The 62763-nt window shown below is 44.3% G+C and overlaps 1 protein-coding gene and 1 pseudogene across 1 annotated transcript; both read left to right on the top strand.

The window, feature by feature from the left end:
* The first annotated feature begins 8238 nt into the window (after positions 1–8238).
* LOC120836565 lies at positions 8239–8843 on the top strand (annotated as a pseudogene).
* Positions 8844–28211: 19368 nt separating this feature from the next.
* On the top strand, positions 28212–56688 carry LOC120836559 (DET1- and DDB1-associated protein 1). The gene is made up of 5 exons (XM_040205528.2): positions 28212–28593; positions 34526–34612; positions 41756–41807; positions 48690–48751; positions 54379–56688. The coding sequence occupies exons 1-5, from the start codon at positions 28591–28593 to the stop codon at positions 54496–54498; spliced, it is 324 nt and encodes a 107-aa protein (XP_040061462.1). The 5' UTR covers positions 28212–28590; the 3' UTR covers positions 54499–56688.
* Positions 56689–62763: the final 6075 nt, after the last annotated feature.

The following is a 62763-nucleotide window of genomic DNA, read 5'->3' as shown; positions in this document are numbered from 1 at the left end:
TCGAGACCCGTTTTTTTCTAAGGAGCTTCTTGAAAACGCCAGTCGTTTCTTGGCGTGGTGAATGTTGCGAATCCAATAAACTACATCCAAAGCAACTCCGTGGCAGTTCCGTTAAGTCCTGGGGCCAGTAAATACAGTGGAGTGCCGCAAAATTTTTAAATGTTGGTGGCCGCCTCTCTACTCTGGTTGGCATGAACCAAGGAAATACAATGAACGACAAGGAAATCACTTCCTTGGCACTTCCGTATAATCATGGGGACAATGAACACACTGAAGCGTCACTAAGCCTTCGATGTTGATGGCCGGCTGTCTACCCTGGCCGGCTCGGACCAAGAAGAGACGAGGAACGCCAAGGAAATAGAGACCCAGGAAATACAGCGAGACGCCAGGCTGGCAGTTGACCGAATTCCCTGCGCAGTCCCGGTCCAGTCCGCTACGGCCAAGGCCCAGTCCTGGCCCCAGCTAGCCCAAACAAGTATGCTGCCAGGGGTGCACCATGTTGTAAACACCCTCATCAAGAGGCTATTCGGACTACAATTTTCCAATTGACACCTTTGCCCTCAAATAAGTATTTAATAAAGTTCGCAAATTAGTTTTAATTTATGAATAACTTAATTAATTATAGCGTCTTGCTAGCAGCCTTTTTATCAAGACGCCTTCTAACAACAGTGATTTTCACTGCCTAGAGTACTTCATTCGTTTTTAAAGCTCGGTTCGAGAAAACTAGGCACCCTGATACCTTGCGCCAACACATTTTCAATGGTGGTAACCCACTGGCTAAGAAAGGCCACTGTTGGCCAGCCTAAGCCAATGAATTACCAACGTTGGTAGGCCATTGGCTAAGACAGGCAAATGGTGATCAACCTAAACCAATCGATTGCCAACGTTGGTAACCCATTGGCTCTATTAGAGTTCATATTTCTGCGGCCGGTGTCTTTACCGTTGTCAATACTGCAGTTATCGTACTCTACGCACTTTGAAGTCAATTTTTGGGGAAGCAGACATAATGCCCCAGCTTCTTCTTCTTTTATATGTAGCGTGATAACCTTTGCTTGCAGATTCAAATGTACATCAACATATCCTCCTCCCTCAAACATAGGGTGTTCGAAATCCTAATTCAACGTGATTTTTTATTTGTGAAGACATGTAATTGCTGATGAATCCCTAGATATTTGTTTTAAGTTTTTATTTTTTTTATAAAAAACATTGATTTTTTTTTATTTATTTATTATAGTTTTGCCCGGTTTGGTCTGAATTACAGGCCGTGTTTTGCGGCAAAGCGGGTTGTTTTAAGATTTTCAAAATCACGTACAGCTGACAGTACAACAGTGTCGTAGGTACTAGGGGGGCGGGTGGAGCTTTCAGGATCAAACCCTGCCTCCTCCCCCTCCCCCCACTGGAACATATTCCTGGCTGCGTCGCTAAATGGGCATAAGAGAAGAGGCACTATGCATTTTGCCTTATAAACATACACACAAATCGAAGAAAGCGTGGATTTTGTGTTTGGCGTGGAATTTGCTGAGCGCGACTATCAGTTTTCGGATGACGTGCGTTAGTTATAGTCGGTGACAGGTAACGGAAGCTCGTCCCATCTCTTTCCACTTTTGCAGAGCGAAGGATCGGGAGGAGGCGACCTCCTCCGCAGCGTTTACTCTCAACCTGTCACCGACTACGGCGTTTTTCTTCGTGGACCTTCAAAATTGCTACAGCTCGCAATGCATACAGCGCTTAAATTCATTTGCTAACTTGCTCTGCGTGTGGAAACAGAATAATTGTTCCCCTCCGGAGCCATAACAACAGACTTTTTTCAGCGTGCGCAATCAGCATATTGCCGCCCGCAGAGCCGAGAAGGCAACGCTTGGTCACGGTCTTCTAGAAGATTCCCGGTCATTCTCGCAGCAGACATAACTTTCCCTCTGCTTTGTTATTCTCGAAAGTGCCAGTTCATTCTCGCCCCGAGCGCGCGACGCTCGAACCTTCTTTGCCGAACTTTCGAGATAGTGACGCACGCAGCTGCCCGCGACGTTGTCGAGTCAGTCTCAGTCTCGCTAGCGCTCTGTAGTGCCGCCGAATCGCCGCCCGCTTTTTTGCTGCCTCGACGCTCCTTCGTTACTTATTTTTGGTTGGCACAAGTTCGCCCATTAAACCTTTATTTTCAGTTCACTGTTCGCCTTCTCGTCGCCTTAATTCGTGAAAATATTCAGAAAACTAGGCCAATATAATTGCAACGTTCCATTGGCTAGGACAGGCCATTGTTGGCCAGCCTAAGCCAATCAATTACCAACGTTGGTCGGCCACATGGTTAAGACAGGTCAATGGTGGCCAGCCTAGGCCAATCGATTACCAATGTTGGTAACGCATTGGTTAAGACAGGCCAATGTTGGCCAGCCTAAACCAATCGATTGCCAACGTTGATAAGCCATGGGCTAAGACAGGCCAATCTTGGCCAGCCTGGATGGATGCATGGATGATGGACGGATGAATATTGGCTGTTCCCTTTGTAACTGGCGGCAGCTTGCGCCATCTAGCCTAGTTTATATCAGTTTAAAACTTTTGCACTAAATTTTGTCCCTTGCTAATAAGCATAAATCCCGAATTCCGTGTAATATCACACTTCTATAGATCTTTTCCGCCAATCTTCTAACATCCTCTTTGTAGTTGTAATAATCTTTTCGTCCATTCCCTCATCCCCATCCATCAGGCCCAGTGCTCCCGCAAAATGTTTCCTCCAGGTGGGTGGGCTGAAGCCCCGCACAGGGGCTTTATCCCACCCACCAGTGGAGTCCAAGTGTTTTGTTGTTTCCTCCTCTGTATGGCATACCGCACATAATGTGTCAGTATCATAAAATTTGCCCTATGTGTCTTAGTTCTCAAAACCACTGTCCTTGCTTTAAACAACAAAGCGCTCCCTTGCGAGTTATCAAATATATTTTCTTTTCTTATTTCCTGGTTATGCGATCTGAATAGTGTTAGAGCCGATTTTGTCAGCATCTTCTCCTTCCACGTTTTTCCTTCGGACTCCTTTACACCCTTTTGTACAGTGGTGTTTTGCGCGCCCCCCTTATTAGTTTGTAGGTATTTCAATTTTAGCTCTCGCGTTCGATTTGTGTGTTCAAGCTCTTCGTATATAAATACTTGTACACCTTCCCCGCCCCCCGCGTATCCACCCTTTAATCGAGCCTCTGCTCGAATTTTATTTTACTGATAGCGTCTAGCCTCAAATGATGACCAGCCCATATCCCCTGTACCCCGTCATTCGGCGTGCCCCCATGCGCTCTCAGCGCCAACCTGCTCACACTTCCTTGCCGAATTTCCGAACTTGATTGAACCTTAGCTTTCATGCACAGTACCGCGTTACCGAACGACAGTCCCGGCACCATAACTTCTTTCCAGATACCACTTACTACTTCATATCTATTAAAATTCCACAGCGCTCTGTGTTTCATAATTGCCGAGTTTCTTTTCCCCTTCTTTGGTACATTTTCCTCTTGCTCTTTTAGGTGTTCCATTCCCTCATTAACGCATACCCCCAAATATGTATTGGTGTCTACAAAGTCTATTACTATGTTTTGTATTTTCAGGGGATCTCTTTTGTCGTTGTTAAAAACCATTGCTTCAGAGTTGTCGCCACTGAAATTTAGGTTCAGCATGTCACCCTCCCCTCCACACGTCTCCATTAGTTCTCGCAATATATCATGGCTATCTACTAAAAGCGCAAAGTCATCTGCACACCTAAGCTCAGGCATAACTTGATTTACCTTTCTTCCTCCCTCCATATAAGTCACATCAAAACCTAGATTACTCTGTTCTAGTCCCTTTTCCATTCCACTCAGGTATATCATGAAAAGCAGGGGTGACAGTGGGCAACCCTGCCTAAGCCCTCTCTGCTGGTTCTGTGGTTTCTGCTTCCCGATGAATGATCACCTTATTGTATGTGTATACCTGTTGCAAAACCTAACCAACTTTGCATCTAGGTCATACGCTCTGAGCTGTTCCCAGAGCCTTTCCTTGCTCATTTTGTCATATGCCGCCTTTTGTCTAAAAATGCGATTCATAGTTGCTTAAAATTTGTCATTGCAATTTCTATACACTGAGTAATGGTAAATAGGTTGACTTCAAGTCTTCTGTCCCTTCGGACAGAAGACTTGAAGCCTAAGCCAGTCGATTGCCAAAGTTGGTAACCCATTGGCTAAGACAAGCCAATGTTGGCCTGGCTAAGCCACTCGATCGCCAATGCTGCAAATCAACTGGCTAAGACAGACCAGCCTAAGCCAATCGATTGCCAATGCTGCAAAGCCACTGGCTAAGACAGGCCAGCCTAAGCCAATCGATTGCCAGTGTTGGTTAACCAGTGGCTAAGACAGGCCAATGTTGGTCAGCCTGATCCAATCGATTACCAGTGTTGGAAACCCATTGGCTAAAACTTACCAATTTTGGTCAGCCTAAGTGAATCGCGTACCAATTTTGGTAACCAATTGGCTAGGACAGGCCGATGTCGGCTGGCCTAAGTCATTCGAAAACGTTGGCAAGCCGTTGGCTGAGATAGGCCAATTTGGCCAGCCTAAGCGAATCGATTGCCGACGTTGGTAAGCAATTGGCTAAGACAGGCCAATGTTAGACAACATATACCAGTGTACACAAAATATTGGTAATACAATGGCCACATTGGCCCAAAATTGGACCGTTGTTTGCTCATTAAATTCTAATATCGGCCCAACGGCGTGTGGCATTGAGACTTTTACTTGCGTTGAGGGTTCAGTTAAGCGGTATTCCCCTTGAAACAGCCTTTAATGCCTATTTCGCCAATGTCATTAATCCTGCTACTACTATTACTCATGCTTATAGCGAAGTGGAATTTAGGATTAGTAACTACATTTTTTTGGCCCTGTAACTGGAAGCGAAGTAATGTCGGTGTTTCTGGGACAAAAAAACAGCAACAGCTGCGATGAGGATGGTATTCAAATTAGACCAATGAGATGTGTCATAGACTTGCTTTCGTTTTATTTGGCTCATATCTTTGACTTATGCATTATCGGCGCATAAATGCTTTAAAAAATGCAAATTGTGAAAGTCTCGGCAATGTAGAAGAAAGGCAACAAAAATATTATGAGCAATTATTGGCAGGTGTTTGTTCTCCCTGTGTTTTCAAAGAGATTAGAAAAACAATATATTATGCACCCTCTTGACAGCGTTTTGTGACAAACATAACGTGCTTACGAATGCGCACTTCGGATTTAGGAAAAGTCGATCCACCAAATTAGCCCTGCCTGAGGAAAACAAACATGTTTTTATAAATTACAAAAAGTGGCTGGAAGTGTTTATAGCTATTACGAAAGCCTTTGGTTATCTGGACCATCACATATTATTGTAGAAACTTGAGTTTTATAGAATCCGGGGTCAGGAATTCGTGCAATCCTATTCGGCTCACCACAGGCAATTCGTAAATATCCATGGTTCCTGCTCAATCGCACTACCACTACGCGCCAGGGAATTTCAAGCAAGCATTCCGGGGCCGCTATTCTTTGGCCTCTGTGTAAATATTGTCAGTATTGACGTGATCGCTAAATTCGTAGTATACGCCGACGATACGACTATATTTGTTTGCAGGAAATGAATGCAGGGAGGTCATTAATTCAGCTAATGCCACTTTAAATAAGTTGTACAACTGGACAAAACTACCTAGAAATTAACATGAACAAGACAAAATCTATATGGCTCCGCCCTAGATACAAAAATGTTAACCGGCACTTCGATCTTTTATTAAATAATTTGCCGATGGACATTGTAGAAGAATTTAAACCCTTAGGTGTTCTATTGAATCAGCGTATGTCTTAGGATTCCCATGTTCTAAATGTCACCTCGAAATTCACTGGGGTAATTTGATTAACTTATAGAAATCGGCTCGTCCTTTCGCTCTTCGTCTTCGTCAAAAGTGTTGTATACAGTCATTGTTTTGCTTCTATCGCAACTACTTTTATCCCGTCTGGGACACAACCACGGTAACAGTTCGTGAACAATTCATATGCTAAAAAAAATATATTGCGCAATGTATATATGATTCCCCATACGACTCTCACACGGAGAAATTGTATAGACGTCTCGGTGTTTCTTTCTTCAAGTATAGTTTTCTAGTAGGTTTCTTCAAGCATAGTTTTCACTATTTTAATATACTAATTGCCAAGATGGATACTAAAACTGTCCTTAAATGATGTCGGCCAGAATTATGCTTGCTCTATTAGTGTCATTTCTTAGTATGCTCAAAGTAGGTACAGTAATAGCATACTTTTAGTAAACAAGCTAAGACCTAAGTAACTTCTAAGTTCATGCAGAGTCTTAATAGTAGCCTCCCCTAGGTGTCTCTTAGTCTAGAAGAAGGTTAAGGAATCTGGGAGGTTCTTTTAAGAGCGCCTGAAGTGACTTATCTCCCCCTGCAAGAAGCGAACATATAAACTAAAACAATTTCAGAATAAACAAACTTGACAAAACCTAATCCTGAGTCCGAAGTTCGAAAATGGGAATACTGGCGGGTGACCACTAATAAAACTTCACGCGAAGATCAAATGCAGATGCGCACTTTACCAAAACTGTTAAATTACCTTGTAAGAACCAAGATATACATAGCACTTCTCTTAAATAATTATGAAACTTTAAGCAGCTATAGGTTTTGACATAAACAATATAAAATAAAAATGTGCCTGACCTATGGCGTTGGTGTTGTTTGCTTGTTGTTGCTGAATATAAATTATCCGTGTTGGGTAAAGTACATCTAAAAAGTACTGGGAGTAAAGTAGAAAGTAAATGAGAGGTGATGTACTCCAAGTAAAGTAGTAAGTACACCGGGGTGCAATGTAGTTGAAGTAAAGTACTATAAATACAAGTACAGGTACAAGTACTATCGGGGAAAAATGAAATGCGAACAGAGGAGCGCGTGGCTCGCGGTACAGGCTGCGCCGCCTGGTAGTGAACCGAGGGGCGAGGGTGCTTGGCCTACTTCGATGTGTTCACGGCTTTCGATTGGCGCTCCCCCAGCTTCGGCAGTGCGCCTCTCGGTGCGCTGAAAGCTGTCACCGCTATCTTTGCCTGCTCGGCGAGTGCGGCGAGCTTCTTTGCACCGCACGCGCTGAGCCAGCAAAGATAGCGGTGTTAGCTTTCAGCGCACTAAGAGGCGCACTGCTGAAGCTTGGGGAACGCAGAGGGAGGGGCGTGAACACGTCGCAGTAGGCCACGCACCCTCGCTCCTAGGCTCACTTCCAGGCGGCGCACCATGTACTGCGAGCCACGCGCTCCTCTGTTCGCATTTCATTTTTCCCCGATAGTACATTTTAACACAATCTTCCTTGATGCCCTTTCATTCCCCAATACAGTGCTTTTTTCACTGACCTGCATTGTACCAGGGTTAATCGTGGGTGCACCACTTACTTTACAAAATGGCGGCGAACACTTGATAAAGACAAGTGGCCACTAAGTACGTACTTTCAGAAATGGCGTTAAATTCAGAAGTCCCTCCGACTTCTGAATTTGGCGCCGCCTGTATTTTAAACATTCTAGGAGAGAGCACAACGTCAGCCCTGTAGCTTCCGCAAGCAATCTTCCTGTAGAAAAGTGTCTTCTCCTTAACGAACAAAACAATGACTGCACAGGTGACCTGGTGATAATTAATCATAATATGATACCTGAGACTGTGGTGCAGACAAATTAAGAAACTTTAAGTCGAAGGAAACCGCCACAGAGGAGAATATTCTAAAACATTGAGACATTCTGTTCTGTCATCTTTCTCTTCGACTTGAAATTTTCTTCAGTTCTCCGTACCAAAGTCTCAGAAGTTACATTATGAATAATTGTCCCCTCCTGATATCTTAGCCTCCTCGCTTGCACTGATCGAGCGAGAGGTAGCGGCAGTTCGCAAAGCTACGGGAAAGCCGCCCCCAGAAGAAACTGAGCGATGTGTCGTCTGCTCAAGCTTCTGGTAAGAGTGAATGTTTCATCAAAAATTCGACTGTTTGCAGACGACTGTGTAGTATACCGTCATATATCAAATCAATCAGATTGCATTCCCCTTCAAAAAGACTTGAACATAGTGCTATGGTATGAAACATGGCAAATGCAAATAAATATAGAAAAAAAACGAAAACGATGACATTTACAAACCGTTCTTCAATTGTGCATCATGACTACACCCTCAAAGATTCAAAATTTGATAAAGTAACGTCTTTTAAATATCTGGGTGTTCATCTAAGTCCTACTCTTTCATGGAATAATCATATAGACTACATTTTTAAAAGAGCAAATCAATCTTTAGGATTTATAAGAAGAAATTTGTACATAACAAGAAAAGAAACAAAACTACTAGCATACACTCCTCTGATTAGGCCAAGGTTGGAGTATGCATCTATAATTTCGAACCTCCATCAAAAGTATTGAAATGACAGGCTAGAATTTCTTCCAGACAGGGCAACTCGATTCATACTCAAACAATTTGCACAAAAAGTTACAGGGAGTCTATCAATCAGTCTATCAAAATACGCACCTGTAAGCGTCACACAACTTAAAGCCTCAATGGGGTTACAGACACTTCAGCAGAGAGGATATCTTTCTAGCCTGTCGTATTTCCATAAGCTCTTTCACTCTTCAACTAAATTTCGCGAAAATAACGTCATCCCCCCCGTATATTTCCTCATCATGATCACCCCAACATAGTTCATATTCCCTTCGCAAAAACTAACCTGTATAAATTTCTCCCGCTTCTGTAGGCCATAGACGACTGAAATGCGTTGGCAAGCGAAATCGCACAGACAACAAACCATGACACGATTGTCTCACTGTTACGTGGCTATTTATCATGACATCTATTTTGTTTTTTTTTTCTAAGTTGCACGTGTACGTTTGATACCTTTATATTTCCACTTGTTAATTTCACCATCGCTGAGTAAGTCTTCTATAAGGTTCTCATATACCCTCTTTTTTGGTACCTCCTGTATTACTTTTTAACCACGTAGAAATTATTACATGCCGGTGTGGTGACCATGCACCATGTTACGCGTTATTGAGTTCTGTTAGCGTGATTATGTTTCCTTTTTTATTTTCATACAATTGCAACACTGTACGACTATGATTACATCCCATGTATGTACCCCCTCTCTGTAATGCCCCCTGTGGGCCTTTAGAAGTAAATAAATAAATAGATAAAAATTTCTTAAAGCTGACAAAGCATCTTTTTGTGATACAAATTTAACAAAACCAAATTGGGAAAATGTACTTTTAAGTCGGGAGTTGTACTTTCCTCGAAAAGTACCAGAAACAAAAACTTTAAGCAAAGTACAAGTACATGCTCAGAGAATATAATAAAGTAAAGTAAAAGTTAACTAAACCTACTTGAAGTAGTACTTTAAGTACAATGTACTGAAAGTACTTCCAAACACTGTCAATTATGTACTTCACTATGCCGCGTATTGTTCCTGTATGTTTTTCTGGTTGTCACATTTTAACATGTTCTCTTTTAGAGCGCAGCTCTTAGGCACCCACTTCTGGCTTGAGCGGCGTCGGCGTCGCCGTCGGCGTACCCGCGCGTAACCCTCGTAACCCTCGTGAGGGTTACAAGGGTTACTCTCACGAGGGTTACCCTCACGAGGATAATAATAATAATAATAATAGTACCTTTATTTTTTCCAACAAAATACAATGTTGAAAAGGTGACACGGTAAAAAAGCTGTAAAAACAGCTTGACGAGCCCCGAGCCACATATACCAGCAGTCGCGATGCAGGCGCCATAGATTTATACAAAATTAAAACATGACATGTGTACTATATGTTTGACAAACTTCACAGAAAAAAAAAGAGCTGACGCTATACAAGATAAGTAACATATTGATACAATTTACACAATAGTGAAAACATACACAGAACGTTAGGACATCACTGAAATAAACGCGAAAGAAAACATCGATTCAAGAGTTTTTTAGCGCTTATTGCAGACAATGTGGCTCGAAATAAACATTTGAAATAAACATTTCCCGTAAGATGCTCACCGATATATTGCTAAGCTCAATACCCTGCCTACTAAGCTGGTTAAGGATAGTAGGCAAAGTATATTTTAAACTTTGGTGGCCGTAGTTTGTTCTAAAAAAGGGTACTTCCCAAGGTTCCTTAATTCGTGTTGGGTATCTATAAATTTTATCACGAAGGTTACCCCCGTAACCCTCGTGAGAGTAACCCTGGTAACCCTCGTAACCCTCGTAACCCTCACGAGGGTTTCGAGGCTTAGTTACCCTCAAAAGGGTTACCCTCACGAGGGTCACGAGAGTTACCCTCACGAGAATCACGAGGGTTCTGAAAGTTACCGTCACGAGGGTCACGAGAGTTACCCTCACGAGAATCACGAGGGTTCTGAAAGTTACCCTCACGAGGGTCACGAGGGTTACCCTCACAACGGTTACTAGGGTTACCCTCACGAGGGTCACGAGAGTTACCCTCACGAGGGTCACGAGGGTTACCCTCACGAGGGTCATGACTTTTCCCCCCCGAGGTCACGCGACCCCCCTGATGTCACGTTACCCCCCCCCCTGAGGTCACGTGATCCCCTGATGTAACGTGACCCCCCTGAGGTCACGTGACCCTCCTCAGGTCACGGGACCTCAGGGAGTCAGCTATCTTTACGTACCCTTCCATCCTCCTCCTCAAGAGCTGCGCTCTAATCCGGCGTTACAGGGAGTTGTAAACGGCTCTCTTTTAGAGCGCAGCTCTTAGGCGCCCGTTTCCGGCTTGAGCGGCGTCGCCGTCGGCGTCGGCGTCGCCGTTGGCGTCGTCGTTGGCGTCGGCGTAACCGCGTGTAACCCTCGTAACCCTCGTGAGGGTTACGAGGGTTACGAGGGTTACCAGGGTTACCCTCACGAGGGTTACGAGGGTAACCCTCGTAATCCTTTTAAGGGTAACCCTCGTGAGAGTAACACTCGTAACCCTCTCGAGGGTTACGAGGGTTAGTTACCCTCAAAAGGGTTACCCTCACGAGGGTCACGAGGGCTATGAGAGTTACCCTCTCGAGGGTCACGAGAGTTACCCTCACAAGGGTTACTAGGGTTACCCTGACGAGGGTCACAAGGGTTAGCGTCACGAGGGTTACCCTTACGGGGGTCGCAAGGGTTACCCTCATGAGGGTCATGAGGTTTACCCCTTAAGGTCACATGACCCCCTTAGGTCACGTGACACTCTCATGTCACGTCACGTGACCCCTGATGTCAAGTGACCTCCCTGAGGTCACGTGACCCCCCCCCTGAGGTCACCTATCCCTCAGTACCCTTCCATCCTATCCCTCAGTACCCTTCCATCCTCCTCCTCAAGAGCTGCTCTCTAATCCGGCGTTACAGGGCTTTCATTAAACGGCTTTCATTTTTTTTTAATCGTAATAGTTTAAACGAACTGTGATGGGTTTGCTGAATCTATGCAACTTAAAAGTTTTTTTATAAGTAACTTTTTGTAGTGTATGTACACTTCCTTTTAACAAATAACATGCGCATAATCATGACGTGCCAGTTATGTTTGTTTTGTTACTTAATCTTAGTGTAAAATTTCCGTCCCATTCATTTATTTTCCTCGCTAAGTTTCGAATCTATTAGTTTTTTTCTTTTGTGATTTGTTGTGTTGTCGACATTCTTGGTTCATGGCGCACTCTGTAAATAGTCTATTTCAGTGTGTATGAGCTCACAAAACTTTGCTTTTCCCCTTGCCGCTACCTTGTAAAGGGGGGGGCCGGGGGGGGGGGGGGGGGGGGGCGAGGGCCGAGTCAAGTTGCTTGTTCAACTTTTTTTTCTCGCACCCCCCCCCCTTTTCATGTCGAAATGGGAAATAAATGAATTTGAATCTGAATTCGGTGAGTTTCTATGCATCGAACACGGTGATACACATCGCACAAGAGACAAAGACAGAGTAGAAGAAAACAGACAGGACAAGCGCTGACTCGCAAATCAATATTAGCCCTGAGAGCGAACACAAGCGTCGCTGCGGTCACCGCGCCCTGATTGGGTCAGGTGTACCGTGACGTCAGGGGGAGGACTCCGCTCCGCAATCTTGCATCGGCTCGCTTCCCAGCACCGGTTTCCTGGTTTGTGTTGTGCCCCGCAAGCTCTTCGAGGAGCTGGATTTCGTTTACCCGGTGTACAAGACGATGAGTTAGGCCAATATTGACGTGTTTCCGTACATTTTATAAGCCTGTTTGTCCCTTTTACCTTTAAATATAGGTTACAAATCCCAAAAGCTATCAGCGGAGGCAATTCCGCCGATGAACCTCCCCGTCCGTCCACACGACACAAGGAAATCTTGCGAGGGGTCGGTGAAGCGGTGGCGCTAGTGTTTGAGGCGCTGGAATTCTGTTCCTTGCAAGTTCATGATTCAGGATTTAGGATTTAGGAAGCATTTGAAGTGGCATTTATATCATGGGCCTTTGGGTGGTCGGCAAATTAGCTCGCGCCCCCGACTCTGCGCTGCCACTCTGCATGCGCTGGTTCGCAGATGTTTTAAAAGCCCTGCGTCTGATGATCTTTGAAGTGCTCGTGGAACAAGGTTGTTTTACATAAATGTTGCTTCTTCGTGAATTATTTTATATTGTTTATACGCGCATGTAGGCATATTTCTTAGAAGATGTACAATTACTGGGAATTAGTTTGTATGGTAGCAGTAAAAATGACAGAATTACCCCTAGTTGCCTGTATGATATGTATTGAACTGCCCAAGATATACACAACAATAGTGCCGTAATTTGGAATGTTTATACTTTTCCTGGCATTCTTTATTCCAGCCTTGGGTGTTCGAAAAATACACGGTTTAGTCTGAATTGTCCTTTCCAATTAAAAGAGACACTGCTGCAGTTCCCCGAAAGCTTCCTCAGCCTCCAAATTCCCTACATCTGGACTCTCTAACAACGGAGGAAAACAGGAGTAAAAGCAAGCATTCAAACGTCCGTCCAGTGGTAGATGCAGCACTAGTAGCAGAAAATGTGAAACCTGTGAAGGGCGACAGTGTGCCTGAGAAAAAGCTTCTGGTATTTTAGCTTCAGGATAATTCGATTTAAGTAAAATCTAAATTTTAGGGCTTAAGGGACTAATGACGAGCTAGACACCTTCGCTTACGTTTGTTATACATTACTTGAGGGTTGATATAAACAAGCCCACACGTACCTCGATCCCTGTAGTCCATTGAAACACTATCCGAATCCAGCAAAGGTCAAATGCGAGCAATGTATATAATAAATGTTCCTTGTTTTTTTTTTTTTTACTTTGCCCCTGCACTTGGGCTGCCTTTTTTGTGATTCTCTGCCCATGGCCCAGACTGTATTTAGCATGTTGCTCGAGCAACATGCAGCTTTTCTGCTTCGGCGATCTTGTTTAAAAACAGAGATACAAAACAAATTGTATACATAGCCTGCCAATTCATTCAGACCATCAGCAGCATTTATTGTGAGAGATGTAAATCTATAGTGATGCTCCTGCAATTGTGGCCATATTTCTTTATTTTCATATACCAGCTGGGATTCATGCGTTGCCTGCCCTGTCAACCATACTTAAAATGTTGGTTGAAGTTTCGCCTGTAGCTACAGGCCATACCTCAATAAAGGCGTATATAAAAATTTACACTTCCTACGAAAAACACGCCAAAAAAAAATAGAAACGAGCGCGCCGACAGCTAGCGTCGTCACAGCCTCCACAGGGCGAGCGGGGCGAGTCGGGGAAAAATTCTCTCCTCGCCGTGACGTCACCCCGGTTCGCCGTAAGGGGCGCCACCCGAACCTCTTGGGGCTATTATAGAACACAGAAAAAAGAAACAAGGAAAATGATAAAAATCAAAAGGGAAGCGCATACTACATAACACAAACCCTAGAAGAAAGGGTAAAAGAAGATGATTCAAATTAAAAAAGAACGTGTCCTTGGCACAAGGAGCGCATAACACCCGAAAAACAACCAAGCAGGAACATCATTTCATATAGACTTGTACGTAATCCGTTACAAGTACGGAAACTACTCGTAATCCCTTTTATTTATCAGTAATTTGGTAACGGAATAAATTCATATTTGCTACAGTTATTGTAAAGTATTTCCCTTACATATTTAGGTAACGGATTCGTTGTAATCCTAAACATGTTTTTGACAACCCCCCTTCAAAAACAAAGTTTTGTTCTGTTTTCTATTTGGTAAAGTCGAGCGCAGTCACACGGTCACGAGTCACGACATTGACCAGCGCGAAGGGAGGCTTGGCACTCTTCAGTTCTTCAACGCCTACCTTTACAACACCAAACCCCTGAATCTATATTTTCCGACCCCAACAACAATGTCAGAAGATCCAAATGGGTACTTCTACAAAAAAAGAAGTGGGGGACAAGGTATATCCGCTATTTTTAGTTGGTTTTTGCTTTGCGATCGAAGACGGGGAGGGGTGGACACAAAGTGTTTATGTGCCTCTTCGAGAAGCTCGAGGCGGTAAGTGCGCAGACAAGAATTAACAATGTCCTTCTCGGTTATAGTGACTACGACCATTTTTGTAATGTCACTCACAACAGGAGAGAACGCTCCGTCTACCCTAGAATCCACTAAAAAAGATGTGATAATATGTGAAGGTGTTATTGCCACAAGCATCCTCGCTCGTTGCACACCTCTCATCTTCTCTTAGGAAACAGGATGTGTTTTTCTTCTGCTTCCTTTCACCTTATTTGATCTTGTTTAAAAAGCTACTTACTTTTGTGCAGTCCAACTTCTATACTCGGGGAAAACATTTCTTGGTAATGTTTTCGTATGTAACTTCCATTTTGAGCTCGGAATAAAGTTGTGCGCGGGCTCTCCTCCTCTCCACTGCATTGCCAAGAAAGGTTGAGGCCGAGTATAGGGTTGGGTCACTTTATTTATGAATTCCTGCCAGGTTATCTGCATCTCAGTCGTCCTTTTTGTGCGTCAGCATTTTGCGAGCACTACGAAAATGGTAAGTCTTCCTTTCTTTCTGTTTGTACCCCAGAAGGATGTGTTTTGTCTTAAGCACATATTTTTTACAAATAAAACAAAATGGTGGCTGACGTAGACTTGAGATTCCTGGCTTGAGGAGGGAGGGAAACTCGTGAGTGGGGCCGTGGTGCGGCTTAATTTTCTGCCCTTCGCGGCCCATGGCATCAGCGGACGTCTATCTGAAGAACGCCGGAGTAAACTGCAATCGGTGCGTGCTCCGTGCGTTTTTGAACGGCATTAAGATAGGTACGGTAACCGGACAAATTCTCACCTGTTTTTTCACAAACCCGGACAAAAGCTCACCTCATTTTTTTTTTTTTTTTGCTACCCGTACAAAACACGGGTTGGGATAAAGTGCGGACGCGATAAAAATTGTACCATTTTTAGTAGAACTGGTACCTCATCCCATGCAAAGATGTCGACAGATGTTGCATAGACAAACTGAAAGCCGAATTTGCCGGTAAACATGCCAGACCAACGAAGGCAATCTGACACACGCCAGCACACGACTGAAATTTAATTCCCTCCACATAAGACCTTTTGACGTGCAACCCAAATCTCGGCTACACATCGCTTTCTCCGCAATGAATCCGTCAGAGTGTGGGATCTTGGACTGGGATTCGAACCCACTAGGATTCGTACGCCGGCGCTTTGCCTCGGAGGTAGCGACGTGGTGTATAAATAGCCATACAACAGCTTTACTTCGCGCACCATACCCTTACGTATACACTTCCATACAAATACTTCACTTTGCGTACCGTATACGATGTAGACACATACACGCAACCAATTTTACTTTTGGCATCATACCACAAATTTTACTTTTACTTTTGACACCATTCACTATGTATATATGTACACAACCAATTTTACGTTCTGCACCGTACAACTAATTTTTCATTGTTGAGTTCAGTGCAATTTAATTATCTATAAAAATACTTGAATAAAGTGCATTATATTTGGGAAATCTAGTGCAAAACAATAACAGTGTAGGTTGTCGGATAGCAGCCCTTGTAATGATGAACCCGATACATATTATACACGCCATAAAAAAACACAAGAAAGAAACAAAATGTTTCTGAGGTGCTTCTTTGCAGACTACGTCCAAACGCGATAGCATTTCGACGTTATCTTTTAGAACGCCATTTTCCCCCGATTGACTTGAGACGAACTTCACTCCATCCTTTAGCTTTTGGCTGTAGCAGAACCAGCCCACTTTCCTTTTCTGTCCCTAGCCAAACACTGATCCCTTGCCAGGCGTTCTGAAGACGACAATTTCCGTGCGAGGGAGTGCGGGAACAGCCAGAACACTTCCAGCAAGTGTAAATATCTTCTATCATGGGATAGATGAATGGATGGGTGATACGGGCTTTACCCCCTGTATCAGGTAATAGTTTACGTCACCTAGCCTAGGATCAGTAACACCTCTCCCCTTCACATTTATCTATAAATTACGTATCTCGCTAAATCATGCACATCATCCTTTTTGTGTATTTTCACGCTTCTCTAACTCTTCTCAAGCAATCTACTAAGCTACATTCTTGTGACGATACCTTTTGTTTCCCCCTTCTTCCATCATTGCCAGCAAAACCTTGTGCTCCCGTCAAGCCCGTTACCTTTTAGGGAGAAAAATGCTTACCGCCTCTTCGTTTGCTGCGGTGTGTAAGATGAAATCAACGACAAGTTTTGAACGTACTGTGGCTTGTCTCCTCTACACGTTCAATTGCACGCCTGCTATGCAGTACGGCGGGGATAACGAGCCTAAGGTAGTTGAGAGGCCGGAGACAGACAATGGAGTGAACGTCAACAAATGTGGTCTCTTCGTTGATCGGGTTTATCCCTATCTCGCAGCAACCCCCGGTGGCCTCGTCGGAGAAGGCACAGTTGTAGAAATAAAATGTCCCGAGAATTCCAAAGATCTCACGACCCTTGAAGGCGTTCAAAAGAAAAAGATTACTTTTTGCGAAAAGGTAAAAATCGGAGGTGCAAAGCTTCGAGCGATTGCTCTGAAGAAGTCGAGCGACCTCTGGTACCAAGTTACAAGGGCAGTTGCACATCATGAGGGCGCACAGACAGCCCTTTCGTCGTGAGGACACCAAAGGATACCTCAATAGAGATTATCACTCGAGACGATGAATTCTGGAACAATGAAATGATCAAGCAGCTGGAGAAATTCTATAAGTTCTGCCTTCCACCGGAACTAGTTGATTTTCGCCGAAGTCTTAGCATGTCAATCAGAGATTCAGATTACATCCAAAATGCCCTCAAAAAAATCTTGAAGCAAATGCTCAAAGCAAAAAGAAACGAACTGTGCCGAGCTAGAAATTAGATTACTAGCGCTTTCTAGCTTGGAAAAAAATGTAATCAGTGCAGTTTAGGCATGTTCTTTTCTATAATTATTGACAGTGATCGTAGAGCCAGAATTGAGATTTCGACTTCCTCTGGGCCCTGAGCTGCAACAGAGATTATTTATCACGCCCTTCTTTCAAGCGGCTATCATCAGTGGTCGCAGCCCAGAACTGTAATTTCGATTTCCTCCGTGCCCTGAGCCAGTAAAGAGCTTGTTTCGGCAATCTATTTCATAGAAATATTTTATTTTAAAACGGAATCTTCTTACATATTGTGCCTAAGTATTGATGAGAATATGGACACCTCTCAGGATATATGGACACCACTCAGACATTACGGGATGAAGCCAAGGGTGTCCTGAGGGTGTTGATTTAGTCTATCAGCCTGCTGCACCATTTCTAAGGAATATGGGCAAGTGGTTTCTATTTTTTACATCCCTTTATAAATTTACGCTTAAATGTCGCGACATAATCTTCAATGTATAAGTGAAAACTTATACAATATGTGCTATGGAATCATGGCATTTTGTTTTGGCATACATTACGCCTCACGCCTAAATTAATACGACGTTCGCGGACAAAGGCTTTTCATTAATATCAAAACAACTGATCTGTCATTCCTGCTGGTGTTTACAAGTATAAAATCGTAACGGTGCAATGATGAATGAGGCCCACAATTCGCAATCGCGGCCAAGTGTGGGTTTGTATCTGACATATTACAGCCGACGCTACATTCAGTCTGGAATGGTGCCCGCACTGCGCGAGCCCGCGTGTAGTCAGGAACGCTCAGTCGACCTGGTCACCCGAGGCACCGTTCCACGACCGGCGACGTTTTGAGGATGATCGGCTGTATTTTAAGGACTTTTCTCATCGTTATTGCGATTGTACGTTCGGTAAAGAGCTACAGGCTAATCTAAATCGCATTCTTCCCTGGTCAAAAGATGACAAACTTCCCCTAAACTTAAACCAAACGCGCTACCATGCACATCACTGCCTCGCGCCATCCTTCGACCCCTCCAACACTTTTTCTGAACCGAGTGGAGATCCCAAGAACAACGCATGTCCACCTCGTAGGTGCCATCATCGACCAGCATTTCGATCGATTTCCATCGCTATTTCCAAAATGTTGTGTCCGGGGAAAGGTGACTCCTTGGCTTCGTCATTCGCGGTCACAAGAAGAGCCAGTCTTGATGTGCCCAGATTGCTGTTCACAGCACTGGTGTTTCCTATCCTGGATGGAGTTTTGCTGCTCGGTGTGGGATTCGTCTACCAGGGAACTTGCTGCCTCCCTCAAGTCGGTGCAACGTCGCGCTTCCTATCTTATTATGAGGCGCCAACTTGGCCCCCGAACAGCATCCTATCAAGCACTGCACCTCCTCCGTTCAGTCGGCAGGGACCCGCTTCAACATCGGCATCAAGTAGCGACCACACGACTCCTATCGACTTTTCTGCAACCAGACTCCTCGCTTCCTTTTGCCTCTTCCCTGCGGCGTACTCGCACTGGTAGACTACAGCCCCTCTTAACCCGTATACGCTTCTTCACTAGAACTCCTTCGCACCCCGTGAAGTGCAACTATGGAGGTAATCCCCCCCCCCCCCCTCCCACCCCCGGCTAGAGCACTATATAGCTCCCCCCGGCTAGAGCACTATATAGCTCCTTCGGAGCAGAGTAGCGCAATCCAGAACGCCGCCTCTCGGCGACTAGCGGCGAACGCCCGGAGGTTCCAACTGCGGTCAGAAATGCATGGAGAACGTGAGAAAATCGTTGTTTCTTCAGCATTGTGGGAATATACGGAATGGCAATCGTTTGTGACATAATAATGGAACATTTTAGAATAATTTGCGCTAAGTTTTGTGACCCGCAAGAACCTGACTTTTTTTTAAAAATTGCTTGAGCGGTATCATGCAGCAGACGACACGGCGACGTCACACCATTCACGTGACCCGCTCCGGCCAACCCGAAAAGCCCATCTCCGCTGCGAGCAAAAATCGTCTGCTTCAAACGCCATTGCCTTGGAAATTGCCTTCTCAAAATTTGCACACGCATCCGATATTATTAAAACTTTGACAAAGTGTTTAGTGCTTTACTAACTTCACGACAGACTAGTTTTGAAAAGTGTGAACTCGCCGTTCATTTTTTAATCAGCCGTGTTGTACCGATCTCCATGTATTCTCCCATAGGGCGGGCCGCCTCCTGGAACCCTGAGTACCACGTGACTCGCGCCGAGCCGCTCTGTCGGCCATCTTGTCGGCAAAACACGAGGTTCAAAGGATTGCGCTACTCTGCTCCGTAGGAGCTATATAGTGCTCTACCCCCGGCCAGTCACCAGTTCACCACCAATCGATAGTGTCTCACTTCGAACATTCACCAAGAGCCCACCTGCGGAGCATCTAACTCGATTTTTTATTTTGATCACGGGAGTGGGCTCCAGCAGGTGGACTGGATGCACTATCCTGTACACTCGTACATCCCACTGATGCTTAGCTCACAATACTAATTATTCTGCTCGAAAAAAACTATAATATAGTGACTCGTTTTAACCTATTCTATACACACTGTAAGCTAGCATTAGCGCCTGCCTATTAATTGCGACAAAAATCATCTGAAACCAACGTTATTTCCACGCGCTCCCATTGCCTTCCGTAGCGGCCGCCGCACTTTTGGTGTTGAGCTACGGCGGCGCCTAGCGGAACACTCGGCCCTCCAAGCCGTTCACGTGATATGTTTTGGCCCTCGCGCTCCCGTAGGGAAACGCGGAGTGAGCTGGTCGGCCCTAATAAAGCCGGTCGTGGCTCACAGCACATGGCTTTGTAGCCTTTGAGAGAAACCAAGTCTAGTGCCAAAGCATGAACTCTGCAGCTCGTGCCTGATGTCATTCGGGCGTTCTGCCAGAGTAACCTGTCGAGATAATTTCTTGGCCTAGCCATCTCGGAAACGATTTAGTATTGGCTGATAGTATCTTCCACGATGATTTTTGTCCTGTTCTTGCGAGGCCAAAATTATTGTGCCTACAATGAGCATAGTTTTATTCGTGTGATCCTAATCTCCCGGGAGCAGAACCGCTGTTCTAACCGTGACGTCACGGCGAGGATAGAGCAACCAGTCGCCACTCGGATTGCAAGCTCGTTCTCGCGGCTAATAGAGGCATCGTATTGGAGCGGACGGCTTCCAACTTCGCTCTCAGTCGGAGTTGAAGTTTCCACAAACCTCCGCGTTGTTACAAAGAAACCGACGAGCATTGTATGGTCCCTCTTTTCGCTGGGGATAACGCTGCTCTCAAAGATAATTAGAGGGGGTTCACTGGCTTGAGGCTGGAGTAAGCGTCGTTATATGGTATTTCGAGGAGTCTGGATTTTCTTTGTGCTTTGTCGGTTTTTCCTTAGGGAGAAAAAGAAAAAAAGGGGGTGGGGTACGAAGCTGCACCTATGTTGCCGTCGAGCAAAGTAATAATCGGGAAAATAGCCCCGAAGTAAAAGAAAGCGGCAAACGCGTGTACGGTTCCAGGACATTCAATCGAACGCCTTTTCATCGAAAAAGTGGTCGCCCCGTACCGAAACGAACAATTGCAACAATTGGCTGGTATTGTTAAACAAAAAATCCTAATGGCGTGCAAAAAAAAAAAGAAAAAATAACTGCTAGAAAAATTGGGGCTGGTGGAGTTGGAGGTGGTCGAATCCACCCGCTTGGGTACACCCCAGGCGTGTCCTTCGTCGTGCCATCCAAGCGTCTATCGTATGAGAGAACAATCAGAATTTTTCAAATTTTATTGGTAGGAACCTATGACGCATTCAATGAAACGGCGTTGCAACAATGTGACGTGTTGGGCTAGTGGATTTGAAGTGAACATCTTGGGAAGGAACAGCGTCAAAAAAAAAAAAAAAACGTCGACAAACGTAAAGAAACCCACACGACAGGACGGCACTGAGGTAACAATTTTTGTTTACTACACAAGAAAATAAAGAAGAAAACAAGAAGCACAAAAACTCATAAACTCTTAGGGCTATTACAAGTTCTGAGAGAGACACTTGGCAGCGCCAATCGTTGTCATTCCTCCAGAAACAGTTGTCGCCATAAGACATGGGAGACCCTTTCAGAGTTTCTAATTCTGAGGCAGTGTTGGATTTCCTTGACAATAATAAGTTCGGAAATTTGTCGGAATTTAGTGTAGATGTTGAGGACCCTTTTTTATTCTCTGCCTCACGACCAGATGTTCTCTTCAGTCAAGTCCTGTATAGAGCGCAACAGAGGACTCGCGTTCAGAAATTCTCTCGGTGTTACCCTGGAAAGCTTTCTAGAGCTTTTAAGTTTTTACACCCACTCGATGGTGGCTGGGTAGGACAAGAAACTTTTTCTACAAAAAACGGAAGTTTGCATTCGGTCCTGTGTGGCCCCAATAAATACTGAGTGACATCTATCTTGTCGAAGTGGATAGAAGTGTCAAAAGTGCTCTTGCAGCGTCCACCGTCAAAAAAGTGTTTCGCTATATGGACGATTTTTTGGCTGTGTTTGAGGGCGCTAATGGGGTTGACACGCAGGCTAAGCTACTTTCTGTTTTTGACACTGGCAGGGGCTCAGGATTACGTTTGAAGAACCCAACGAAGGGGTTCTCCAATTCCTTTACCTTTCATTGTGCTTTGAAGAAAAACGTGTTTGTTGGTCGTTTAGTCCACGCACGAAAAAGGCCATTCTGGATTATAGGTCATGCCACTCAAAATTGGCAAAGTCGAGCATAGCGGTCTCTCGTCTTGGTCCGCCCTAAGAAAGTCCTGCGTCTGCTTGATGAAGGACAGCTTTAACGGCCAGGTTAAAATATTGAGGCTGTCAGGATTTCCGTCTGCCCTATTGGCTGAGGTGGCTATCTCCCTTTTGAAAAAAAGCTAAAGGGAGGGAGAGGATGCAAACTGAATTCGACAAAAAAAGACTGGTGGTCGCTCTCTATCTTCATCGGGTTTCCCTTAACCTTAAGCAAGCCGGGGGCTGCTATGGTGTCCCGGTGGTGTTCCGTGTCCCACAGAAGATGGGTCACATATGTGCAAAAGTCTGCGCTACCGCCAAAAAGCGATCGAAAATGAAATGCACCAAAAAGCACGTAGTACCGTTTTGCGGCTTGTGTCTCTGGCGTGGTTTATAAGACCCCCTTGTCGTGTGGCAATGTGTACTTTGGACAGACGGGCCGCTGTGTAAATGACAGACTTAGTGAATGTTCGCATTCACCTAGGGCCACTAATGGGGGCATGCTACCTTTACACTGCAGGGAGTGTAAGTGCCAGCCTAATTTTAGTGAAGTCACTGTTTTGGATAAACATACAGACAGAGTGACGAGGGAAATCATCGAGGCTTTTTTTAATCTCTGAACTTGGCAGGAGATGCGTCAGAGAACCGTCAGTGACTTTATCAGAAAAAAGAATTCAGGTACCTTCGATCATCTATGAAGGGCATTACGTAGCCACTGATATGGCCTATCTTGACAAAGAATATGCTGCTTAGTTGGCGCGTGTGTGGTGTCTGTTCTTGTTTTCTGATTAAGATACTTGTTGTTGTTGTTGTTGTTGTTGTTGCTTTTTCTTCCTTTTTTGTGTATTAAAAAAAAACAGTTGTTAGCTCAGCAACGTCCTGTCGTGTGCGTTTCTTTATCATTGTCCAAGTTTTTTGCCACTGCTCTCTCCCGAAACGGCGTTCGATAAAATCTCCGGCGTAGGTGCGTGTGACCTTCTAGTGCGCAACACAACCTTAGATGCCTCGCTTTGTGAAATTATGATGACTGAAAACTGGCATCGTCTCTGAGGCCCGTGCGATCTTTTGAGGTTCCGATTTAAAAAAAAGGTGCAAGTCGATGCCAAAGTAACTAATCTCGGAAAAGAGCTAATAAAAAAAAATCTCACCGCATACCGACCGATGCGAAGAAAAGCTCAACAGCCTCTTGATGAATGCGGTGGAAACTCGCCTACAATTTCGTTTTCAAAAATGTATTTTTTTTTTTTGTAGTAACCAAGTAACCTATGATTTCTGGTGTTGATGTTGCCGAAGAATATATGGTCCTGACACAATTTGGTGGCTGTCTGTGATTGTCGGGTGCAGTGACGAGGTCACTTCCTTACTGTTCAAAGAATGCAACATTGAGGCAATGTCATAAAACAAAAGACGTGTCTATCACTTTGTTAATTGTTTCCATCTTGCAGAACTGTGAACTACTGCTTCATCATCCCTATAGGTGTCGGTAATATACTAATTTGTATATATCTCCGTTTGGTGTTCCCCACAGGAAAACCAGAGTACAGCCGCAAAAACTGTATTTAAAAACTTGATCGTATATTTCTTGGGTGAGTTTATCTCTGCATCTGTCAGTTTTGTGGTGAACTTTTCTTCTGTGAGCTTTCTCCCGTGAGCTTCTTGGTGTTGCGCTGTTCTCTGGCGAATAAAAGCTCACCGGAAAACCGGCGGATGCGGAGAAGAGCTATCCGGAAGACCGGCGGATGAGCCCTTGGCGTTGCGTTGTTCTCCGGCGGAGAAAAGCTAACCAGAAAACCGGTGGATGCGGAGAAGAGTTCAGCAGACTTTCCATAGATCCGGAGAAAAGCTCACCTCTGCGAACTAATCTAACATTAATTTTTGCAGCTCTCGATATTTTATCGAACCCTGTTTTATCATAGTCATTTAATCGAACGCCATTTAATTGAACCCAATTTCATAGAAGCCGTTTCGTAGAACGCCGTTTTATCGAACAATATGGTTTCTGGCCAGATCGTTTCTCGTTTTTTTAGATAGTGTTTTTCTCTGCATCCAAAGTATAAAGATATTATGTTCCGTTTTTATTTTGCTTTGTAGTAACCAATGACCTCTTTCGGTGATGTAGCCTAAGACGGACTTGATACTTTTTGGGAGATCAGTAGTCGTCGGGTGCAGAGACCGAGGTCACATTGTTGCTGTTGGCGTTGCGACCACTAGCGCCATCTCTTGTCTCCCGTGCCAAACGGCGCCCTATTGTTTGAAGACCGGTGGCTTCGCTGTGTTTCCATAGGAGTTTAGCCTTTTTCTTTTTTTACTTTTTCCTCAGGTAAGTTTGCTCTTTGCCAATTTTGTAGAACAAATGCACCATCTGTGATCAACCCTGCACAAAATCATCGCGCGAGAGATTAAGAAACCGATTTTTGCGGTCGATTTAAAGAGCCCGGCCGCTATTCGACACACGTTGTAGAACGGTAAAGACTGCGTACCATGCTTCACAAAAGGCTTCTGCCAGAAATTAACCTTGTTTTGCTGTGAGTGCGCATCTCAAACGGTCATCTTCTATGCTTCTGAGTGACTCATAATGTGGTAGATTGAACAACAGGGCATTCTTTCTCTCCAGTCTACTTATCTACACCGTTCGCTCTGCTAAATTGGGAATAGTGGAGGGCTTTGTGAGAGGAGCTGATTTTGTCATTCTTGCAAGTAACCTCTTTAAACCACAGTTGTTTTTTTTAATGTCGGTGACTGAGATGGATTATGTTATAGGGCGGGTTCATATTATAAATTACGAAGTTGCAAAAACAAATTTTTTTATCTTTTAAATTTATCTTAAAAAAATGAACGCCGTTACAACACCCTGTAACGCCGAATTAGAGCACAGCTCTTGAGGAGGAGGAAAGGATACTGAGGGGAGGGTATATCTTTCCTCCCTCCTCCTCACCTCCTCATCTTCCTTGCTACTCCTCCTCCTCTCCTACCTCATCCCCCTCCCCTCTCCCTCCTCGTCCCTTTACCCTCGTCCTCCCTCCTCCTCCTCCCCGCGCGTTGCATCATGGGAAATGTTCCATAATGCACCGCGCGGGCCCCTCGTGACGTCACGTGACGTCACGTGTGACGTCACAAAGGCCTCGCGCGGTGCATTATGGGACATTTCCCATAATGCACCGCGAGGTTACGCCGACGGCGACGGCGATGCTGACGCCGCTCAAGCCGGAAACGGGCGCCTGAGCTGCGCTCTAAAATGAAAGACATTTACAAATCTCTGTTGTGCCAAACTAAAGCGCAGCTCTTGAAGAGGAGGAGGGGAGGGTATGGAGGAGTGGGTATGCCCTTCCTCCTCCTCTTAACTCCCCCTCCTTTCCTCCTCCTCCCCCTCTCCTCCTGCAGCTGAATTTGTTCATGGGTGACGTGACATGAGGTCGTGATGTCATTTTCCCCGCTAAATTTAGCGGGCAAACTGATTTGGTGTTGAGGTCACGTGAAGTCAATTTCCCTGCTAAATTTAGCGGAGAAACTTAAGCCGCTAAAGTTAGCGGGCAAATTTTCCTGTTCACTTTAGCGGGAAAACGTCCCCGCTAAAGTGAACGAAACGACGCCGACGCTGCCTAGCCCGGAAACGGGCGCCTATGCTTTGTCTCACCTTAGTATGGACTATTGTTAGCCGCGCGTGGCAAAAGCGCGAGCTAGTTGCTTCGAATGAAGCCTCGGCGGCTGCACGAGCGCTCGCGCAGCGAGTGCTTCAGACAAGGCAGTCAAAGCTAGCCGCTCGCGCTAGCACAGCTTTTGCGGTTAGTCCATGCTGAGGTGAGACGAAGTATAACCGCTCATCGAGTGCGCGTGCAATTGTACCAGTGGATCTTTATACAACCGGGTTTGCAACCGCTTTGTGAACGCGGAACCGCTTCCAGTGTGAATGAGCGGTAAGAGTTGCGCTCTAAAATGAAAGACGCTTACAAGTCTCTGTAATCCGAAATTAGAGCGCAGCTCTTGAGGAGGAGGAGGGGAGGGTACGGAGGGGAGGGTATGCCCCTCCTCCTCCCCCGCACCCTCTCCTACTCGTCTCGTCCTCCTCCATCTTCTCCTCTCCCCTTCACCTCCAATTCAGTTCCCCCGCTAAATTTAGCAGGGAAAATGACGTCACATGACTTGGTGTCACGTGACCTATGAACAAATTCAGTTTCTCCGCTTGATTTAGCAGGGAAATCGACGTCACATCGTCACGTGACCTTAACACCCATTCAATTCCCCGCTAAATTTAGCGGGGGATTGAATTGGTGTTGAGGTCACATGACCTCATTTTTCCCGCTAAATTTAGCGCGGTTACGCCGACGCCGCGACACCCGGGAACGGGCGCCTAGGAGCTGAGCTCTAAGAGGGCAACAAATGCAAAGAGTTACCTAAGTCTGGCAAAGTATAGCGATACAAGCGTTACATTGTAAATATATTTAACTACTGAGATACAAATACATTTTTAAAGTGTATCACGATACAGAGATACAGATACTCGAAAGTAACTCCAAGATACTATTGCGATACATTTGTATCGCGATACTGCCCAGCCCTGGTAGGAACACGTACGCTAGCTCCAGACCTCGGAAAATTGATGCTGTCGTCGACTTCACTGAACTGCAGTGACAGATCGAGCCCCAATGTGTCGTTTCTATGTTCATTGCGAATTATGCTTTGCTCTTCTCTTTCTATTTCGGCTTGTGAAAAAAAAGAAAAAAAATTTTTTTTTTGACAGGAGCGACATATTGTCGTGCATTGTGAAAGCTGGGATGTGTAGAGAACGTTCTCTCAATTCAGATACGTTCAAAAACCGGATATGTAGATGAAGATTATGTAAGCAACAAGGGCTTTATAAAAAGAAATAATAAAAAAAGACATTGTGTCTATATCTTGTTAGAATGGTGTCTTGACTCTTGTGTGCTTTAATGACCTGGTTGCGCAAAAAAAAAAGAAAAGGTTCCTTTGCCGTTAAACTGATTAAAACTCTTAATTCTTGATTATAGACGCTTATTTATAAATATAAACTGAAACACACAAATTGCAAAACAATTTTATTAAAATAGAAATAAACGATTTCTCCTTGATTACCAATTTAAAACAAAGCAACAAATTTTACACCCAATTTTTTTAAAGAGCAACGAAGGACATTGTGTTGGCTTATGCACACATCATGGAAAGCGTGTTCGGGCTTTTTAAAGCCTACAGGTGTACACGATGAAAACATTTCAAACGACGAAGACGAGGTGAAGAAACATACACGACAGGGAGTCTTAGAAATTCACCACAAATATAATATTCAGCAGAGAGGTTTCCCAAGGTCACTCGCAGCGATGCGTGACAAATGAAGCCCCCCCCCCCCCCCCCCCCCCCAAAAAAAAAAAAACACCTGCTTCCTTTGTAATATAGTTCTAGTAAAAACCGTTTCTCGCCGCCTTCATCACCGGAAAGCGAATAATATTTTCGATTAGTTTCGCGGCGATACAAATCTGTTTTCGTGAGTGTCTTTCGTGTCTTCATTGTTTGCCGCATGGTGATGTACTGTACGTGCAGCAAGCAATCATGTTGAGCCACAACACAGCTTTTATTGTTGGAGATTTTACCATCAAGAGCGTCGTAATTACACACACAGAGCAGTGAATGAAAAACACCGTGCTTGCGGATGCGCTGGACATCGTCATTATTTCGCGCGAAGAAAACATCTTTAGAGTAGTGGGCGGGAAGGGAAAGCGCACGTGAAGGCATTTTTGACCAAGCACAGAAGGAGACCGGCCATTCTATATCCTGATAATCCATCTATCTTATGAATGGAAGAAGGCGCAACTGAGCACCTAAAGTATATAACATGGCACGTGGATTTAACTATCCCAGATGTCATTTTCTCAACAATGGCCCAGAGCTGGCCCCGTAACTTCAACAGGCCAGGAAAGAAGAAGCACCTTCGTGCCAAATTACACCCGTAGGGTGGGTACTTACTATAATGGCCACTGATCTCTATTAAATAGAGATCAGTGATGGTGGCTATAGTACTTCCGTCGCCATTGTTCATAAAGATCGCTCAAAAATATCAGTTCGAAAACACATTTCTCTAAATTTAGCGGATAAGGAGGCCTACAGCTAGCTACAACGAAACTTCGCTCGATCGATCCCAATCCACGGCGATCCGAGCCAATCCAAGCAATGTTTTGCGTTTTTTTCCTCTGCAGCTGGATAGGTGGGCTGGGAAGTTTTGGGGCGGGCTGAGCTTCGGCTTGCTTGATGCATGTCGACATTTTGATATATTGTCAGTCTTACATGGGATGCAAGTTTCACACATCAACTCTGAACCTAGACTGAGCGCACGGCCCGAAGAGAAAGATAACGTGCTCGCTCCCAGTCCGTGCGCATTTCGAAAGATCGCGTGAAGGGGCATCCATCGTCGACATTACCACTCCGTCTGTAAATTTTAATTGCGCGGCGCTTAAAAATTGGCCGCTGCTAAACATCGATTAATTTTAAGCCCCGTAGTGCGGACGTTGAGACCTCGAACATGGTGAGTCCATGGCGAATTTTCCTCACATTTACGTCCGGAAATATCCCGCGGCAGCTGAAACTAACCCTAGGCTATGTCGTCAAAACGTTACGCGTGGATTTTTCCACGTCGTGTGCGGTCACCGATATATCGGTGGAAACGATGTTGTGTCGACTTAGGACGAAGTCGGTTGATGTCTTTGTCTGTTTCGAGCTCGTCCATAACTTCCTTGTGGCGATCGTGAGCAGTTTTCAAAGAAAACAAGAAACCAAAAGAACAAAAAAAATGAGTTCGCGTTCACGATGGCTGCTGTCTGAAACGGCATCAGAAAGCTCCTCCTCTTTAGCAGTTTTTGGATCAGCGGCCTTGCTCCCAATCTAGGGAGAGGCTTTGGTCACTGAAAGTATGAGTAATGCAAATAGTGAATCTTGAAGAAGCATATCCTCTAAATTGTGGCGTTCAGCTTTTCTAAACCTAAGCCAATAACCGTGGCTAAATCCTCGTGGTCGGAAAAAAAATTAACGTGTCTCTTGAATGTCGCGAGCAGTCTTCGATCTGAGGGTGTCGACGTATCGCACCCGAATTATTTTTTTTTTCTCGATAAGCTGGGAAACTTTAGCGTCTCATCGTATTCACGGTCAGTCCGTCGCCCTCAGATATCCTCGAAAGATTTCCAGACGCACTTGAGCTCGAAAAGCAAATACGTAAAAGGAAAGTTTGTCGATTAGATTGCTGGCATCGCAAGATAGTTGTAACGCGTTCGCGTTTCGCGCAAAGTGTAATGTCACGCGATATTGTGCAATGCGACGGCTGCAGTGTCTATCTTCCCTGTAAATTTCTTAAAGCTTTTTAAATATTTTTTTTTTTTTAATTTTTGTTAGACATAACGTTTACTATTTTTCAGCGCCCTGTAAGCAGAGGTGTCAAAGTTACTGGTGAGAAGTAGTTCAGCTGGAGTTTCTTTGAGCTGATGTATAATTACATGACAACTACAGCTTACAGTTGTACCTCAATAATTGCAGTAAAAAGAGATGGGCTCCTTGCGGACATTAGCTAATTTTCCGCTTTGAGCGGTGAATTAAAACGCTTTTTGGAGAAGCTAATTGTCATGTTATTAAAATGTTCATGTCCCACATGTAAAAAGCAAATTTTTTTTTCTTTTGATAGAAATGTTGTAAGATCTACTTGGTGTAGTGCATAAACTTGGCACAGAACTTGCTTTGTTCTTCAGGTGAAAAAGGGGTTTGGCATGGAGATTGAGCTATACATAGATTGCATGTGATATCATTTGTGGCCATGCCAGTATTCTATACGGTGGCCGCGAGCGTTCGGTTCTCTGTGTTAGTTCCACACCGCAGAAGTTGTAATTGGAAGAAACCTGTAAGTAGAGAGAAGGGGCATCAGTACCCAGCAATGGCGACACTTGCAAGCTATGTACAGGGGGCGCTTCGCCCAGCTTGTTTTTCACTAAGCTCCACTTCTACCCAATAGAAGGCCTCTGTGTTCTCGATTGAGCTCGATGCTCAGATTGAACAGCGGGTGTTGCTTCAGGAACTTGTTTTCGATTGGTCTTTCACTGATTGAACATAAGCCCCAGCCTGACACAGCATTCAACGATGTCAGCCCAGCGTCAGAAACGCAAACCAATAATTTATGTTCTCTCCAACTTGGACGCTTGGGTGCACAACATTTGGATCTCTTCTCCACTAGCTAGATTACTAACAAAAAAGGTCACATTGCAGTTTCTTTTATAAAATATTTTGCAGACTATATTTGATGAAGTCATCTAGGCTATGAATGCTACGATGCATTTCAAGGCTGTGACATCACCACAAACTACAAATCACCAGATCAACCGCATGTTAGAAAGCACGAAATATCCCGAAGTTTAAATTTCAAATGTGCTGCGGGAGGTAAAATTATCCAATTTATTATGCGCAAGACCTCGTCCTCCGGGCGTTAACAAGCATGCGCGAAGAGGGATTCTCAGAGTTCGTTATTCCCGTTGCTAAAATTCAACATATGGAAAGATGTTTTAGCAATGGGGCTAAAATTGTAAATCTTGCTTATCACTGCTTAAAGCTGAAAGATAGCCACATGGTCTAAATTATTCCTCAGTCCCTCATCGTTGCATGGAGGTGACCTTTTGTTGACTCGCCACACTAACCCCGAAAATAGTTTTTTTTACCAATTACTTAATCGAAATGCGAGGTAGCTAACTTCAGCGCAATGATTTCCTAGGAAGACTTTCCCATTGTGTGTTTCATCTTGCAACAATAGTGGCATTGCTTCTGAAATGCATCTCTGCTGTGCAAGTGCGATAACATGTAAGGGCTGGTTCAACTGCCACACCTGAAACAGCATGGGGTGCACCTGCAGCACACTTGCAGGGCTAAATCTGTTCTCTGGTTCAGTGCAAAGCACCTGAGAGCACCTGATGAAGTATGGAATCAATACTTCCAGACAAGTTGTGATGGCATTCATTAAAAGGGCCTGGCCATGCTGCTTGAACGGAATGTCGGTTCATTGAACGGACATTCCATTGAACTTGGCCCTGTCCATGGTGTTTCGTGCATAGTTGCTGACAGAATGACAGGTTCCGTTGTGCCGCCTCTAACGCGAGCTTCCCAGTTCGAATGAAGTGAGCTTGTAGCACGCACGTGCAGCCAATGGGAAGGCAAGGAGCACTCGCTGGAAGCATCTGGAGGGGACGCCTTGCCATTCTCAGTCTGACTGCTTTTGGGGAACGGCCGGTTCTGGCCAGCGGTGCTAATGTCTGGCAACTGGCACCACGGGATGTGTCGGGTTCATTTCTGACCAGAGTAATCCCCTAAGCTTTGGATGAGAAAACATCGGTGGAAAACATGAGTGGGCTTCGCCTTCTTTGAATTTCATGGGACAGATTCGTGCCTAGTTTCTGTCAGGAATTGCAATAAGGCGTCCTTTACTACCGTGCGAGTTGAAGGGATGGTTGGCCGTTTGAAGGAACCGCGTAACTTTGTCAATGTAAAAGGGAGCCGTTTTCTGACATAACCAAACTCCGAATACGTGAGATTTGCTCTTTCTGGTACGCTGTTTATATCTCTAAATTCGAAGTAGCTATTGAGAAAATGGCAAATGAAGCTGATGCCAAAACCAACATTCAAATTTTCCCGCGCTCTTCAGCATGATGACGTCTTATGTTGCATAACTTGTGAATCAAACAGGCAGTGTAAAAAATAGTTTTTGTTTTGTTTTGTTTTGCTGGCATAAGCTTTACCAGCATTTTTTTTTTTTTTTTTGCACTCTGTCCAATTTTTTGCAAACGTGTTGAGAACAAGCTGTACTGCCCCCACATTTCCCCTCATTACAATGTCTGAGGTCATGCTTTTGAGTGTGGTCAGTAAAGCCCCTCAGCTTCTCAGACCAGACTTTAAGGGATACTTCAACGAAATTTGAAATATACCCGTTGTGTTCAAAAATAGGTTAAATATGATCCAGATTATCTGTAAACGACAATCGCAGGTTTGTATTTAGGCCTGATGGCTGTATTTTTTGTTATAAACGGCCCACTCTGGCAAGCGCTCTGAGAACAGCCAGTGGAGACCACGTGACATGCAATGCAATCGTTACGTAGTTCATCTCGGGACGAGCAGAGCTGCGGCAAGGCTGATGTCGAGAGGATGGCCTAGTCGTTCCAGCCACCGAAGCGGCTGCTTTTGTTAAAATTTTGAGTGATGGGTTAATCTTCTATAATCTTGTAGAGGGACAATAGTGACTTCTGGGTCACAGAAAAGGGATTCTCAGAAAGAGGAGACTTCCACCTTTCCCTCTTCTGTCGTCGTGGCCGGAGGCGAGACAGTTACCGTCACTAGCTGTCAAGGTTCCTAGACAGGCATTACAAACGATGCGTTAGCAACATCCAGCAGTTGGCTTTTTGCTAATCGTTTAATTTGTTTTAAAGTTCCTTTTCGTGACTTTTTTAACAAGATATTGGTGTGTTCGATGTGATACTGCTCCTTTGAACACATGGACAAAAAAATAAGTGCCAAAATTTCGTTGTAGCATCCCTTTAAAACCTTAATAACTTTGCTTGATAGCTCAGATGCATCTATAATTGTATTAAACCAATTTCGAGGCAAATCAGGGACTATGAAAATTTTCCCGGAGCTCTCCTTTCACCCCTTGCCAACTAATGCCAAGTATCACTCGTGGCACCCTTTACGAACCAGGAAGCCTGACCACGAATGGCTCATATTCCGGTTTCGTCACTAGCTTAGTGTTCTCTCCACCAGATGGAGAGCGCACTTTTACCCTAGGTTGTTTGCTCGTCTATCCCGCCCCATTCAACCGAGAAAAAAAAAAAAGTGCACTCATAAGCGTTTGCTTTAAAACAACAAGGCTTTGGTGCAGCGGTCCGCTTGAGCAGACGAAGAGATACAAAAACTTCTTTTTTAAAGTGTTGAATGCTTAGGCATACTTTGTATTGCACTGACTGAGAAGAACCCTATGCGGGCTTGCAAGGTGTGCGCAGCCGGCACGAAACAGAGTGAAACAATGTGGGAAGGCGGACAGGTTGCTGTCCACCTTCCTGAATGTTTCCAGCACTATCTCACTGTGAAGAACTACTGAAAAGAAGCAGAAGACCCGGTTTAGAGCAAGATGCCACTCCTGGAAGTCGAGGAAATGTTTTTGTCTTATTTTGATGTAAATTGAATGTTTAGCAAGGTGTCTAGCGACTGGGAAAACCGGGAATTGTCAGGGAAATTTTATTTACCGGGAAAAATCAGGGAATTGTCAGGGATATTGTCAAAAAGCGAGCCCAGTCAGGGAAAATGAGCCGGAAACGCCGTCGAGTGCCCTAAGCAAAGACTAGAGGACTTAAAGGCAGAAAAATAGGCAATAAATTCTGCTTAGAGCGGAGCGCGGGCTCTGCTCGCCAAATGCCGAGTGTGCTACCCGATGCAAATGGAACAGCCGACTGGATTGGATTGAGGTCGCGACACTAGGCTAGATCTAAGTAGAGCTACTAGGTTTAGTAACTAATGGAAAAGCCGCAGACCCCATCTGAAAGTATCTGAAAGTGTGCATCTGGCTGCCGTTTGGTTATTGACGTGTGTGGTTGAGTGTCGTGTTTTCATTGTGTTTCCGGAAGCGGCCTCTTCACTGACGACGTCGGCGGCAAGAAAGTGCTCGTTTAATCCGGACTGGACGAACCCAAATATTTTGGTATATGCAAGTTGGATTAAGCCCGTGCAAAACTATCCTCACAGTGCTCAATGCTCAATGCCTTGTGTTGTAATGGTCTTACATATATAACTGCCTCTACAGTGGTCAGGGAATTTCACCTGAAATTGTCAGGGAAAACCGGGGAAACTCAGGGAATTTCAAAATAATAATTTGCTAGACACCCTGGTTTTAAGTCAAGTTTCGCCGTATGTTCTTTGAAGAAAAAAAATGAGTCGGCAAGGGGTTAATGTATCGTGCTACCTTTTACCGCATAGGCATCGTTGCATAAAAATTTGGTTGAGCAAACTTGCCTGAGTAAAAATTGACAAACGAAGAACTTGAAATCCCAACTTACGGCATCTGTTTGCTAACGAAAGGCGTCCGACCGGTGCAACAGCTGACGTGTGGCGGCGACACAGACCATAACACGTCTGTTTTGCATTGTTTCTCTCGTTTTGTCTTTCACGTTTTATCCGTAAGACTAAAAGAATCGCGAACCGATTATTGGAAGAGAAAAAGAGTGCGTCGCTCCTGGCTCGGAAAGTTAGTCTGCTATTGCCAAGGTTTAGGGAAGCGCTTGCCAGTGGAAGCGCCCAGTGGGGCTCCCTGCAGTATTAAGCGCCATTTCATCCGCGTGGTTTGCTGTTTGGACAAATTGTGCGGTCGAGCAGATCACTATTCTTCGCTGCATAGTGTTCGGGCTTCGGGTGAACACGAAAAAACGGTCCTTCTCTTCCCTGTCCAGTCTGCGGCCGAGTTTCTCAAGGGACTGCCTTCGTACAACGAGAACAACTTCACCCGTTTCCAGGCAGATGCCTCGTGCAAAACCACCGTGAGTGTGTTCTCTCGTTTCGCGAGCTATCTTCTCTCTCTTTGAAAGAAAAAGGACCTTATCTACACGCGAGTCTAGGGTGACCACCCGTCCCGCGACTCGCGGGACTGTCCCACATTGAGGGCTTGTGTCCCGCGTCCCGCAAGAAATTCCCAAATCTTCAAAATGTCCCGCACTTCATACTGTAGTAAAATTCACTCTGGAACTTACGGCGCTGCCGAACAATGGGGCACGGGGAAGCCCGGAGGTCGCTGGTAATCGTGTGAATCGCAGTGGTACACCATTTTCTATCCAAGCATTCCGGGAAGCGACCATCGTTCTTGAAGGAGAACCGACGCGCATGCTCCCTTGTGCCTCTCCCCTTGGTGGCAAATTATTCAAAGAAAGATTGCTTGCCAAAACTTTCAATATAAAATATTGTAATTATTTTCAAATCGCTCTGTCAATGCAGAAGGGTAGCTGTGGATCTTTGTTTTAGTGAACACGACCACACAAGGCAGAGCCTGCAACTCGGAACGGTTGAAAAAGAACATAATGGTAATACTTTGTGTTTGACTATGTTGATAAAAGTAAGCGTTGACAGGAAACAATAACAAGAGATATATTACTTTTAGTAAAAATTAATTGAGCTTAATTGCTGCAATACAATTAGCAGGTGTATAAACAGCACATGATGTTAAATGTATTAACAAAGCCTCGGTTCGTGGTGTGTGTTAATAAATTTCCTCAACCCCCCCCCCCCCCCCCCCCCCCCTTGCCCGTGTCCCGCATTTCGCTAGCAGGAAGGTGGTCACCCTACGCGAGTCTAGCTCTGGGGTTTTAAACCTGTGACCCTCGATCGACAGCCGCTCCCCTCAGAGTCACTGTTGATGCCGGGAAGTGGTGTACAAGCTTACAGACCTTGTAAAACCTTGTAAACAACATCACACAGAGTAGGGAGAGCTGGGCTCGTAGCTATGCGATTGTGAAACTTGCATTATTAAAAGTTTGGGCATCACACATGTGACCAAGTGTAAGATCTAACCTAAATATGTCATTAAGGCAAAAGTGTTGTGCTCTGTTATGTTGGCAGCATATCTTGATCCTACATGGGCATTACATCTTTGTGACACGTGCTATAGAAGCCAGCTGGTGTTTGTTGCTCAGAAATCATTGCCACCGCAAGAAATATACCGTAATGTCCCGAAAGATAGCCCATTTAAGATTGAGGGCAAATTGGGTTAAAACAGGGAGTGGGCCTACTTTCGGTGTATAACATTCATCCATTCATATGTTTACCCTGAAAGGACAGGAGGAATGCTTATACATTATACAAAAAGAAACAAAAGAGGGGGAAAAAAAGAAAGCACTCCTGGCTAGGCAGTGGCCACACAAAAAAATTACCTTAGTTAGATATTTATTATGGATGACACTGCACTTCTAAAAATTTATGGGCCACTGATGTGAACTATGTGGTCCACAGATTGTTCCATTGTATTATGGGATGTGGAAAACATGAGTTGGTGAAACCGGGGATGCGACATACACTGAGAAACTTAGAATGGCGTCGAGATGAATGATGGGGATCTAACAACAGAGATTGTCTGAGTTGAGGGTGGTAATAAAAAAAAATTTATGGAAGAGAGGAATGTGTGATTGCCTGCGGCAAGAAATGACAGTCTAGTGGCCGAGAGAGGCTTTCATGGCTAACACACTGGCGGTACAATCATAATTAGATGGAATGAAACGGGCAGCTCGATTTTGAATTAATTCTAAGTTTAGCTAGGTAATTTGGTGAGGAGACTGGGGTTGGGTGCTATCGTTTTCCAAAACTTAGTGGGGTTAAGACGAAGATTATTCGGTAAATCTGGGTGAAAGTGCTTCCTTTTGGAAGCCGTAATTTATGCAGTCTACTCTTTTAGGTAAGTAAAGTACTTTTCCCACATTGAAGAGGACCCACTAGCCTTTGCTTTTGGATAGAGGCGTTTCTGTTTGTCATCGACAGTTCTCGGTTGTTTCTTTATTGTACCACGGTCGACCAGTGTCGTCACAAATATGTAATAGAGGAACATATAAATTGACCAGGTCAACTAGCTTTTGTTCAAAAAGCACCAAATTGTACTCCTAACAGACTGTGATGAAAAAAAGGGGGCAAAGATGCCAAGAAACATAGTAAGCTCCTAATGAATACCGACATGATTGGCTTTGTTGAAATCCCGGATAAACTGTGAGAAGAGCTATTTAATAGTTACAGTCAAAGATATCCATATATTTATTATTCTATGATTGCTAAGACCAGGCAAGTACACAGTAGAATCAGCCAGATGAGGGGATGAGGCAAGTACCAGGTAAAGGATATTATCGTCACGGGTAGGCATCTCGATCACTCAAACGAGATTGAACATCATGCTCACGTCAAGAAAGTTCTTTTAATCGCATGACGTAGACATTAATAGCTACCAGTTCATTTCTGGATAGCAAAAATCCTCAAACAATAAAAAATTCGCTTTGGGAAAAAGGTTGGTGATTTCATTTAGAGCAGTATGGGCAATTTATTAATAAACGAACAGTCACTCCCTGGGAGTCAATAAGACACCGTAAGAGGCGTTTTACTGAATTGCGCAGATAAACAAACACAACATAACTCAAGGTCGCAATTCAGCTAGACATAAAAGGAAGACAATTTATTTTTGATTGCCACAAGGACACCACCATTATGCTTCCGAGGTTGATCTTAATGTCCGGTTTTAATAATAGTGTTTATTTCACCATAAGATGATGGTGGCAATCAGCAAAAAAAGCTGTGAGGTACAGCTTGACGGGTTCCTGCCCGCCTACACCAGCAGCAACAGAGTGAGGAAGTAATACATCAATCAAAAGAGAAACACAGATGTACAGAGAATGATCGCTATCACAACATGTTAAGCACAATACCTTAGATTATCACAATGTTGACATATAGGGCATGACGGGCAAACAAAAACAAAAACAAGCTCATAGTATTAAGAACAAAACATGGAGTAAAGAGTGCAACTACACCAATCATCAGTGAGAAAAGGGAGACCTCACTTCATTTAACGATAAGTTGTCCCAATCAATACCTTTAGCTAAGAACAGATTAAATAATTTAGGAACAACGTATTTCAGCGTTTGTGTGCCATAGTTTGTTCTCGGTGTGACCACCTCCCAACATTCAGCTCCGCGGCGCGGGAAGAGTAACTATGAATGTGTTTCCAGATTTGTGCAAGATTTATAAAAAAGTTATTATTTCTAATTTGCTCCTGTTTTAGGCTAGTGGCAAGCCTGTAATCATATAATGTGTGGACATTTATGACATGAAATTTTTTGAATAAGCTAGCGGTATGAAAGTCAAATAGGACATTTCCTGTAACTCTAAGTGCTTTCTTTTGCAAGACACGCAGCTTTTCTAGATTAGTGAAAGTCGTTGTACCCCAAACTAAGTGGCAGTAATTTAAGTGGGAGTGGAATAGAGAATTATATAATAATTTTACTTTTTCTGGCAAAATGTAACGATGACGATTTAACATGCCCACAGCCCGGGATAGCTTTGGAATAAGGTAGTTTATATGATTTTCCCACAACATATTCTCAGAGAAAGTAACACCTGAGAGCTTAAAGGAGTTTACCATTTCAATTTTGCTAGAATTTAAATTTAGGTCTTTTGTAATGTTTACAAGTTTATTTTTAGGGCAAAAAAGCATGGCTTTTGTTTTCTTCACATTTATTTGCAATGCGTTGTTCTCACTCCATATTTCTAATCTAGACAGAGTCAGGTTTGCCATATCAATTAAGGTATTAGCATTATTTGAATTAAAGAGTATACTTGTGTCGTCAACGTAGTTGACAAATTTTGCATTTGGATTAATAGTGGTGATATCATTAACATATATATTCAAAAGGAAAGAACCCAAAATACTACCCTGTGGTACGCCGGAAAGAATAGGTTTTATGTTGGAGGAGTTTTCATTAATACTGACATATTCCATCCGATGCCCCAGATACGACCGTATTAACTCTTTCTTTTTTTTAAAGCGTGCCCTCAAATTCCATAATTATCTAATTTAGAAAGTAGAATTTTGATCATTGAGACAGTCGAAAGCTTTAGTAAAGTCTATGAATACCCCAAGGGCCATCATTTTTTTTTTTTTTCAAAGCTTTGCAAAATGAATTTTTTTTGAACAAGTAGAGCAGATTCCATAGATTTGTGCTTTTTTTAAACCGTACTGTGACACTATTATCAAGTCATACTTATTAAAAAAGTTAGTTAATCGGGTATGAATGACTTTTTCGAGTGCCTTGGAAAACACTGGCTATATTGAGATGGGTCTGTAATTTCCCATTTAATTTATGCTTCCTTTTTTATGCAATACTGAATGAAACCTTAGCAATCTGCATTCGCTTAGGAAATACTCTTGTGGCTAGGGAAATATTAAATATGTGAGTTATTACAGGTGCTAACAAATGAATCACGTGCTTTACAGGCCTTATTTGAGTACCATCTACGTCACAGCTTCCACTATTTTTAAGCTGAAAAAATACACTCAACACTTCGGGTTCTACCACAGGGTCTAAAAATATTGTGTCACTGTTTCTTTTATCGCTAAAAATAGCAGCATTATTTGTTGCAGGCATACTCGCAACATTTACAAAATGTTCGTTGAAAGCATTTGCCAATGAGCAACCAGTAAGTTCAGTGCCGTTATGCATAATTTTTTCAATAGAACTGGATGGGCGATCGTGATGAGAAAGAGAGTTTATCTGCTTCCACATGACGTCTGCACGACCCTGTGCGGCTTTGAACATGTCGAAATGATAACGCTGTCTCACACGCCGTAGTTCTTTTGTTAAGTTGTTGCGATAGTTTTTGAATATTGCTAGATCATTCTTGTTTCTTGACTTAGCGAATTTACCATACAAGACGTTTTTGTGTTAATTTTACAAAGTAGCTCTCGAGTTATCCAAGGTTTTCTTATGCATTTATTTGTTTTTATAAGTGTGAAGGGAAAGTATGTCTTATACAAACTTAGAAATAATTCAATAAAAGTGTTGTAAGCACCATCGCCACTAAGTTCGCTAGTATACTATTCCAATTTGTCTTTGAGACAGTGATTTCGAAAGCGTTTAGTTGATCTAAAGTTGTTTTTTTAATCGCTGTCCGCTTCGTTTTGCAGACCTTTTTCGGGACGTTTTTAAGAGAAATAAATATAGGGAGGTGGTCACTCAGATCACAACCAATGACACCGGCCTTTATATATTCAAGAGAGCTATTTGAAGTGAACAAATCTATTAGCGTTTCCGATAAAAGAGTAACACATGTAGGTCTATTGATAACATTTGCACAGCCATTTGCACTGATTAGAGATTCTAAAGTCTTTTACACAGCGGTATCAGCACACATATCAATGTTAAAATCCCCACCACATATTACAATGCACTTTTCTTTATTGAACCAAGGTTCCCTAAAAATAGCAATATCTGAGTTGCTATCACTGACAAGACTGCTTATCTCTTCTTTTTTTTTTGGCATGTAGCATTTGTAGAAGTGATAAAATGTGATTGCGGGGAAACAAGCAGTCCCTATCACTGTCAAACAAAATGTGAGTCACTTGGTCACATAGGTCCTGTGGCCTTTTAAACTTGTTATCGCAGCTGGCAGGCTATCAACAAAAGATGACTGTTCTTCTCAGTCAGCTTTTATTGCCTGCCTAACTGTCCTCGGTTCCGCCAAGGTCAGGGCAGTGCAATTTACTGAATCATGCCAAAAGTAAGGTTGGGTTATGTTTTGGGGAGTGTGGGATCTCTGGGGATAAGGAGTAGTAAATTTTTGTGCACAAAATGCGTGATTATTGTGCGATGGCTAAACCAGGCAGATGTCTGCCGCAAACTTGTGCATTTGCCGAGAGAAAGGAAATTGAACTGAAGGCGGAGGACTAGCGCAGAAAAATGTGATGTCAGAGTGGAAGTCACTGGAATTGTTTCAGTTTTACTATGTGTTCAGAGTTTTCTTACTTAGTAAATTAACATGTTTTCGGTGTCTCGAAGGTCGTAAAATTAATGATTGGCTTATAATACTTTATTAATGAAAATGTGTTTCAGGGGACTCATTACGTCTAACATACAGAGCACTGCGACCTCATTGCACAGGTACAGGCAAAGCAGGCTGGGAAAGACCAGTGCTTTCAGTCTACAGTTTTCACGCCGAAAACTACCGGAGTTTGAATTGCAGTAATTGTTTCTCAATTGTACGAGGTGCAGTTACAAAGTTCCGAGACTAGTTTTGTTGTGTGAAGAGAAAGGGCAGCACGATAATGTGCACACAGCAGTCGAAGACCTTCACTTGTTATTTTGCCAATGGGCATCGTTCTGTGAACATTTGGCACTGCGCTACACGAGTTTTTGTGACCACATGCACAAACACAATGGCGATTTCAGTATGGACTGCAAACCGAGGCAAGAGCCAACATCAATTCTGCGTCAAACTGGGCAAATATAAAGCAGTAAAATGTAAAGACCTTGGTACCTATATTGAGATCCCACCGCGTTGTGAAAATTGGAGCCCGCAAATTATTCCAAAACTTCAGCTTTTACCTAAATCGCGAAATATTGAGCCTGCGAAAACTAAGTTGTTTATAGTATATCTAATCTAAGCCGCACCTACAGATATCTTAAATCTCCACATAGAAGAGGAAAGGAATAATGCTTCGCGGGGAGCTGGACTTCTTTTTATTACGGTTGTGAAGGGGAAAACTAGTGCAGTCATGTCTCGGTAGTATGGACCCCGTTAAATATAGATACCCCGCTATATGGACACAACTTTCGGTAACAGACTGGGAAAATACATGCATTTTTGTCTCATTATTATGAACAACTCGCATTATGGACGATTTTTTACGGGAACGGAGGTGTCCATATTTACGAGACATCACTGTATAGACGTATTTTTAACTATGGTTGGCCGACTTGAAGGTTCTTGCCCCCATAATCTAATCCATTGGAGTTCAGCTGGACACGGTACAGGGTCTTTGAATTCGCTTACTCTCTCTTGGCTACCGGGAAAATGGGAGTCTTTGTTTCTTCTTTTCACTACTACAGGTCTGCATTTAATCTGCTGTCGAGCTAATCCGACGTATCGCCCACTTTTAGGTGCGGAGGCCGTCGGTGTACCTGCCTACGAAGGATCATCCCTCGGATCAAGGTGAGAGTAAGCTCAGCCGGACCCCGAGGTGACAGACGGCTTTTCGAGACGGAGCCGTAGAGTAGCTGACAAAAAGTGCCAAAGGAAAACGGTGTTTTTTTCGTTGCAAAAGTTGACGACAGAGAGGGAGCCAAATGCTCATTCTCCGCCCAAACGTAGTGCTTGTGGTTGGGACCAAATGCCAGAGTTTCGAACTCTGTGTTCTCTGATGCAGGCGTTGTGAGCTATGTGTGTAAATTTTTAGGGAAGGGGGTTAGGAGGGGGGGGGGGGGGGGAGGTAGGGAACATTCCCAGTAGCAGATGCCATCATCTCCTTGTATTATTGGCTCCCATTTAGGTGGCAACTAAACGTTTGATGGTGCTTATCTTTGCGTTGAGAAAAATGCAATTCCCTTTCTCCCGAGCGCCCGGTGTTTAGGTCACTGTAATTTGTTCTACTGTATTTTCCGGTCTAAGTCCGCACCCAGTGTTTAGTCCGGATGCCGCGCGTAGTCCAAACTTAAGGCCTTATCTGAACAAAAAAATGACCGTACACGGTGCAGCTTGACATATGCCTGCTGTATTAGCTCACAAAGAAGCTTGTATCATGCATAAATCAGCATTTATAGACTCTTATTTATAAAATCTTTAATTTCTTGGCACAGTGAAGCATCTAGAAAAAAAAATCCTCGTATAGTTTGCACCTGAAGATAGTTTGCACCGAGTAAAATTTCAACTTTTAACCATCTACTATTGTCCGGAAAATATGGTAATTTCGGTACTTAAATATACACTCTGAGTTAGGTTGAGTAATGAAGTTAATTCTGTGTTTGATGCAAGCTTTTGCTTAGCTATTTTCTGAAAGTGGCTTTTACAGCTCTACTCGTAAGGAAGGAGGTTTGTGCTCTATGTAGGCTGCCTTGTTGTCGATTTTACAGACCATGTCATGAGAGGTTCGTAGGCTACGCGCCATTTTCTTTACAAAATGTTGACATGATTAAGCTCTCAATGCCTCAAATATATATATATATATATCTTATATTTATTGTTGTATTGAGAACTGGAAATGTTGTCCCTTGGTTGAAGCATGCATATTCCAAGAAACAATTTTGTTGTACCCAGGATTCCTAATTTTTAGTTGCGTTTAAATACTAAGCACTTGACTACTTCTGAAATTTGAATATTTATAACTCAACAAAAATTGAATGTACGAGGTTTTAGAATATTTGAAACTGAGTTCAAGTTGAATCAAGTAAGGTATTTCAATTACCTGTATGGGAAACAAATGATGTCAGTAAAATGAATGACAATACCTTATGACAACGCTTGTCATAAGGGCCACTCTTTGTTATGTTCTACATATTGTATGATTATAATGCACTTAAATGCAAAGATTCAAGCGAGCTGGACAAGAATGACGAAAAATCTTTGGAGAAGGGGTTCTTCTTCTCCAGGGATCATTTTCGTCGTTACATATTGTATACATGTACTATGAGTAGAAACCATGTGCAGAGCTGGGCACAGTAAGCACGATCCAGCCATCGCCTGTTTTTCCTTTCTTCCTCTCTCAGTAGCGACACCCAAAACAACCTGCGTTCTGGAATGTTTTGGGCACTCATTTCTATGCTATAAAAGTTTGGGTTACCTCAATACTACGCTGTGTCGTGCAGCCTATTGTTAAGCCTACTTAAAACAGCGAGACAGTAAAATAACTAACGTGGCAAATTTTTAGCGCAGTAGTATCTGTTTTAGGACTGGCACAGCATCGTGTAATGTTGTAACAAAAATATGATAATGCGGTCCATTGTCTCTACAGAAGACAGTGTCTTTAGGCAGGAATCAAACTACTGACCTCTTGCTCAGCGAGCCAATAACTTATTCCCTGCCACAACGTAAGATATGCATAGGTGTGGATACTGCGCGTGTCACAGCTGCCGGACAACTCCTTTTCTCGCCTTGGTTGCAAGTAGTGCCTCCAGATGGCTCTTCGACAATGGGCTAGTAGTTGCCTGTCGCGGGCCCGGTTTTCCATGCTTTTCTATGTGAGACATGCTTGTTTCTAAAGTCATTTTCTGCATCTGCTGCGTCACGTGGAACTTGGCACTTCTGCTATGCGTGTTGCATGGACACAGCTTCGTCAATGACCCTAGTTTCGTGCCTCAACGGCGGCAAGAATAGTTTTAGGAACGCGTTGAAGCGGAGAGGTCCCTGGCGCGGTGTTCAAACCAGCGTTCGTCAAGGTCAGAGCAGACGCGCCGCGCAGGATGCTCAGACGCACAGCTGCTATGGCAAAGAGAGGCTTTTTTTTTGTTGGTTTCTTTTTTTTTCCGATTGCGCCATCTGGCCGGTGGACACGCTATTGGAATAGGCTACTGGGGCACGCACCAACAGAACCTTATCTGGTTAAACGCTTTGCCGCGTTTTCCGTGCTGTGTGTCCACGCCGATACTAACTAATGTTTGTTAATCAACTTTTCAGTTATTGGTCATGTTGAAATTGTAGTATTGACTGAAATTACTACTAGAAGGCCTGACCATTTTAAAGGATTTTCAGAAAAGGTAGTGGTTGTTTAGATAGTAATCAATGCATTTTCAATGTTTTTTGCCTAATTTAAAAAACGGTATAAAAAGAGTGTTGCAAGCTTTGCCCACAATGGCGCTCGCAACAGTGACGTGGTTGTTTCAGTCATGTAGTCACTTGTGTTGTCGGCACACACACCAGGACATGCGGTCGAGATAGTTATGATGATGTGATTGAAGCGACGACATCACTCTTCGGAGCGTCATTGTGGGCAGGGCTTGTGACGCTCTTTGAGAGCGCAATTCTTAAATCTGGCGAAAATATGCAAAAATTGATAGATTATTATCTAAAAAGAAACCTTTCTGCAAATTCTTTAAAACTGTTACCTCTACACCCAGCAACTAAAAAGGTAATTTGTTTTAGTTAATTATTAACTCACCACAATGATTATCCCCTCATCTAATGTCTGCTGAGCTTGATAAATGCAGGGTAAAGACAGAACTTAACTAACTCTCACCCACTATTAGTAAAAAGTTTGTTCGAATTAATACAGAGTACCCTGGAAGTCGTACGATTCAAGCAACCTTGAAAACCGAAAAGTTGGGAAGAAGTATCTTTTTGGAAAACCACTTTTTCGGGTTGAATAATTCATAAGACTACCTCCTCCGTAATTATCAGCATTTAATTCACCGAAAATATATTGGTTGTTCTCCCTCCGTTGCCACGGCTGCCGCGCCTCCACGGGCTCGTTCAGCTCTCTTCATCCGGTACGGTCGTTTGCAGCATTTCGCTTTAGTAGTTTGCATACTTTGCCTGCGTCTTTCGTGACCGCACTGGATGCAGAGAACAAGGTATGAGACGGTGCACGCATTGGACGCACAAAAGTGGTTCGTGCAAGTTCCTTCGCATGGCGAACATCATAAGCAGCATCTCGGCGACTCGCCTCTGCGCGGCTGGCCACCGATGCTCGTCGTGTCGCCACTTTCGACGATGATACTTCTATGCCGTCAGTTGTCGACACTGAACAAAATCAGCAAAGCAGAACAAGAAAAAATTGTGCATTTTCAAGTGCTGAAAAACAAGCAAGAGTTGAGAAGGATATGAAACAGGATTTAATACGGTTACTGTGGCACTTCACTCTCTGAAAGTGTCAGTCAGCTTGGCGCACGACCCGGCCATTCGCCAAGAACAGCTTCTTCTCCAGAGCTTGCAAGCTCTTCTCCCCAGCAGCTGTTTTTATGGTTGAAGAAAGTTCACATTGATCCAATGCGGCGACGGTTTGAACGAAAGTAGCTGCTGGCGGCTTCTCTCACTCATTGTCGTCGTTGTCATCACTTCGTCTGTCGTCAATTTGTCTGGATATAACTCCGCCATGGTGTCCGCAACACTTTGTGGCTCGCTCGTTGTGAGGTCATGGTCCATTGCGAGGAATTGGCCGAACGCAAGATAAATGCCGGCGGGCTCCTCGTCCAGTTGTCTAGGAACAGCAGTCCCTTGCGGTCCATGCACTCCAGTCGCCTGTCGAGATATCGGGAGGGCCATCCGGGCCTTCAAGTTCTGCTCGTAGAAGCGAGGAACTCGGGAATTATTCTTGGGGCACGTTGGCCGCTTTTATTTCCTGATTATCTGCGGCGCAATCATCTATGATCCTTCTTCGTTGCAGCAGAGCAGCACCGTGATTCAATTTTTGCTGACTTTACCGCCATAACATGATTCCCACTTCATACCTGGGGACTTCGTCGGCCGAACTAAAAGAATGGTCGAAGTTTGTCCTTATTAAACACGTTGAGTGGATTGTATGCGTTAACAACGCCCAGAAGCGTTGCAATCGACTTCTCGACGTCTGTTCACACTTGCCGCTTCTCCAATCACTCGGCGGTAGATTCCATGCTCAGTTTTAAATCAACTTATCTAGCCGTTGGAAGTGGTGAAGTCGTTGGTATTTGTCTTTTCAGCGATCTTGTGGCTTTTTTCTGAAGGATGCTGCCATCAAAATTCAGACCGGATGCTCAAGGTCGCTTAAATTACGTAAGCGAAGCAACTCACAACTGTCCATGCTTTGCTCTACGATGCCTGCTTTGTCCCCAAGTCAAACACAAAGGCGTCTCCTTCTGTGTCTTTTCTTTTGGAGACTACGGTATTCACCGTGAAAGCAGGCGGCCTAGGTTCCTTCGCTACGTCGATCCGTTTTTTTCTTGGGGTCCTGGTCGGCCACAGCAAGGGTGTTTAGCTTTTTCTTGAAAGACGGGGGTTTTCTGCTTTCACGTTGCCATCGCAGTCCTAAATGCCAGATATATTAAATTAAAGAAAACGCTGTAAAAAAAAAAAATTCGCTAAGTTTTTGAGAGACGAGGCATTGCGACAAATGGAAATCATATTCTAAAATCAAAAACGAATCGGGTGAAAATAACGAACAAGCGAACTTTCAATTTACATTAATAAAAAGAAAGTTGAAAAGATGCTATTTTAGATTATGTTTTCCTGCCAAACTTGTTATTGTGGCGAGGCACACTGTGGCAAAGATTGTACTTCCCAGCCAGCAATGTTTGCTTCTATCCTGCCATAGCTAACTGGCCGCGTTTACGCCGAGGTCATCATTGATCCGAACACTATGATTACTAGGAGTAGGCTATCTTTCGGCGTTTAAAAGAATATAGCAAATCGAGCCAAAAATAGGGGGCAGTTTATCTTTCGGGGTTGAGGCTTCTCCCAGAATACTACGGAAGTTTATTTTTTTTGTTTGTTTTAAAGCGACACGCTTAAAGTGCTTGCTGGAGTTACCTAGAGTAACTCCCAATCACGTGTCTGTCTGGGAACCGCTTAAAAATAAATATGCGAATTTACCGCTCCTGGCACTAACCGCACTAACGCCGTAAAATTTACTCCCGTGGACGCGGGTAGTGTGAAATATGCCCGCGTCCAGCTTTGCTCTATTTGTTTTCGCTTTATGGATTCACTTTATGGAACACATCCTGAGTTCCCCGTCAATGCCTTGCTTGCACCGCGACCCATGCCTTCCCGATCGAGGCAGAAACACGCTGATCACATTACAGTTGAGGCAATTGATCGCCATACCCTCGCTATGGAGCAATAATAAAGCATGCCGACGTACGTGGCGCGAGGACTTCACTCGCATCGGTCGCAACCATTGGTGGAAGCTTTGGTGTTCGTGCTGCTTCGATCGTCTGCTTCGATGCTTCCGGTTCGATCATTGTACTTTGCTTCGATCATTTGTACATTTTCAGCAATGCCTCATTTATCCAATACCATCGTCATGACTTTATCTCGTGTTGCCGTAAAATAATGAAACTGAAATGGAGCGAGTGAGTACAGGTTGAGCGCTTGACGAGCGCTCCACATTTGCAAGAGGAGAGTTCCGTCGGCTGACCGCCAAACAATGTATCATCCAAACAAAAAAGTTTACGAAAGGTGGAACATACTTCCGGGAAATTCGTGTTATCCGGGAACGTATGGACCAGTAAAAAGAAGGGCGCAAATCTAGGGACATCTCTCGTGGCCAGGATTGCTAATGTAGTATAAGCTGGGAGATGGTATCATCCTGGAGCATATCAGTGAGGTCCTACTGTACCGTGTTCTCTGCTGTAGTACTGCGGCTTCAGTAGGGACGGTTGTAGTTTGATATACGAGGGGCGTTCATAAAGTTTGTAGTACCGGCACCAAAAGTTGAAGAAAAGGGTACAAAACAGGCATCAACTCGAGTGCGTCCCTCTAGTTTCGGCGCCCTATGAACATTGCACGCTATACGACGAGGCTTTTCGCACGCCTGGTTCCGCGGCTGCCCGTCTCTGTGCAGAGAGACCTCTGGAAGGAAGCATCCGCTGAAATGTTGCAGCTGTGCAAGAATGCCCTTGAGGAATTTTCTGACCGCCTTATCACTATGAACAAGTGTTGGGTTCATCGCTACAATTCAGAGACGAAATTACGAATCAAACGTTGGCAGGGTGCGAACTTGCCAGTGACAAAAAAGCCGGGACTGCACCGTCGTCGGAAAAGGTTGTGCTAAGCGTGTTTTGGGACTGCATTGGTAGATCTATCATTCTTTCGCCAAAGTTCCTTTGTGCTTTGATTTAATGCTGTCTATAAGTTACAATTTTTTTCTGTCGTAATACTTAGCAACATATTGAATTTAAAAATAAAGTATGCTTAGCTTACATTTTTATTTTATTTTTTTAAGTTAGTTGTGTATATAAATGCTATTTTAGGTTTATTTATTTAGTATTTCTTCATTTATATTGTCCCGATTTTCTGGCCCTCGAGACCGCGACAGATTCCCAATTTGGCCTGTTGGCCAAAATGTTTGGAGACCCCCCCACTGTAGACGTAGATCCTGCGATTCATTCGAATGTGTTTGCTCTTGCGCAGTGATCACCACGGAGAAGACCAACATTCTTCTGAGGTACCTTCACCAACAGTGGGACAAAAAGGTGAGGCTCTGCATGGTCTACTCTGTTTCATCTTAAGGTCGACCACAACGGACGCTCTGAGGCATCCCGACCAATCTGGAACTCTGAACGTATCACGTGACTATAGGTCCCGCACATTGCTGCGCCTCCCCTGTCCCCCCCAAAAGCTTCACGACACTCACTGTGCATTGGATTGGCTTGGATTGCTCATAGCGTCCTCTGTGGTCCGTCGTAAAGTCTGTTTGCACTCCAAAGTTGGCAAAAGCAACATGTGCCGGTGCACACTGACTGCGCCACGGCGCCCCGCACCGAGAAGCGTACGAGCAACTGCGTGTACACTCCTGTGCGGTCCAGCGCGCCCCAACAAACCGCCCCACTTTGCGCACGGGCGTCTCCATGGCAGTTCTGTTGTCTCTACGCCATACTTCCGCTTCCCGGCGACGTGGTTCGAGCGAGCCGGTGGACGGAGCGCAAGAGGGCGCACGTCGAAGCAGTCTTCCGCTCGTTTTAAAGGGTCCTTTTTCCCCAGATTCGTAGGTAAAGATTTCACTAGTCGTTGCTTGCTGGCAGTTCATGCCCGCTGCCAACCGTCTCTCTCGCCTTAGCGTGCACGTACACCCAGCCGGTAGAGCTGACTAACAATCCGTCACGCACGACCCTGGCTGGGGTCGACTCGAAACAGTAGGCTGACTTGCGCAGTGAAGTTCAACACAATTTCGGACACATCCGCACCCGTAATGTCGCGCGGCTCGACGGTACGTCGTCTGTACTCTGGAAGGAGATGTGACGTGGCCTCGCCGTGCCGACCCAGACTGATCCTGAGCGTGCCGTTTTTCGGAGAGTTTTCACCCGTGCCGGTGATCTCGGGTCATGGTCCACGAGGACCTCTGTTTGGATGACGCCGGGCAGAATTCGAGGAATGCCATCCGGGTGTCATAGCATCGGCGAGTCGGCATGAAGGACCGGCACGACGGCGATGCCACCGTATCGTTTTGTCGATCGTAAAGGGGGGGGGTAGCGCATCCTCGGAGCAGTCCACGTCCACGCTCGCCCAGTTGAGCGCACAAACGTTGAGTATGCGCTCCAACTCGGCAACATGAAAACGGCGCGCGGCAAGAAAGGCAGGTTCAGATGGCAGAAATGAATCTCGTACACTCGGACCGTCCCTGACATCCAGATTCCCGAAAGGTGCGCTCGCGCTAGGGCTTCTTGGATGACCATTGGACAATGTGACGGGGAAGTTAATGTATCATTGCTTTTAATTTGGATGTAAAAAGAAAGATAATGTTGTCGTTCTCCCCCAGGTCGACGTTTCTCTTTCCTATGGGGACGTTTTGGTAGCCTGGCGATCGTTTCTTTGTCGTTTAGGTCGTGGTGTTGCACTCCCTTGTCTACCAATCAGTGGCATCTAGAGGTGACATATTCTCTCGTGTGATGGGGACAACGAAGCAGCCATTCGTTATTCCAGTGTAGCTCGAAGTATACTGAGTGACCCCGTCTAGCAGAACCATGACTTGGGAACGAGGTGCAAATTGTGCAATATGCCCTTTTTCTAGTTCTTTTTATAGCTACGTGCCCTTTTTCTCGTTCCCTTTATTGCTCTCGTTAGTCGTTGATACTTTACGATTCTTTGCCTCGCTTCATGTTTCTCGTTTGGTTCGTCCTGTCCACAAAATTGCTTCTTCTGTTCTGTCTACGAAATTGCTTCTTACGCAATGTTTTTTTAATTCTGTCGAATACTTTGTCTGAATGGACGTTCCTTTTTGTGGATAATTACCTCGATACATTTCCATTTGTTCCTCACTTTTCTTCTTCTCTTTGTCAATTGCCCATGTCCCCTTCTTGTATGAGCGTCGGCGTAACAAGCTTGTTCACATTCTTCCGCCGAACCGGCTATGACCTAGCTTGTCGGTCTGCATCTAGTCTTTGTCGTTTGCACGCAACAGACTCCCAGTGGAGTGTTGTGCTTTGTCTGTTGGTCTGGTTGGTCTTCTGTGACCAGTGGGTCGTTGGTGTAGTTGACGGCCACTATGGCGACAGTTCCGACTTCCTAATCCTTGGGACAGGCTGTCATGCCGAGTTGACTTGCTTTCACCAGGTTTTGTTATTCTATGATGCTGCTTGGATTTGGGGTGTTATGACGGTCCTCGACATTCCCTGGTTGCGTCGTTCGCTGATTCGCTAGCTGAGCTTAGAACTTGAACATTGATAGGTATCCAACGACGCAGTTGCTATGTTCTACGATGATAGTGAATTTCTCTTTGAAATCTTTGGTCTGTACGAAAGGTTCAAAGGCATCGTCTAGATAATTCGGTTGACTGTCGTAGTCCGTTAGCCCCTCGATGATTTCGTAAATTGTTTGCCCGTTGTTGTTTCTGACATGAATTCCTCGAGATATTAAAAAAGAGTCGTTACCTTTGTGCAAGATGCAGATCTTTGTTGGACTAGGTATTCGACATCGGCATCGCCGAGGGTTCTTTGGCCGTCCGTTACTTTTCTCAATGTCTCGCTCGTGTTGCCGGTCAACAGTTGGTACGTTGGCTGGTTTGATCTTTTGTCAAATCCCGCCAGGTTCTCACCATTTCATCACAACTTCTCCCGGGTTTCGGCACAGAGTTGTAAAAATTATCGACCGGTCGTTAGTTGAACGAGGTCAACAACTGCATTTATGTACAGATACTTAGGTTGCAAGGGCATCGTTCGCTTGTAGCCAGGCCTCCGTAAGGTCTTTAATCATGTAAGCCGGGTCAGTTGGGCGACATCGTACGGGATGGGGAAAGCAGCTCAGAAAACGCGGACGATGAAAAAATACATACGCTACAGGCCAACACTGTACTCGCAACTGAACAATTTTAATAGAGGAAACAAAAAAAAAAACATGTTTCCTTTTTCTGTTTCCTCTATTAAAAGCGCGTGTCCTGTATACTTCTTGCCCTTGTCTTTTTGGCGCTATTTTGTATGTTTTCTTTTTCTGTTTCCTCTATTAAAAAGATACTTCAACGAAATTTGAAATATACCGGTTGTGTCCAAAAATGGGTTGAATATGATCCACAGTATCCGTAAATGACAATAATATATTTGTGTTGTGAGCCTGGTGGGTGTATTTTCCATTATAAACTGCCCACTTGGGCAAGCGCTCGGAGAACAGCCAGCGGAGAGCATGTAACATCCAATGCAATCATGACGTAGTTCGTCTCGGGACAAGCAAAGCTACGGCGAGGCTGACGTCGAGAGGCCTAGTCGTTCCAGCCACCGAAGCGGCTGCTTTTGTATGAATTTTGAGTGACGGGTTAATCTTCTATAATCTTGTAAGGGGACAATAGCGACTTCTGGGGCACACAAAAGGGATTCTTGGGAAGTGGGGAGTTTTTCCTTCCCCCCTTCTCTCGTCGTGGCCGGAGGCAAGACAATTGCCTTCTACCTCTCAAGGTTCCTAGACGGGCATTACAAACGAGGCGTTAATGACATTCACCAGGTGCTCTTTACTAATCTTTTAATAGACCCTTTCCGGAATTCAGTGCCATCTGGTGACTCAAATGGCAGTTCATCTTTTACTATACTAATGGCGGCAATGAGCCTGTGGTCTGCAGTATATAATGGGGCACCGTCACTTAATGGTCAACGGTAAACGAGAATGTTCACTTCACTACAATTATTTTTCAAACTCTTTTAGTGTCGATGGCGAAACAAATGCAGCCAGTCGGAACCAAGCGCCAACCCACATAGACGCCTTGATAGAGTCCTATACATCAAGAGGCTTTGAAGCCGATTGAGTGCTACTAATTAGTAGCACTCAATCGGCTCAGTCCCAGTCAATCTGTTAACAAATTGACTGGGACTGAGTTAGAAATGAACGCTTACGCAGCTCTTGCTTCCAATTCCTGCTTCACGTCGCGCTAACACCTAGAATGTATAGGCTTCGAATCATCTGCTCAGGAGCATCTTCAACTTCTTCCTTCATCAGTAAACAGAAGGCCGCCATTAGTATAGCACATATGCCGTTTTCAGATGATGATGATAGTGATCAAAGTGGCCAGACTGAATTCTGGAAAGGGTCTATTTGTTTTAAAATTCTTTTTCGTGGCTTTTTTAACAAGATATTTGTGTGTTCGATGTGATACTGGTCCTTTGAATACATATAGACCAAGAAATAAGCAACAAAATTTTGTTGTAGTATCCCTTTAAGAGCCCCTTTCAGACACAGGACTGATTCAGTGAAGCACAGAACGGCAATTAATAATGAAGAAGAGTGAGACCTGCTCGGCCCCTACTTATGAATCAGACGGGGATGTGTGTCCGCTAGAATAGTGCTCAAACTAGGAAAACACTTTTACTTTGTAGCACTAAAAGTTAGGGAAACCCACGGGAGTGGAACCCCGTTCGAGAACCTAGGTTTCGTGACTTCCTTTTGAAGGTTGTGGCAGGAAGACCAACTCATTGTGCAAGACGTTGTACGGCAAGAAGGTTTGTGTGTGGTATTACACTGGCAGTAATATGAGCTCCACCCTCCCTATTTTATTTACCCAACCTTGCCCCGCGCAACTCTTTTGAAAAAGAGTTTACGGAGGGAAAAAGTTTGCCATTGTGGAAGAAGTGAAACAAAGAATGGCGAAGGCACCGAAAGGCATCAACCTCGCCGAGTTCAAAGGCTGTCTTGAGCATTGAAAGAAGCATTTCGACGAGTGAATTGCGTCGTGCGTAAAGTATTTTGAAGGTAATTTTTACACATTTGAATGTGTAAAAATAAATCTGCGATTTAATAAAAATAATTTGCGGTTTCCTTCGAGTCTCCCCTGGCACAAGTATCTTGATTCACCCCATTGAGAGGTGAATTAGTGACATTCATCGAGAACCCTTTTTGCTAGGGCTCGAGAGGTGAAAATGAGATAGTTTTAACGTTACGTGATGCCCTGGCATCGAGCTCGCAAAAGCAATCTAATCCCTACGGATTGCTTATATGGCCTTCACCCGTGTGTTGGTGGAGCCTAACATGTGGCTTTTCTCACAAAAACCAAGCCCCATGACATGTCCTGAGTGTAAAACTTTTTTGTGGGCTCTCTGAAGTGTTTTATGAAGCGTTCTCAAGTACTGTTCGGGCCTAAAAATATTTGTATAAATAATTCAATGAACTGAGTACAATGACACTTTTTCAAAGGCGTGCTTAGGTGGTGCATTGGTCATACTCTAATTGCACGAGTGTTAGATTTGGGTGAAAAAATTAAGCCTAAAAATGCTGTTTTCCTTGCGTACAGGGAGGGAGCAAAATGGTAAAAAAACATCCGGTTGATGCTGCTACTTACAGATGTTGCAACATAGAGCAAAAAGGTGAAAATTTTTTTCAGACAAACGCCCAGAAGCAGATGGGAGCGTGTGTGGTACGACCTGTAAGCGAGGAGGTTTTCACTATTTTTCACCTGTGTGTGGAAGAAAAGGAGATTTTTGGAAAACCTGTGAAATCGTTTCCGGAAACCCGTGAAATTTGAGGACGATAAATGCACTACCTTAAGACAGATTTTCAAGAAATTTCAATGTTATTTTTAAAAAAAATGTCTGGATAGCGGTTGGAAACAGCCTTGAGCTTGGTTGTGGCTCGTGCTTTTCCTTGTCACTCGCATCTCCTTGAAGCCCCTTGTGTTTGGTCCTTGCAGCAGTCGAGCTCCAAGAAGCGCGACGCCAATCGCAGCGGCCTTTCGCAAGACGAAGACACCACGACGCCGCGGAAACGTGCGCGTGCGGACACCTCCAACACGGATGCAGACTCCCCGTGAACCGGCCGGCCGGACGCAACTGGCGCGCACGTGGAGCAAACACTCGTCGTCCACACTGTGCTTCTTCCTTAACGGATCAGCCTTTTTCTTTTTTTTTGTTCTCGCTCTTTTGGAGTTTCTTAAAAACTGAATTCGATCTAGGGATTTCATTAAAAAAAAAACGATTGGAGTCATCCGGGCGAGCTCTCTTCCACCCGTCGTCGTGCCGTCTCCTCGTAGGACGACGCGACTCGAACTCAGCAGTCTGTCGCTGCGGGTAACTTAAAAAAAAGGGCTTTTTTTTTATTCCTCTCATTTGTCCATTGAGTTAAAAATATGTGAAAAAATAGTAAAAATTTTGACAATGTATTTTTTTCTCTTCTTGTTTCGCATTTTTGTTTTGCCAGCGCACGCAGTACTCCGGCTGCTGCCGTCCTCGGCACAATGTTGCCCAGAGAGGCGTTCACTCGCCAGAACCTGTCTCATTATTTGCTATAATTGGAAAGCGAAGACCTGTAAATCATTTCAGAGTTGCACGCATTCCCAGAGGGCACAGGTCCGAGCAGGCAGATAGCCTCACAATGAGGCTGGCAGTTAAGAACTAGAGCGAGCGGAAAGCTTCCGCAGGGCGACGTCGTCCTGCCCGTAGCCTTAGAGGTGCCACAAGGTGGCTTTGGGCCCCTGTTCCAAGTTGATTGGGTGAATTTTGAGAGCAGCTGTCCGTCTGGCTCCAGGTTACACGATCCGTGGCACAAATGCTTTTATTTAAGTCATGCAACAGCTTCTATCGGGGAGTCGACTAGGATGCGACGAGGTGATACCGAAGAACTCAAATTTGTATGTTTTGTTATTAGAGGTGGTTGAATTACGCGAGCACCGAGATAGACAAAAATCAAGTGCCGAGGTTTCTTTTGATTAAACATATTGGCTCAGTGAAATACAGAACAGGTAAGACGTGTACTGTTGCGAATTTGTTATTAAAGGGGGTCCATGCATTTGTATGCCTGGAGTGTCTCGCTGTGGCTAGCATAACCCGTTTTCCAGGCCTCGCTTAGATTGGAGAATTCATGTGGACAAGATTTTCATTCCTTTCCAAGCATGGCAAAAGTGGTGTGTGACCATGTGAACAGTCGCCTGGAACACTTTATTACGTAAGGAGTCTCGTGCCATGTTGCACCACATTTGATTGAGAGCATGCCTTAGCGGTAAGCTGTTATGCATTGAGTGTTGTGAACTCTGGCTGGTGCCAATGTGAGAAATGTAAGATGAGAGCATTCAGAGCCGAAGGATTCTTCCGAAAGGTCGTGGTCTGACCGCGGAAGACACAACATCTTTTTGTTTAGCGGATGCAAATGTTGCCGAACAACTTGTTGGCTAGGCACCACGAGACAAACATTTTAACGATACACACTCGACGTGTTTGTTGCTCGTTGGCGGCACTCAAGCGCTGGAAGGCTCACCAACTAGACGCGTCTGTCGTGTTTTCAGGCAGAGTTGGCCAGCTATTCTGTCTAGAGGGTTCTGTCTTTGGATATGGCTCCGACTTGCACGTGCGAACAAGGTACGAGAAACGATATTGCTGCCAGTAAACTTGCCAAGAAGAATGTTCGGGGGTCTGCGACACGTAGTAGACCGCCCCTGCTCTGAATGTTGCTATGCGTTTGTGTACATGTTCGAATTGAGTGCCGCAAAACGTTGGGTCGTCACAATGGCCGAAAATCCCTCTCACGTTTTTCGACGGCAATGTGTGTATGTGTGTGCGCGCTTTTTGGAACCTTGTTTTTGAGGAGAGGTGTGTACTTTGCATGGGGTACAAGGAGAAAGCTCATGGGGTCGAGAACTTTGTTGTGTACAGATAGCTTTGCTTTCCAGGAGATGGCGGAGTCGGTACGTCGAGATGCATCATTGTTTTCTTTGTTCACCCGAAGAGATTTGCAAACTGGTACCTATGCATGCCTCTGTGAGCAACGTGATTGTGCGTTTCTTTCTCTGGAGAGCTGTTCTTTGTGTTGTGTATGGCCAGTGTTTGTCGGTCTTTGTTTTTGTCCATGGAAAGGAGCTCTTATGGCAGAGTGTTGAAATTCAGAAATACGATGGACCGACATTGCTTTTTTATATTTTTGTTTTCTTTGCTACTATGGATACAGATGTGTTATTATCAAGGAGGATGTCGTTTGTTTCTTAGCATCATAATAAAAGTTCCCCAAGCTATTTTGTGAATTGAATGGAGGTTGCCGATGGAAGGGAAGTGCGTATTGTCTTTCTCGCATCTACATCAGGTAACACCAAAGGGGTCTCTAGTAAAGACTAGAATTAGTAGGTTTATTTCGGTTGGCCCATTGTTGCGATCCTGGATCAAGGTGTGCCGAATGGCCTCGTGCTGACGTGCCCACTCGGCAATCCGCAAGCGAATGAAACCTGGACTGTTGTTCAATGTCATGCAGGATGCTTTCCCCTACTATAGTCGGGTACAAGTTAAGAGTGCACCAAATAAGCACCACCACATTCCAGCCACGGCATTGAATTACTCCACAAACCAGCCAGAAGAGGAAGAAAACAAATTAGTTTATACAGCGGGAGTTTAGTCTGCCTGAACATGGAGACATTGCAGTGCAGCTGCTAGCCTGGGGTCTTTAACGTACGCCACCCAGTAGCGATACACGACCACACGCCGGTGCGATGTTCATCCAAATCGAAACTGGCAGGGGTGGGGATGGAACCCAGGATCCCTGGGTTCTGCAGCGCTAGCTTTCGCTCCACGTGCTCCGAGGTCGTGTGCGCTAGCCCGCGCTCGGCCACCGATCCTTCTCACGTGATCTTGTTCGGCACCTATACGCTCCATCCCACAAATGTTTGCTGTGAAAGCAAAAGCGCGGGAGCCTATCTTAGTAGAATTATTTTGTCTGTACGAGAACTTACACATACGAGCCTCTTTCCAAAGCCACGTGCACGTGCCCATGCCTTTTTCTGCACTTCAAATGTTCCGGAGATGGAGAGGGATCGCGAGGAATTTTAGGGGCGAAGCTCCTTAGGGGCACGGTGGAAGAAATACATTTAGGTGATGACTCTCTGTCTCGCGCGGCGACCACATTATGTTCGGCGCACCGAGCGCGCCTCACTCGCACGGGGATAGATGGCGCCCACGTATAGAGGGGCTTGTGAAGGCTTGTATGGAGGGCTTGTGAAGGAAATTATGCATTCTTTACTCGATCCCTTTGTGTGTACTGTGCAGTGAATTGATGGATTTATGTTGGCGCACCGGCACTGATTGCCGTTTCCCCCGTGCGGTTCCTGTTTTTTTTTTTTTTTTTTTTAAACGAGAACATTCCGATGATGACTCAACGTGACAAAAATACTCGTATAAATATAAAACTTCCCGGCATAGATCTACTGGGCCTTCAATAATTTAGAGTAAACATCTGGGTCGTGCTTGTATGTTTTGTCAAACAACAGGTTTGGTAACAGTTCCGTAAATTGCTTACACACATTGCGTGGCTTTCTATGAGGTCGGGTGATTTTTTCCACCCTGCTCGTGCCTTATTGAAAAAAAAAAATTATAATAAAGTTACATAATGGGGCCTAAATAATTCATTACATGCGCAGAAAGGTTTTAGCATTACAAATGGATTATACATACAATGTCAACTTGTACTGTGGAACATACAAACCTTGTCAGCAGAAAACAATTCCTAATTATGATGACAGTGACTGAAACGATGACACAGTATGATGACATACTGACTGACATGATGACACAGTGACTGAAAGTCAAACAATAGTAGCGGTTATAAGACATAAATCACTTTTTATCTATTCTCTCACAATATGGTGTCACCCCGTCTTACAGGTAAATAAATACCTGACAAATATTTTTGCTTTAAAATGTACATAAAAGCTGAATTCACTTCATACTACCAAAGAACGCCATCTCCTACACCCTGTGTTTCTCGCCCATGCCCTTAAACTAAGACGAGCGCTGCTTTGATGCTTTCTTTATTTCTTGAGCTTGTTTGTTCCTACTCATCGTAATATGCTTACAGTGTTGTCTCATTCGCATGCTAAAGTAGTAGTGGAGCAACGCGGCAGTTGTTTGTTTCTTTGCGTTCAGCGTATGGAAACGTTATTGTGCATGTGTCAAGAATACTGTCGATTGTGTCCCAGTAGACAGTCTGGTGGCTTTTATTTTCCACAAAGAACTGTTCGCTTTCTTCAGTAGCTGTAAAAGGTTCTTGTTGGGGTGTATAAGGCATCCTCTGTTCTTCACGTTTGTCAGTGCTGCTTCAGTAGAAGCGTTCTTGTCGATGCTGAAAGCGGATCGGCATGCAGGGCAGCGTGTAGCTTTTTTCTTTTTTTTTTTTTTTTTTTTCGCGCTCAAACACTCAGTCGCATAATATAGCATGCAATCCATAGCCTTGGTTTCTTGAGCCTTTTCTGTCCAGACATCTTCGCATTCCCAGTCTTCGGCAGAAATTAGACTGTCAAGCTTGGTCTTCACTTGGTCAACGAGATGAGGAGACTGGGTAGTAATTACTTGCGATCGGACCTAGGGATTGCACGACGCCACTGCTCCAGGCGAGCGACATTCGATGGTGGTTTAGACAAGGACACTCGCTCTGCGCAGTTCCGGTACCACGAATTGCAGTTGGAAACGAAGCACGTCTTTCCCATCCTTATAGCATAACTTCTTCTGGTTAAGGCTCATCTTCGTGCACGATGGTGGCACCGGTGATTGACACAGCACCAAAGCAAAACATGAGGCCAGCCACTGACCGCGCACCACCACCGCACCGCGAAAAAGGCGAGCAAGCTACGCCCCCGACACCGTGGCCGCCGAGGAGAGACCTCATACCCACGGTGCTTACGGTGCTCACACCTCAGCGCCCTCCGCGGCGGCGCGGAACAACTAAACTTCGTTTCACCTTATGTTGTACCGCAGCGAAGGCTAGAAGCGCGAGCTCATAGCGTTGGCAGCTGCTCTTAAGTCACAAGATCTTGTGCCGCCGGGATGTGCCCCAGAGCAAGGAGCTCGCGCTTGTAGCCTTTCCTGCGGTACATCATGAGGTGAAGCAGAGTATACTCCTTGTTCGAGGCTAGCTGCGAACACGATCTGGTCGCTCGCTCCCCGCGGGAAGAGCGGCCAGAGTCGCCACCTAAATGTATTTCTTCCACCGTGCTTAGGGGCTAGCCATGTCCGTATGTCCGTCCGCCGTGCCCCTGCTCGTGAATTCAGCAGCGAGAGCATGAAAAAAAAAAAAAAAGGGGGGTTTTGAGATGCCATCTTATCTGTCTTCTTAAAAAAAAGAAAAAGAAAACCACACATTCTTCTACTGACATGAACGAAAACGGCACCATGCATCAGCACTACCTATGACCAAAATCAGTATCAAGAAAAAAAAAAAGAGTAGGGGGTTCTGAGTTGCCATCCCATCTGTCTTCTTACAAAAAGAAAAAGAAGAAAACCACACATTCTTCTACTGACATAAATGAAAACGGCACCATCAGCACTACCTATGACCAAAATCAGTATCATCAGCACCCACCCGAGCTTCGCCCCAATCAACATCATTTACCACGTGGAGATGCGGTAATTTTTTTCGTCCCTCCAACGGTGAAAACATCGCGAAGCTGAGTGCGCCTTCGAATTCGGGGAGGAGGAAACTTTGCGGCGTTTTTTCGGCCACTCCTCCCGTGGCGCTACGTCATTAGGGAGTTTTTATTTGGGTATTTGGGATTTGAATCTTGAAAGGATACATTTGTTACAAAAAAAAGCAATAAGAGCCATATCCGATGTCCCATTTGAATCGCATACATCCGACCTATTCAAAAAGTTCCGCATTATCAATGTGCACACTTTGTATGCTTACAGGCTCAGTACAAGCCTTAAAATAGAGCTAATTAGGAACACAAACTTTCTAGTAACCCTTGGCCGCCTCTCAAAAAATATTATTACTTATCCTACTCGTGGCGCTGAATGTTGGGGGGTGGTCACGCCAAGAACAAATTATGGCACTCAAATGCTGAGGCACAATATTCCTAATTTATTAAATCTTTACGAATCGAAAAACTTGGACTGGAATAAAATGTCAATAGGGGAAATCCGTTCATTATATATTATGGGTGGTCATGATAACTAGTTAAATCACTGTTCTCGTATTTGATTATATTGCTTTATCTGCCATGGTGAATTTTTGCGTGTTGCAACCTCTGTGTGTATGTATGTTTCTTTTTTTTTTTTCCTGTTGTGTTCCGTCGCCGTGCACTGTAGGCGGTCAAGGGCTCGTCAAGCTGTGTATGCAGCTTTTTCCCTTGGTCGCCACCATCGAGTGTGATGGAAATAAAATATTATTATTATTATTAAGTCGAGCGCATGCGGTGACACTCACGGACAAGTGGCACCCTTCAGTTCCGCAAAGCCATTTTTGTTTGCCAAACCAAGCCCCTAAATCTATTCTTTTAGACCCTAACCACAAAGTCAAAAACCCCTAATAAACATTTCTACAAAAAAAAGGAGGGGGGGGGGGGGGCAAGTTATATCCGCTTTTTTAGATCTTTTTTTTTTTTTTTTTTTTGTGTGTGATCGAAAACGGGGAGAGGAGGACGCGAAGTGATTGGGTACCTCTTCGAGAAGCTCCAGACGGTAAGTGCTCAGACAAGAATTAACAATGTCCTTCTCGTTTATAATGACTACGATCATTTTAATTATGTCACAACACCAGACAACGCTCCGTATACCCTAAAATCCACTAAAAGAGATGTGACAATATGTGAAGGGGCTATTGCCAAAAGCATCCTCGTTCGTTGCCTGCACACTTATCACCTTCTCGAAAACAGGATGTATTTTTTTCTGTTTCTTTCACCTTATTTTAGCCTCTTTAAAAGCTTTCTTTTTTGTAGTCCAACTTTCAGAGTTGGCCCACCTTATCTGTGAATTCTACAGGTTATCTGCATCTCAGTCACCCTTTTTTTGAGTCAACTTTTTGCCAGCACTTTGAAAATGGTAATAGTCTTCCTTTCTTCTTCCTGTTTTTCCCCCAGCAGGATGCATCTTATCTGAAGCAGATATTCTTACAATTAAACATAATAGTGGCTGACGTAGACTTGATATTCTGTGCTTGAGTAATGAGTGAAACTCTAGAGTGGGGTCATAGCGCTCTTTACTTAGTACTCTACCCTTCGCTGCCCGTGGCATCAGTGGACGTCTATCTGGAGAACACCGGAGCAAACTGCAGTCGATTCGTGCTCCGTGCGTTTTGAAGAGCACCAAAAAAGGTACACACGTCAAACGTACGTTTACATTTCATTTTTTTTAACCGACGTTCTAATTAATTGTTGTTATGAGTGTCCTTTTTTGTCGATTGCTTACATTTATTTACTGGAAAAATTTTTTTATCGGGGCTCGACCTGTTCAGAACCAAAGGAAGAAGAATATCGAGCCGAGCCTTATTTACTATTTAATTATCACCTTACTGTTACAACTATATTTTGCTATTGTCTGGAAATATATGCTGGTATAGAAAGATTGACATAAATTAATTCTTATTCTACTTTTGGCTAGATGTATGACGACTTCCACAGCTTTGCGATTTCGAGAATGGAGAATTTTAGTCGATCGGCTCGATGACTCCATTCACGATACCCGATACTCCTCCACCGCCTGTGCGCAAATGGAACAGGTTGCAACATTAAGGACTTGAATAACCCTCTTCCCTTTGTTTCTTAATTGAAGATAATATTGTTGAAAGTAACGCCATGAAAGTAACGGATTACTTTTTGGGGTGACGGTCACTTTCTTTTATGAAAGGGTAATTGTAATTGTAATAAATTACAATTTAACCTTGAGTAATTGTAAATGTGATTCCTTACTATTTTTCAGTAAAGTGTACAAGTCTGGTTAAAACCTATCTTTTGTTACTCAACTATTGGAACTCGCATACGATCTTCGTAGTAACATGCACTCTTTGAAACAAACTGATACAATATTATAGACTTTTCAAAAGCGTTTGTCTGTGTCCCTGATACTAGATTAATACCCTAACTTTTCCATTTAAACGTGAATAATAATCTTGTCTCCTAGATTAGGGTTTTCTTGTTTAGTCGCACCCAATCTGTGACCGTCAATAACACCACTTCCTCTTCATTGGACGTCATCTCTGGCAAGCAAAGCAAAGCATATTGTTGTGCGTACGTCTATACAGCCGGAAGTTAGTCTGCCTCAGAGGGCGTCTGGTGTCTTAGCTCTATAGATGAGCATTTTAGTCACAACCGCTAGCGTGAGGTCTTCAACGT

The sequence above is a fragment of the Ixodes scapularis genome, unplaced genomic scaffold (assembly GCF_016920785.2).
Source record: "Ixodes scapularis isolate PalLabHiFi unplaced genomic scaffold, ASM1692078v2 PGA_scaffold11__112_contigs__length_91849675, whole genome shotgun sequence".
In the NCBI taxonomy this organism is placed as follows: domain Eukaryota; kingdom Metazoa; phylum Arthropoda; class Arachnida; order Ixodida; family Ixodidae; genus Ixodes; species Ixodes scapularis.
This window is presented reverse-complemented; position numbering and strand designations above follow the sequence as displayed.

Excerpts from the sequence above, each read along its gene's own strand:
- LOC120836559 (XM_040205528.2), top strand. Across the intron at positions 34,613-41,755 it reads ATGCCTCGTGCAAAACCACC|GTGCGGAGGCCGTCGGTGTA; the intron begins GTGAGTGTGTTC and ends GCCCACTTTTAG. Across the intron at positions 41,808-48,689 it reads GGATCATCCCTCGGATCAAG|TGATCACCACGGAGAAGACC; the intron begins GTGAGAGTAAGC and ends GCTCTTGCGCAG.